Raw genomic sequence first — 72,089 nt, forward strand, 5'->3', positions numbered from 1 at the left:
TTTATTAGGAGGAAAGTATTAACCGGATAGCATAGAATATATTTTAAAATTAGACAGTTAGGCAATATACTAACCGAAAATAGAAGAAGAAATAGGACACTTGCCCCTCTGTTTCCATACCACAAGGGTAAAACTGGAAAAAATCATAAGACGAGGACGTTAACGATAGAACAACTCAGGTCAAAGCAATCAAAATATCAAAATTTTGAAATGATGGGGTTACTCGAGTTCAACTACATTGTCTCGGCGTAACACAACACACCACGACCGAAAAACGCTCGGAGAAACGGGTAGGGAGGAGGAAAGTCACCGAGGCCTCCCGTGCCTCAGGATTGAATTTGAAAAGCAGAGCGAATCGAAATCTCACCGAGCTAACATCGTAAGAGAGCATAGAAACGCGAAAATTTCAACCGCACTCGCGAGTTTTACTTTAATTTATTCTTACTCGAAATAATAAGTATGAGTATATATAAAAGTAAAAAGTGAGTGGAAAATTCAAAACCAAAAGGACTATAAAGCCAAAACGCGAATAAAGACGCGATTCACGCGGAGTTCGGGTTAAAAACCCCTCAGGGGCGGATAAACTCCTAAGAGGAAAATAACTTGAAAGAAAATAGCAGATCATCAACTATAGAATCTCGAAAAACCAAACGCGAACATCTGAAAAAGAAAAAGAAAAGATTAAACTCTTAAAATTAAATCGGGTACACTTACGTGAAAATAAGATACTTCCAGCAAAATCCGGGAAACGGGAGTGCCGAAAAACTGCATATACCTGAAAAGAAAGAAATAGAAAAAGACTAGAAGTTTTTAAAAATAGTAGAGATGTCAATTAAATTTTAAAAATAAATAAATAATTAAAACCGGTGAAATAACAGTGTTAGAAAACGAACAATTACACTCGATAGATTAATACCAAGTGGACTATAAAGCAGTTTAGAATTTCCAAGTGTCAAGTGACGAGAGAGATAGAGAGAAAATACATAGAACAAGAGAGGATAGAGAACACCCGAAAGGCCAAGCCGAGAAGTTCACACAACGTGAGGGCTCGGTCGGACGGTGTTACCTAAAGTAAGGTAGGAACTAGAAGAGTTAAAACCGCAGAGGGATAACCAGTAGTAATTATACACCGGATATAAAGTCTTAGGAGAAAGAGATAGAACTCGGGTAAAATACAAAAATAGGCCGATCTCAATAAAATTTTAGGGCCGCCCATTTCGAAGGGTGGCGAGTCGAAGGGGGTCGGAAAGGAGAAGTTATTCTCCCCCCCGAAAACTTTTTTGCTCTGCACCCACCCATTTCGGAGATATAGCGATTAGCAGGCTTATTTTACGGAAATTAGGGAAACGGACCAGACGAAAGTAAAGTGCTCGCCCGTACCGTTACAACGAGCCGCTGAACGCCGGAATCGGTGAAAGTTGAAAATTAGCGTGCATACCGGGTGACCAAATAATTTCGGATCCTAAAAAATCTGAGTACGTGGGTCGACTCGTTAGGGGAATCTAAGGGGTGTCTGTGATCTGGGGAACATTGTTCCCCAAGGCAAAAAATTTGTCGAAACCCCCCCCCCCCCCCCTTTTCGAGATAACAACACGGACAAGGGGAAGGAGCTGATTCTCGAAAAAACTTTCAACGAGGCAAGTTACGCATTCAACGAGGGCTTTACAAACATATAAGAATAAGTGGGGTCAACTATCCAAAAACCCCCACTTCCCTCTTGCGAAATCCAGAAATTAGCAGAATTTTAGCATTTCTTAGCGTTTTTTCGTCACTTTCAGACGATTTTAGATAATTCGAAGCGATTTTAGAATTTTTCCCGTCGATCGCACGAGATTTCTTAAAAAATTCTTACAATTTTGCGAATTTCGTCAAATTTTCGTAGCTAGTAGGTAGAGAGAATATCGTAGCCGCTAAGTAGATTTCTGCGGACCTCGGCGATTCTGTGCGAATTTTAGATAAGATAGGTTAGGTTAATAGAAAAAATTAGAATTACAACTGTTTGTGTTGGTTTTTTTTTGGTTTTTGGTTAATAAGGTTTAGCTAGTAAATTTTTAGAGTTTAGGTTTTAGATTTGTAATCTTAGGGTTAATCTCGAGTTTAGTTACTTTAAGTGTTAGTATATATAAAATAGATTAAGTTTAAGCGAATCGATTAGATTAAATTAAATTAAGTACATGCGCGACCAGCGATAATAGATTTTTAACGATTTTGTAGAAATTGAAAAGTTAAATAGAGGCAAATACCTTTAAAAAAAAAAAAAAAAAAGGATAGGATAGAGGATAGGATACGATAGAGGATATGAGAGGATAGAGGATAGGATAGGATAGAGGATAGGATAGGATAGAGGATAGGATAGGATAGAGGAGAGGATAGGATAAATGATAGGATAGGATAGAGGATAGGATATGATAGAGGATAGGATAGGATAGACGATAGGATAGGATAGAGGATAGGATAGGATAGAGGATAGGATAGGATAGAGGATCGGATAGGATAGAGGATAGGATAGGATAGTGGATAGTATAGGATAGAGGATAGTTTAGGATAGAGTATAGGATAGGATAGAGGATAGGATAGGGTAGAGGAGAGGATAGGGTAGAGGATAGGATAGGATAGAGGATAGGATAGGATAGAGGATAGGATAGGATAGAGGATAGGATAGGATAGAGGATAGGATATGATAGAGGATAGGATAGGATAGAAGATAGGATAGGATAGATGATAGGATAGGATAGAGGATCGGATAGGATAGAGGATAGGATAGGATAGTGGATAATATAGGATAGAGGATAGGATAGGATAGAGGATAGGATAGGATAGAGGATAGGATAGGAAAGAGGATAGGATAGGATAGAGGATAGGATAGGATAGAGGATAGGATAGGATAGAGGATAGAATAGGATAGAGTATAGGATAGGATAGAGGATAGGATAGGGTAGAGGATAGGATAGGATAGAGGATAGGATAGGATAGAGGATAGGATAGGATAGAGGATAGAATATGATAGAGGATAGGATAGCATAGAGGATAGGATAGTATAGAGGATAGTATAGGATAGAGGATAGGATAGGATAGAGGATAGGATAGGATAGAGGATAGGATAGGATAGCGGATAGGATAGGATAGAGGATAGGATAGGATAGAGGATAGGATTGGATAGAGGATATCATAGGGGATTGGATAGGATAGATGATAGGAGACGATAGATGATGGGAGAGGATAGAGGATAGGATAGGATAGATGATATTATAGGACAGAGGAAAGGATATGATAGAGGATACGATATTATAGAGGATAGGATAGGACAGAGGATTGGATAGGATAGAGGATAGGATAGAGAATATGATACGGTAGACGATAGGGGATTGGAACGGATACAGGATAGGAGGCGGTACAGGATAGGATATAATAGGATAGAGAATAGGATAGGATAGAGGATAGGATAGGATAGAGGATAGGATGGGATGGAGGATAGGATAGGATAGAGGATAGGATAGGATAGAGGATAGGATAGGATAGAGGATAGGATAGGGTAGAGGATAGGATAGGATAGAGGATAGGATAGGATAGATGATAGGATAGGATAGAGGATAGGATAGGATAGAGGATACGATAGGAATGAGGATAGGATAGAGAATAGGATAGGATAGAGGATAGGGGATTGGATCGGATACAGGATAGGAGACGATAGAGGATAGGATAGTATAGAGGATAGGATAGGATAGAGGATATGATAGGATAGAGGATAGGATACGATAGAGGATAGGATAGGATAGAGGATAGGATAGGATAGAAGATAGGATAGGATAGAGGATAGGATAGGATAGAGGATATAATAGGGGATTGGATAGGATAGAGGATAGGATAGGATAGAGGATAGGATAGGATAGAGGATAGGAAATGATAGAGGATAGGATAGGATAGACGATAGGATAGCATAGAGGATAGGATAGGATAGAGGATAGGATGGGATAGAGGATAAGATAGGATAGAGGATAGGATAGGATAGAGGATAGGATATGATAGAGGATAGGATAGGATAGAGGATAGGATAGGATAGAGGATAGGATAGGATAGAGGATAGGATAGGATAGAGGATAGGATAGGATAGAGGATAGGATAGGATAGAGGATAGGATAGGATAGAGGATAGGATAGGATACAGGAGAGGATAGGATAGAGGATAGGATAGGATAGAGGATAGGATAGGATAGAGGATAGGATAGGATAGAGGATAGGATAAGATTGAGGATAGGATAGAGGATAGGATAAGATTGAGGATAGGATAGAGGATAGGATAGTGGATAGGACAGAGGATAGGATAGGATAGAGGATAGGATAGTATAGAGGATAGTATAGGATAGAGGATAGGATAGGATAGAGGAGAGGATAGGGTAGAGGATAGGATAGGATAGAGGATAGGATAGAATAGAGGATAGGATAGGATAGAGGATAGGATAGTATAGAGGATAGTATAGGATAGAGGATTGGATAGGATAGAGGAGAGGATAGGGTAGAGGATAGGATAGGATAGAGGATACGGTATGTTAGAGGATAGGAAAGAGGATAGGATATAATACAGTATAGGATAGGATTGAGTATAGGATGGGATAGAGGATAGGATAGGGGATTGGATAGGATAGAGGATAGGATAGGATAGAGGATAGGATAGTATACAGAATAGGATAGGATAGAGGATAGGATAGGGTAAAGGATAGGATTGGTTAGAGGATAGGATAGGATAGTGGATAGGATAGGATGGATGATAGTATAGAAGATAGAATAAAGTAATGGATGGGATAGAGAATATTATAGCATAGAGGATAGGATAGGATAGAGGATAGGATAGGATAGAGGATAGGATAGGATAGAGGATATGATAGGATAGAGGATAGGATACGATAGAGGATAGGATATGATAGAAGATAGGATAGGATAGAAGATAGGATCGGATAGAGGATATGATAGAGGATTGGATAGGATAGAGGATAGGATAAGATAGAGGATAGGATAGGATAGAGGATAGGATATGATAGAGGATAGGATAGGATAGAGGATAGGATAGGATAGAGGATAGGATTGGATAGAGGATATCATAGGGGATTGGATAGGATAGATGATAGGAGACGATAGAGGACAGGATAGGATAGAGGATAGGATAGGACAGAGGATAGGATAGAGAATATGATACGGTAGACGATAGGGGATTGGATCAGATACAGGATAGGAGGCGGTACAGGATAGGTTATAATAGGATAGAGAATAGGATAGGATAGACGATAGGTTAGGATAGAGGATAGGATAGGATAGAGGATAGGATAGGATAGAGGATAGGATAGGATAGAGGATAGGATAGGATAGAGGATAGGATAGGATAGAGGATAGGATTGGATAGCGGATATCATAGGGGATTGGATAGGATAGATGATAGAAGACGATAGAGGAAAGGATATGATAGAGGATACGATATTATAGAGGATAGGATAGGACATAGGATTGGATAGTATAGAGGATAGGATAGAGAATATGATACGGTAGACGATAGGGGATTGGATCGGATACAGGATAGGAGGCGGTACAGGATAGGATATAATAGGATAGAGAATAGGATAGGATAGAGGATAGGTTAGGATAGAGGATAGGATAGGATAGAGGATAGAATAGGGTAGAGGATAGGATAGGATAGAGGATAGGATCGGATAGAGGATATGATAGGGGATTGGATAGGATAGAGGATAGGATAGGATAGAGGATAGGATAGGATAGAGTATAGGAAATGATAGAGGATAGGATAGGATAGACGATAGGATAGGATAGAGGATAGGATAGGATAGAGGATAGGATAGGGGATTGGATAGGATAGAGGATAGGATACGATAGAGGATAGGATAGGATAGAGGATACGATAGGATAGGATAGAGAATAGGATAGGATAGAGGATAGGACAGGACAGAGGATAGGATAGGATAGAGGTTAGGATAGGATAGAGGATATGATAGGATAGAGGATAGGATAGGGTAGAGGATAGGATAGGATAGAGGATAGGATAGGATAGAGGATAGGATAGGATAGATGATAGGATAGGATAGAGGGTAGGATTGGATAGAGGATATCATAGGGGATTGGATAGGATAGATGATAGGAGACGATAGAGGACAGGATAGGATAGAGGATAGGATATGATAGAGGATAGGATAGGGGATTGGATAGGATAGAGGATAGGATACGATAGAGGATAGGATAGGATAGAGGATACGATAGGATAGGATAGAGAATAGGATAGGATAGAGGATAGGACAGGACAGAGGATAGGATAGGATAGAGGTTAGGATAGGATAGAGGATATGATAGGATAGAGGATAGGATAGGGTAGAGGATAGGATAGGATAGAGGATAGGATAGGATAGAGGATAGGATAGGATAGATGATAGGATAGGATAGAGGGTAGGATTGGATAGAGGATATCATAGGGGATTGGATAGGATAGATGATAGGAGACGATAGAGGACAGGATAGGATAGAGGATAGGATATGATAGAGGATAGGATAGGATAGAAGATAGGATCGGATAGAGGATAGAGAATAGGATAGGATAGAGGATAGGTTAGGATAGAGGATAGGATAGGATAGAGGATAGAATAGGGTAGAGGATAGGATAGGATAGAGGATAGGATCGGATAGAGGATATGATAGGGGATTGGATAGGATAGAGGATAGGATAGGATAGAGGATAGGATAGGATAGAGTATAGGAAATGATAGAGGATAGGATAGGATAGACGATAGGATAGAGGATAGGATATGATAGAGGATAGGATAGGGGATTGGATAGGATAGAGGATAGGATACGATAGAGGATAGGATAGGATAGAGGATACGATAGGATAGGATAGAGAATAGGATAGGATAGAGGATAGGACAGGACAGAGGATAGGATAGGATAGAGGTTAGGATAGGATAGAGGATATGATAGGATAGAGGATAGGATAGGGTAGAGGATAGGATAGGATAGAGGATAGGATAGGATAGAGGATAGGATAGGATAGATGATAGGATAGGATAGAGGGTAGGATTGGATAGAGGATATCATAGGGGATTGGATAGGATAGATGATAGGAGACGATAGAGGACAGGATAGGATAGAGGATAGGATATGATAGAGGATAGGATAGGATAGAAGATAGGATCGGATAGAGGATAGAGAATAGGATAGGATAGAGGATAGGTTAGGATAGAGGATAGGATAGGATAGAGGATAGAATAGGGTAGAGGATAGGATAGGATAGAGGATAGGATCGGATAGAGGATATGATAGGGGATTGGATAGGATAGAGGATAGGATAGGATAGAGGATAGGATAGGATAGAGTATAGGAAATGATAGAGGATAGGATAGGATAGACGATAGGATAGAGGATAGGATATGATAGAGGATAGGATAGGGGATTGGATAGGATAGAGGATAGGATACGATAGAGGATAGGATAGGATAGAGGATACGATAGGATAGGATAGAGAATAGGATAGGATAGAGGATAGGACAGGACAGAGGATAGGATAGGATAGAGGTTAGGATAGGATAGAGGATAGGATAGGATAGAGGATAGGATAGGGTAGAGGATAGGATAGGATAGAGGATAGGATAGGATAGAGGATAGGATAGGATAGAGGATAGGATAGGATAGAGGATAGGATTGGATAGAGGATATCATAGGGGATTGGATAGGATAGATGATAGGAGACGATAGAGGACAGGATAGGATAGAGGATAGGATAGGATAGAAGATAGGATAGGATAGAGGATAGGATAGAGGATAGGATAGGATAGAGGATAGGATAGGATAGAGGATAGGATAGGATAGAGGATAGGATAGGATAGAGGATAGGATAGGATAGAGGATAGGATAGGATAGAGGATAGGATAGGATAGAGGATAGGATTGGATAGCGGATATCATAGGGGATTGGATAGGATAGATGATAGAAGACGATAGAGGAAAGGATATGATAGAGGATACGATATTATAGAGGATAGGATAGGACATAGGATTGGATAGTATAGAGGATAGGATAGAGAATATGATACGGTAGACGATAGGGGATTGGATCGGATACAGGATAGGAGGCGGTACAGGATAGGATATAATAGGATAGAGAATAGGATAGGATAGAGAAAAGGTTAGGATAGAGGATAGGATAGGATAGAGGATAGAATAGGGTAGAGGATAGGATAGGATAGAGGATAGGATCGGATAGAGGATATGATAGGGGATTGGATAGGATAGAGGATAGGATAGGATAGAGGATAGGATAGGATAGATGATATTATCGGAAAGAGGAATGGATATGATAGAGGATACGATATTATAGAGGATAGGATAGGACATAGGATTGGATAGGATAGAGGATAGGATAGAGAATATGATACGGTAGACGATAGGGGATTGGATCGGATACAGGATAGGAGGCGGTACAGGATAGGATATAATAGGATAGAGAATAGGATAGGATAGAGGATAGGTTAGGATAGAGGATAGGATAGGATAGAGGATAGAATAGGGTAGAGGATAGGATAGGATAGAGGATAGGATCGGATAGAGGATATGATAGGGGATTGGATAGGATAGAGGATAGGATAGGATAGAGGATAGGATAGGATAGAGTATAGGAAATGATAGAGGATAGGATAGGATAGACGATAGGATAGGATAGAGGATAGGATAGGATAGAGGATAGGATACGATAGAGGATAGGATAGGGTAGAGGATAGGATAGGATAGAGGATAGGATAGGATAGAGGATAGGATAGGATAGAGGCTAGGATAGGATAGAGGATAGGATATGATAGAGGATAGGATAGGATAGACGATAGGATAGGATAGAGGATAGGATAGGATAGAGGATAGGATAGGATGGAGGATCGGATAGGATAGAGGATAGGATAGGATAGAGGATAGGATAGGATAGAGGATAGGATAGGATAGAGGATAGGATTGGATAGAAGATAGGATAGGATAGAGGATAGGATAGGATAGAGGATAGGATAGGATAGAGGATAGGATCGGATAGAGGATATGATAGGGGATTGGATAGGATAGAGGATAGGATAGGATAGAGGATAGGATAGGATAGAGGATAGGATAGGATAGAAGATAGGATAGGATAGAGGATAGGATAGGATAGAGGATAGGATAGGATAGAGGATAGGATCGGATAGAGGATATGATAGGGGATTGGATAGGATAGAGGATAGGATAGGATAGAGGATAGGATAGGATAGAGGATAGGATAGGATAGGATAGAGGATAGGATAGGATAGGATAGAGGATAGGATTGGATAGAGGATATCATAGGGGATTGGATAGGATAGATGATAGGAGACGATAGAGGATAGGATAGGATAGATGATATTATACGAAAGAGGAAAGGATATGATAGAGGATAGGATAGGACAGAGGATTGGATAGGATAGAGGATAGGATAGAGAATATGATACGGTACACGATAGGGGATTGGAACGGATACAGGATAGGAGGCGGTACAGGATAGGATATAATAGGATAGAGAATAGGATAGGATAGAGGATAGGATAGGATAGAGGATAGGATGGGATGGAGGATAGGATAGGATAGAGGATAGGATAGGATAGAGGATAGGATAGGATAGAGGATAGGATAGGATAGAGGATAGGATAGGATACAGGAGAGGATAGGATAGAGGATAGGATAGGATAGAGGATAGGATAGGATAGAGGATAGGATAGGATAGACGATAGGATAGGATAGAGGATAGGATAGGATAGAGGATAGGATAGGATAGAGGATAGGATAGGATAGAGGATAGGATAGGATAGAGGATAGGATAAGATTGAGGATAGGATAGAGGATAGGATAAGATTGAGGATAGGATAGAGGATAGGATAGTGGATAGGACAGAGGATAGGATAGGATAGAGGATAGGATAGTATAGAGGATAGTATAGGATAGAGGATAGGATAGGATAGAGGAGAGGATAGGGTAGAGGATAGGATAGGATAGAGGATAGGATAGAATAGAGGATAGGATAGTATACAGAATAGGATAGGATAGAGGATAGGATAGTATAGAGGATAGTATAGGATAGAGGATAGGATAGGATAGAGGAGAGGATAGGGTAGAGGATAGGATAGGATAGAGGATACGGTATGTTAGAGGATAGGAAAGAGGATAGGATATAATACAGTATAGGATAGGATTGAGTATAGGATGGGATAGAGGATAGGATAGGGGATTGGATAGGATAGAGGATAGGATAGGATAGAGGATAGGATAGTATACAGAATAGGATAGGATAGAGGATAGGATAGGGTAAAGGATAGGATTGGTTAGAGGATAGGATAGGATAGTGGATAGGATAGGATGGATGATAGTATAGAAGATAGAATAAAGTAATGGATGGGATAGAGAATATTATAGCATAGAGGATAGGATAGGATAGAGGATAGGATAGGATAGAGGATAGGATAGGATAGAGGATATGATAGGATAGAGGATAGGATACGATAGAGGATAGGATATGATAGAAGATAGGATAGGATAGAAGATAGGATCGGATAGAGGATATGATAGAGGATTGGATAGGATAGAGGATAGGATAAGATAGAGGATAGGATAGGATAGAGGATAGGATATGATAGAGGATAGGATAGGATAGAGGATAGGATAGGATAGAGAATAGGATTGGATAGAGGATATCATAGGGGATTGGATAGGATAGATGATAGGAGACGATAGAGGACAGGATAGGATAGAGGATAGGATAGGACAGAGGATAGGATAGAGAATATGATACGGTAGACGATAGGGGATTGGATCAGATACAGGATAGGAGGCGGTACAGGATAGGATATAATAGGATAGAGAATAGGATAGGATAGACGATAGGTTAGGATAGAGGATAGGATAGGATAGAGGATAGGATAGGATAGAGGATAGGATAGGATAGAGGATAGGATAGGATAGAGGATAGGATAGGATAGAGGATAGGATTGGATAGCGGATATCATAGGGGATTGGATAGGATAGATGATAGAAGACGATAGAGGAAAGGATATGATAGAGGATACGATATTATAGAGGATAGGATAGGACATAGGATTGGATAGTATAGAGGATAGGATAGAGAATATGATACGGTAGACGATAGGGGATTGGATCGGATACAGGATAGGAGGCGGTACAGGATAGGATATAATAGGATAGAGAATAGGATAGGATAGAGGATAGGTTAGGATAGAGGATAGGATAGGATAGAGGATAGAATAGGGTAGAGGATAGGATAGGATAGAGGATAGGATCGGATAGAGGATATGATAGGGGATTGGATAGGATAGAGGATAGGATAGGATAGAGGATAGGATAGGATAGATGATATTATCGGAAAGAGGAATGGATATGATAGAGGATACGATATTATAGAGGATAGGATAGGACATAGGATTGGATAGGATAGAGGATAGGATAGAGAATATGATACGGTAGACGATAGGGGATTGGATCGGATACAGGATAGGAGGCGGTACAGGATAGGATATAATAGGATAGAGAATAGGATAGGATAGAGGATAGGTTAGGATAGAGGATAGGATAGGATAGAGGATAGAATAGGGTAGAGGATAGGATAGGATAGAGGATAGGATCGGATAGAGGATATGATAGGGGATTGGATAGGATAGAGGATAGGATAGGATAGAGGATAGGATAGGATAGAGTATAGGAAATGATAGAGGATAGGATAGGATAGACGATAGGATAGGATAGAGGATAGGATAGGATAGAGGATAGGATAGGGGATTGGATAGGATAGAGGATAGGATACGATAGAGGATAGGATAGGATAGAGGATACGATAGGATAGGATAGAGAATAGGATAGGATAGAGGATAGGACAGGACAGAGGATAGGATAGGATAGAGGTTAGGATAGGATAGAGGATATGATAGGATAGAGGATAGGATAGGGTAGAGGATAGGATAGGATAGAGGATAGGATAGGATAGAGGATAGGATAGGATAGATGATAGGATAGGATAGAGGGTAGGATTGGATAGAGGATATCATAGGGGATTGGATAGGATAGATGATAGGAGACGATAGAGGACAGGATAGGATAGAGGATAGGATATGATAGAGGATAGGATAGGGGATTGGATAGGATAGAGGATAGGATACGATAGAGGATAGGATAGGATAGAGGATACGATAGGATAGGATAGAGAATAGGATAGGATAGAGGATAGGACAGGACAGAGGATAGGATAGGATAGAGGTTAGGATAGGATAGAGGATATGATAGGATAGAGGATAGGATAGGGTAGAGGATAGGATAGGATAGAGGATAGGATAGGATAGAGGATAGGATAGGATAGATGATAGGATAGGATAGAGGGTAGGATTGGATAGAGGATATCATAGGGGATTGGATAGGATAGATGATAGGAGACGATAGAGGACAGGATAGGATAGAGGATAGTATATGATAGAGGATAGGATAGGATAGAAGATAGGATCGGATAGAGGATAGAGAATAGGATAGGATAGAGGATAGGTTAGGATAGAGGATAGGATAGGATAGAGGATAGAATAGGGTAGAGGATAGGATAGGATAGAGGATAGGATCGGATAGAGGATATGATAGGGGATTGGATAGGATAGAGGATAGGATAGGATAGAGGATAGGATAGGATAGAGTATAGGAAATGATAGAGGATAGGATAGGATAGACGATAGGATAGAGGATAGGATATGATAGAGGATAGGATAGGGGATTGGATAGGATAGAGGATAGGATACGATAGAGGATAGGATAGGATAGAGGATACGATAGGATAGGATAGAGAATAGGATAGGATAGAGGATAGGACAGGACAGAGGATAGGATAGGATAGAGGTTAGGATAGGATAGAGGATAGGATAGGATAGAGGATAGGATAGGGTAGAGGATAGGATAGGATAGAGGATAGGATAGGATAGAGGATAGGATAGGATAGAGGATAGGATAGGATAGAGGATAGGATTGGATAGAGGATATCATAGGGGATTGGATAGGATAGATGATAGGAGACGATAGAGGACAGGATAGGATAGAGGATAGGATAGGATAGAAGATAGGATAGGATAGAGGATAGGATAGAGGATAGGATAGGATAGAGGATAGGATAGGATAGAGGATAGGATAGGATAGAGGATAGGATAGGATAGAGGATAGGATAGGATAGAGGATAGGATAGGATAGAGGATAGGATAGGATAGAGGATAGGATAGGATAGAGGATAGGATTGGATAGCGGATATCATAGGGGATTGGATAGGATAGATGATAGAAGACGATAGAGGAAAGGATATGATAGAGGATACGATATTATAGAGGATAGGATAGGACATAGGATTGGATAGTATAGAGGATAGGATAGAGAATATGATACGGTAGACGATAGGGGATTGGATCGGATACAGGATAGGAGGCGGTACAGGATAGGATATAATAGGATAGAGAATAGGATAGGATAGAGGATAGGTTAGGATAGAGGATAGGATAGGATAGAGGATAGAATAGGGTAGAGGATAGGATAGGATAGAGGATAGGATCGGATAGAGGATATGATAGGGGATTGGATAGGATAGAGGATAGGATAGGATAGAGGATAGGATAGGATAGATGATATTATCGGAAAGAGGAATGGATATGATAGAGGATACGATATTATAGAGGATAGGATAGGACATAGGATTGGATAGGATAGAGGATAGGATAGAGAATATGATACGGTAGACGATAGGGGATTGTATCGGATACAGGATAGGAGGCGGTACAGGATAGGATATAATAGGATAGAGAATAGGATAGGATAGAGGATAGGTTAGGATAGAGGATAGGATAGGATAGAGGATAGAATAGGGTAGAGGATAGGATAGGATAGAGGATAGGATCGGATAGAGGATATGATAGGGGATTGGATAGGATAGAGGATAGGACAGGATAGAGGATAGGATAGGATAGAGTATAGGAAATGATAGAGGATAGGATAGGATAGACGATAGGATAGGATAGAGGATAGGATAGGATAGAGGATAGGATAGGGGATTGGATAGGATAGAGGATAGGATACGATAGAGGATAGGATAGGATAGAGGATACGATAGGATAGGATAGAGAATAGGATAGGATAGAGGATAGGACAGGACAGAGGATAGGATAGGATAGAGGTTAGGATAGGATAGAGGATATGATAGGATAGAGGATAGGATAGGGTAGAGGATAGGATAGGATAGAGGATAGGATAGGATAGAGGATAGGATAGGATAGATGATAGGATAGGATAGAGGGTAGGATTGGATAGAGGATATCATAGGGGATTGGATAGGATAGATGATAGGAGACGATAGAGGACAGGATAGGATAGAGGATAGGATATGATAGAGGATAGGATAGGGGATTGGATAGGATAGAGGATAGGATACGATAGAGGATAGGATAGGATAGAGGATACGATAGGATAGGATAGAGAATAGGATAGGATAGAGGATAGGACAGGACAGAGGATAGGATAGGATAGAGGTTAGGATAGGATAGAGGATAGGATAGGATAGAGGATAGGATAGGGTAGAGGATAGGATAGGATAGAGGATAGGATAGGATAGAGGATAGGATAGGATAGAGGATAGGATAGGATAGAGGATAGGATTGGATAGAGGATATCATAGGGGATTGGATAGGATAGATGATAGGAGACGATAGAGGACAGGATAGGATAGAGGATAGGATAGGATAGAAGATAGGATAGGATAGATGATAGGATAGGATAGAGGATAGGATAAGACAGAGGATAAGATAGGATAGGATAGATGATAGGATAGGATAGAGGATAGGATAAGACAGAGGATAAGATAGGATAGAGGATAGGATAGGATAGAGGATAGGATATGATAGAGGATAGGATAGGATAGAAGATAGGATCGGATAGAGGATAGGATAGGATAGAGGATAGGATAGGATAGAGGATAGGATAGGATAGAGGATAGGATAGGATAGAGGATAGGATTGGATAGCGGATATCATAGGGGATTGGATAGGATAGATGATAGAAGACGATAGAGGATAGGATAGGATAGAGGATAGGATAGGATAGATGATATTATCGGGAAGAGGAAAGGATATGATAGAGGATACGATATTATAGAGGATAGGATAGGACATAGGATTGGATAGGATAGAGGATAGGATAGAGAATATGATACGGTAGACGATAGGGGATTGGATCGGATACAGGATAGGAGGCGGTACAGGATAGGATATAATAGGATAGAGAATAGGATAGGATAGAGGATTGGTTAGGATGGAGGATAGGATAGGATAGAGGATAGAATAGGGTAGAGGATAGGATAGGATAGAGGATAGGATCGGATAGAGGATATGATAGGGGATTGGATAGGATAGAGGATAGGATAGGATAGAGGATAGGATAGGATAGATGATATTATCGGAAAGAGGAATGGATATGATAGAGGATACGATATTATAGAGGATAGGATAGGACATAGGATTGGATAGGATAGAGGATAGGATAGAGAATATGATACGGTAGACGATAGGGGATTGGATCGGATACAGGATAGGAGGCGGTACAGGATAGGATATAATAGGATAGAGAATAGGATAGGATAGAGGATAGGTTAGGATAGAGGATAGGATAGGATAGAGGATAGAATAGGGTAGAGGATAGGATAGGATTGAGGATAGGATCGGATAGAGGATATGATAGGGGATTGGATAGGATAGAGGATAGGATAGGATAGAGGATAGGATAGGATAGAGGATAGGATAGGATAGAGTATAGGAAATGATAGAGGATAGGATAGGATAGACGATAGGATAGGATAGAGGATAGGATAGGATAGAGGATAGGATAGGGGATTGGATAGGATAGAGGATAGGATACGATAGAGGATAGGATAGGATAGAGGATACGATAGGATAGGATAGAGAATAGGATAGGATAGAGGATAGGACAGGACAGAGGATAGGATAGGATAGAGGTTAGGATAGGATAGAGGATAGGATAGGGTAGAGGATAGGATAGGATAGAGGATAGGATAGGATAGAGGATAGGATAGGATAGAGGATAGGATAGGATAGATGATAGGATAGGATAGAGGATAGGATAAGATAGAGGATAGGATAGGATAGAGGATAGGATAGGGGATTGGATAGGATAGAGGATAGGATACAATAGAGGATAGGATAGGATAGAGGATAGGATAGGATAGAAGATAGGATAGGATAGATGATAGGATAGGATAGAGGATAGGATAAGACAGAGGATAAGATAGGATAGAGGATAGGATAGGATAGAGGATAGGATATGATAGAGGATAGGATAGGATAGAAGATAGGATCGGATAGAGGATAGGATAGAGGATTGGATAGGATAGAGGATAGGATAAGATAGAGGATAGGATAGGATAGAGGATAGGATAGAGGATAGGATACGATAGAGGATAGGATAGGATAGAGGATAGGATAGGATAGAGGATAGGATAGGATAGAGGATAGGATTGGATAGCGGATATCATAGGGGATTGGATAGGATAGATGATAGAAGACGATAAAGGATAGGATAGGATAGAGGATAGGATAGGATAGATGATATTATCGGAAAGAGGAAAGGATATGATAGAGGATACGATATTATAGAGGATAGGATAGGACATAGGATTGGATAGGATAGAGGATAGGATAGAGAATATGATACGGTAGACGATAGGGGATTGGATCGGATACAGGATAGGAGGCGGTACAGGATAGGATATAATAGGATAGAGAATAGGATAGGATAGAGGATAGGTTAGGATAGAGGATAGGATAGGATAGAGGATAGAATAGGGTAGAGGATAGGATAGGATAGAGGATAGGATCGGATAGAGGATATGATAGGGGATTGGATAGGATAGAGGATAGGATAGGATAGAGGATAGGATAGGATAGAGGATAGGAAATGATAGAGGATAGGATAGGATAGACGATAGGATAGGATAGAGGATAGGATAGGATAGAGGATAGGATAGGGGATTGGATAGGATAGAGGATAGGATACGATAGAGGATAGGATAGGATAGAGGATACGATAGGATAGGATAGAGAATAGGATAGAATAGAGGATAGGACAGGTCAGAGGATAGGATAGGATAGAGGTTAGGATAGGATAGAGGATAGGATGGGATAGAGGATAGGATAGGATAGAGGATAGGATAGGATAGAGGATAGGATAGGGTAGAGGATAGGATAGGATAGAGGATAGGATAGGATAGATGATAGGATAGGATAGAGGATAGGATAAGATAGAGGATAGGATAGGATAGAGGATAGGATAGGGGATTGGATAGGATAGAGGATAGGATAGGATAGAGGATAGGATAGGATAGAGGATACGATAGGATAGGATAGAGAATAGGATAGGATAGAGGATAGGACAGGACAGAGGATAGGACAGGACAGAGGATAGGATAGGATAGAGGATAGGATAGAGGATACGATAGGAATGAGGATAGGATAGAGAATAGGATAGGATAGAGGATAGGGGATTGGATCGGATACAGGATAGGAGACGATAGAGGATAGGATAGTATAGAGGATAGGATAGGATAGACGATATGATAGGATAGAGGATAGGATACGATAGAGGATAGGATATGGTAGAGGATAGGATAGGATATAAGATTGGATCGGATAGAGGATAGGATAGAGGATAGGATAGGATAGAGGATAGGATAGGATAGAGGATAGGATAGGATAGAGGATAGGATAGGATAGAGGATAGGATAGGATAGAGGATAGGATAGGATAGAGGATTGGATAGGATAAAGCATAGGATAGGATAGAGGATAGGATAGGATAGATTATAGGAAAGGATAGAGGATAGGATAGAGGATAGCATAGGATAGAGGATGGGATAGGATAGGATAGAGGATAGGATAGGATAGAGGATAGGATAGGATAGAGCATAGGATACGATAGAGGATAGGATATTATAGAGGATAGGATAGGACAGAGGATTGGATAGGATAGAGGATAGGATAGAGAATATGATACGGTACACGATAGGGGATTGGATCGGATACAGGATAGGAGGCGGTACAGGATAGGATATAATAGGATAGAGAATAGGATAGGATAGAGGATAGGATAGGATAGAGGATAGGATGGGATGAAGGATAGGATAGGATAGAGGATAGGATAGGATAGAGGATAGGATAGGATAGAGGATAGGATGGGATGAAGGATAGGATAGGATAGAGGATAGGATAGGATAGAGGATAGGATAGGATAGAGGATAGGATAGGGTAGAGGATAGGATAGGATAGAGGATAGGATAGGATAGATGATAGGATAGGATAGAGGATAGGATAAGATAGAGGATTGGATAGGATAGAGGATAGGATAGGGGATTGGATAGGGTAGAGGATAGGATACGATAGAGTATAGGATAGGATAGAGGATACGATAGGATATAATAGAGAATAGGATAGGATAGAGGATAGGACAGGACAGAGGATAGGGTAGGATAGAGGATAGGATAGGATAGAGGATACGATAGGAATGAGGATAGGATAGAGAATAGGATAGGATAGAGGATAGGGGATTGGATCGGATACAGGATAGGAGACGATAGAGGATAGGATAGTATATAGGATAGGATAGGATAGAGGATATGATAGGATACAGGATAGGATACGATAGAGGATAGGATATGATAGAGGATAGGATAGGATAGAAGATAGGATCGGATAGAGGATAGGATAGAGGATTGGATAGGATAGAGGATAGGATAAGATAGAGGATAGGATAGGATAGAGGATAGGATAGGATACAGGATAGGATAGGATAGAGGATAGGATAGGATAGAGGATAGGATTGGATAGAGGATTTCATAGGGGATTGGATAGGATAGATGATAGGAGACGATAGAGGATAGGATAGGGTAGAGGATAGGATAGGATAGAGGATAGGATAGGATAGAGGATAGGATAGGATAGAGGATAAGATAGGATAGAGGATAGGATAGGGTAAATGATAGGATTGGTTATAGGATAGGATAGGATAGTGGATAGGATAGGATGGATGATAGTATAGAGGATAGAATAAAGTAATGGATGGGATAGAGAATATTATAGCATAGAGGATAGGATAGGATAGAGGATAGGATAGGATAGGATAGAGGATAGGATAGGATAGAGGATAGGATAGGATAGAGGATAGGATAGGATAGAGGATAGGATAGGATAGAGGATAGGATAGGATAGAGGATAGGATAGGATAGAGGATAAGATAGGGTAGAGGATAGGATAGAGGATAGGATAGGATAGAGGATAGGATAGGATACAGGATAGGATACGATAGAGGATAAGATAGGATAGAGGATAGGATAGAGGATAGGATAGGATAGAGGATAGGATAGGATAGAGGATAGGATAGGATAGAGGATAGGATAGGATAGAGGATAGGATAGAGGATAGGATAGAGGATAGGATAGGATAGAGGATACGATAGAGGATAGGATAGAGGATAGGATAGAGGATAGGATAGGATAGAGGATAAGATAGGGTAGAGGATATGATAGAGGATAGGATAGGATAGAGGAGAGGATAGGATAGAGGATATGATAGGAAAGAGGATAGGATAGGATAGAGCATAGGATAGGATAGAGGATAGGATAGAGGATAGGATAGAGGATAGGATAAAGGATAGGATATAATAGAGGATAGGATAGGATAGAGGATAGGATAGGATAGAGGATAGGATAGGATAGAGGATAGGATAGAATAGATGATAGGATAGAGGATAGGATAGGATAGAGGATAGGATAGGATAGAGGATAGGCTAGGATAGAGGATAGGATAGGATAGAGGATAGGATAGGATAGAGGATAGGATAGGATAGAGGATAGGATAGGATAGAGGATAGGATAGGATAGAGGATAGGATAGGATAGAGGATAGGATAGGATAGAGGATAGGATAGGATAGAGGATAGGATAGGATAGAGGATAGGATAGGATAGAGGATAGGATAGGATAGAGGATAGGATAGGATAGAGGATAGGATAGGATAGAGGATAGGATAGGATAGAGGATAGGATAGGATGGAGGATAGGATAGGATAGAGGATAGGATAGGATAGAGGATAGGATAGGATGGAGGATAGGATATTATAGAGGATAGGATAGGATAGAGGATAGGATAGGATAGAGGATAGGATAGGATAGAGGATAGGATAGGATAGAGGATAGGATAGGATAGAGGATAGGATAGGATAGAGGATAGGATAGGATAGAGGATAGGATAGGATAGAGGATAGGATCGGATAGAGGATATTATAGGGTAGAGGATAGGATAGGATAGAGGATACGATATGATAGAGGATAGGAAAGAGGATAGGATATAATACAGTATAGGATAGGATTGAGTATAGGATGGGATAGAGGATAGGATAGGGTATTGGATAGGATAGAGGATAGGATAGGATACAGGATAGGATAGGATAGAGGATAGGATAGGATAGAGGATAGGATAGGATAGAGGATACGATATGATAGAGGATAGGAAAGAGGATAGGATATAATACATTATAGGATAGGATAGAGGATAGGATAGGATAGAGGATAGGATAGGGTAGAGGATAGGATAGGATAGAGAAGAGGATAGGATAGAGGATAGGATAGGATAGAGGATAGGATAGGATAGAGGATAGGATATTATAGAGGATAGGATAGGATAGAGGATAGGATAGGATAGAGGATAGGATAGGATAGAGGATAGGATAGGATAGAGGATAGGATATTATAGAGGATAGGATAGGATAGAGGATAGGATAGGATAGAGGATAGGATAGGATAGAGGATACTATAGGATAGAGGATAGGATAGGATAGAGGATAGGATATGATAGAGGATAGGATAGGATAGAGGATAGGATAGAGGAGAGGATAGGATAGAGGATAGGATAGGATAGAGGATAGGATAGGATAGAGGATAGGATAGGATAGAGGATAGGATAGGATAGAGGATAGGATAGGATAGACGATAGGATAGGATAGAGGATAGGATAGAATAGAGGATACGATAGAGGATAGGATATTATAGAGGATAGGATTGGATAGAGGATAGGATAGGATAGAGGCTAGGATAGGATATAGGATAGGATAGGATAGAGGATAGGATAGGATAGAGGATAGGATAGGATAGAGGATAGGATATAATAGAGGATAGGATAGGATACAGGATAGGATAGGATTGAGGATAGCATAGGATAAAGGATAGGATAGGATAGAGAATAGGATAGGATAGAGGATAGGATAGGATAGAGGATAGGATAGGATAGAAGATAGTATAGGATAGAGGATAGGATAGGATAGTGGAGAGGATAGGATAGAGGATAGTATAGGATAGAGGATAGGATAGGATAGTGGAGAGGATAGGATAGAGGATAGGATAGGATAGAGGATAGGATATGGTAGAGCATAGGATAGGATAGAGGATACGATATGTTAGAGGATAGGAAAGAGGATAGGATATAATACAGTATAGGATAGGATTGAGTATAGGATGGGATAGAGGATAGGATAGGGGATTGGATAGGATAGAGGATAGGATAGGAGAGAGGATAGGATAGGATAGAGGATAGGATAGGATACAGAATAGGATAGGATAGAGGATAGGATAGGATAGAGGATAGGATAGGATAGAGGATAGAGGATAGGATAGGATAGAGGATAGGATAGGATAGAGGATAGGATAGGATAGAGGATAGGATAGGATAGAGGATAGGATAGGATAGAGGATAGGATAGGATAGAGGATAGGATAGGATAGAGGATAGGATAGGATAGAGGATAGGATAGGATAGAGGATAGGATAGGATAGAGGATAGGATAGTATAGAGGATAGGATAGGATAGAGGATAGGATAGGATAGAGGATAGGATAGGATAGAGGATAGGATAGGATAGAGGATAGGATAGGATAGAGGATAGGATAGGATAGAGTATAGGATAGGATAGAGGATAAGATAGGGTAGAGGATAGGATAGAGGATAGGATAGAGGATAGGATAGGATAGAGGATATGATAGGATAGAGTATAGGATAGGATAGAGGATAGGATAGAGGATAGGATAGAGGATAGAATAGGATAGAGGATAGGATAGAGGATAGGATAGAGGATAGGATAGGATAGAGGATAGGATGGTACACACGATAGGATAGGATAGAGGATAGGATATGATAGAGGATAGGATAGGATAGAGGAGAGGATAGGATAGAGGATATGATAGGAAAGAGGATAGGATAGGGTAGAGGATAGGATAGGATAGAGGATAGGATAGGATAGAGGATAGGATAGGATAGAGGATAGGATAGGATAGAGGATAGGATAGGATAGAGGATAGGATAGGATAGAGGATAGGATAGGATAGAGGATAGGATAGGATAGAGGATAGGATAGGATAGAGGATAGGATAGGATAGAGGATAGGATAGGATAGAGGATAGGATAGGATAGAGGATAAGATAGGATAGAGGATAGGATAGGATAGAGGATAGGATAGGATAGAGGATAGGATAGGATAGAGGATAGGATAGGATAGAGGATAGGATAGGATAGAGGATAGGATAGGATAGAGGATAGGATAGGATAGAGGATAGGATAGGATAGAGGATAGGATAGGATAGAGGATAGGATAGGATAGAGGATAGGATAGGATAGAGGATACTATAGGATAGAGGATAGGATAGGATAGAGGATAGGATAGAGGATAGGATAGGATAGAGGATAGGATATGATAGAGGATAGGATAGGATAGAGGATAGGATAGAGGAGAGGATAGGATAGAGGATAGGATAGGATAGAGGATAGGATAGGATAGAGGATAGGATAGGATAGAGGATAGGATAGGATAGAGGATAGGATAGGATAGACGATAGGATAGGATAGAGGATAGGATAGAATAGAGGATACGATAGAGGATAGGATATTATAGAGGATAGGATTGGATAGAGGATAGGATAGGATAGAGGCTAGGATAGGATATAGGATAGGATAGGATAGAGGATAGGATAGGATAGAGGATAGGATAGGATAGAGGATAGGATATAATAGAGGATAGGATAGGATACAGGATAGGATAGGATTGAGGATAGCATAGGATAAAGGATAGGATAGGATAGAGAATAGGATAGGATAGAGGATAGGATAGGATAGAGGATAGGATAGGATAGAGGATAGTATAGGATAGAGGATAGGATAGGATAGTGGAGAGGATAGGATAGAGGATAGTATAGGATAGAGGATAGGATAGGATAGTGGAGAGGATAGGATAGAGGATAGGATAGGATAGAGGATAGGATAGGATAGAGGATAGGATAGGATAGAGGATAGGATAGGATAGAGGATAGGATAGGATAGAGGATAGGATAGGATAGAGGATAGGATAGGATAGAGGATAGGATAGGATAGAGGATAGGATAGGATAGAGGATAGGATAGGATACAGGATAGGATAGGATAAAGGATAGGATAGGATTGAGGATAGGATATGTTAGAGGATAGGAAAGAGGATAGGATATAATACAGTATAAGATAGGATTGAGTATAGGATAGGATAGAGGATAGGATAGGATAGAGGATAGGATAGGATACAGAATAGGATAGGATAGAGGATAGTATAGGATAGAGGATAGGATAGGATAGAGGATAGGATAGGATAGGATAGGATAGAGGATAGAGGATAGGATAGGATAGAGGATAGGATAGGATAGAGAATAGGATATGATAGAGGATAGGATAGGATAGAGGATAGGATAGGATAGAGGATAGGATAGAGGATAGGATAGGATAGAGGATAGGATAGGATAGAGGATAGGATAGGATAGAGGATAAGATAGGATAGAGGATAGGATAGGATAGAGGATAGGATAGGATAGAGGATAGGATAGGATAGAGGATAGGATAGGATAGAGGATAGGATAGGATAGAGGATAGGATAGGATAGAGGATAGGATAGGATAGAGGATAGGATAGGATAGAGGATAGGATAGGATAGAGGATAGGATAGGATAGAGGATAGGATAGGATAGAGGATACTATAGGATAGAGGATTGGATAGGATAGAGGATAGGATAGAGGATAGGATAGGATAGAGGATAGGATATGATAGAGGATAGGATAGGATAGAGGATAGGATAGAGGAGAGGATAGGATAGAGGATAGGATAGGATAGAGGATAGGATAGGATAGAGGATAGGATAGGATAGAGGATAGGATAGGATAGAGGATAGGATAGGATAGACGATAGGATAGGATAGAGGATAGGATAGAATAGAGGATAGGATAGGATACAGGATAGGATAGGATAGAGGATAGGATAGGATAGAGGATAGGATAGGATAGAGGATAGGATAGGATAGAGGATAAGATAGGATAGAGGATAGGATAGGATAGAGGATAGGATAGGATAGAGGATAGGATAGGATAGAGGATAGGATAGGATAGAGGATAGGATAGGATAGAGGATAGGATAGGATAGAGGATAGGATTGGATAGAGGATAGGATAGGATAGAGGAGATAGGATAGGTAGAGGATAGGATAGGATAGAGGATAGGATAGGATAGAGGATAGGATAGGATAGAGGATAGGATAGGATAGAGGATAGGATAGGATAGAGGATAGGATAGGATAGAGGATAGGATAGGATAGAGGATAGGATAGGATAGAGGATAGGATAGGATAGAGGATAGGATAGGATAGAGGATAGGATAGGATAGAGGATAGGATAGGATAGAGGATAGGATAGGATAGAGGATAGGATAGGATAGAGGATAGGATAGGATAGAGGATAGGATAGGATATAGGATAGGATAGGATACAGGATAGGATAGGATAAAGGATAGGATAGGATTGAGGATAGGATATGTTAGAGGATAGGAAAGAGGATAGGATATAATACAGTATAAGATAGGATTGAGTATAGGATAGGATAGAGGATAGGATAGGATAGAGGATAGGATAGGATACAGAATAGGATAGGATAGAGGATAGGATAGGATAGAGGATAGGATAGGATAGAGGATAGGATAGGATAGGATAGGATAGAGGATAGAGGATAGGATAGAGGATAGGATAGAGGATAGGATAGTATAGAGGATAGGATAGGATAGAGGATAGGATAGGATAGAGGATAGGATAGGATAGAGGATAGGATAAGATAGATGTAAGGATAGGGTAGAGGATAGGATAGGATAGAGGATAGGATAGGATAGAGGATAGGATATGATAGAGGATAGGATAGGATAGAGGATAGGATAGTATAGAGGATAGTATAGGATAGAGGATAGGATAGGATAGAGGAGAGGATAGGATAGAGGATAGGATAGGATAGAGGATAGGATAGGATAGAGGATAGGATAGGATAGAGGATATTATAGGGTAGAGGATAGGATAGGATAGAGGATACGATATGATAGAGGATAGGAAAGAGGATAGGATATAATACAGTATAGGGTAGGATTGAGTATAGGATGGGATAGAGGATAGGATAGGGTATTGGATAGGATAGAGGATAGGATAGGATACAGGATAGGATAGGATAGAGGATAGGATAGGATAGAGGATAGGATAGGATAGAGGATACGATATGATAGAGGATAGGATAGGATAGAGGATAGGATAGGATAGAGGATAGGATAGGATAGAGGATAGGATAGGATAGAGGATAAGATAGGGTAGAGGATAGGATAGAGGATAGGATAGGATAGAGGATAGGATAGGATAGAGGATAGGATAGGATAGAGGATAGGATAGGATACGATAGAGGATAGGATAGGAGAGAGGATAGGATAGGATAGAGGATAGGATAGGGGAGAGGATAGGATAGGATAGAGGATAGGATAGGATAGAGGATAGGATAGGATAGAGGATAGGATAGGATAGAGGATAGGATAGGATAGAGGATAGGATAGGATAGAGGATAGGATAGGATAGAGGATAGGATAGGATAGGATAGAGGATAGGATAGGATAGAGGATAGGATAGGATAGAGGATAGGATAGGATAGAGGATAGGATAGGATAGAGGATAGGATAGGATAGAGGATAGGATAGGATAGAGGATAGGATAGGATAGAGGATAGGATAGGATAGAGGATAGGATAGGATAGAGGATAGGATAGGATAGAGGATAGGATAGGATAGAGGATAGGATAGGATAGAGGATAGGATAGGATAGAGGATAGGATAGGATAGAGGATAGGATAGGATAGAGGATAGGATAGGATAGAGGATAGGATAGGATAGAGGATAGGATAGGATAGAGGATAGGATAGGATAGAGGATAGGATAGGATAGAGGATAGGATAGGATAGAGGATAGGATAGGATAGAGGATAGGATAGGATAGAGGATAGGATAGGATAGAGGATAGGATAGGATAGAGGATAGGATAGGATAGAGGATAGGATAGGATAGAGGATAGGATAGGATAGAGGATAGGATAGGATAGAGGATAGGATAGGATAGAGGATAGGATAGGATAGAGGATAGGATAGGATAGAGGATAGGATAGGATAGAGGATAGGATAGGATAGAGGATAGGATAGGATAGAGGATAGGATAGGATAGAGGATAGGATAGGATAGAGGATAGGATAGGATAGAGGATAGGATAGGATAGAGGATAGGATAGGATAGAGGATAGGATAGGATAGAGGATAGGATAGGATGGAGGATAGGATAGGATAGAGGATAGGATAGGATAGAGGATAGGATAGGATAGAGGATAGGATAGGATAGAGGATAGGATATTATAGAGGATAGGATAGGATAGAGGATAGGATAGGATAGGATAGAGGATAGGATAGGATAGAGGATAGGATAGGATAGAGGATAGGATAGGATAGAGGATAGGATAGGATAGAGGATAGGATAGGATAGAGGATAGGATGGATAGGATAGGATAGGATAGAGGATAGGATAGGATAGAGGATAGGATAGGATAGAGGATAAGATAGGGTAGAGGATAGGATAGAGGATAGGATAGGATAGAGGATAGGATAGGATAGAGGATAGGATAGGATAGAGGATAGGATAGGATACGATAGAGGATAGGATAGGAGAGAGGATAGGATAGGATAGAGGATAGGATAGGAGAGAGGATAGGATAGGATAGAGGATAGGATAGGATAGAGGATAGGATAGGATAGAGGATAGGATAGGATAGAGGATAGGATAGGATAGAGGATAGGATAGGATAGAGGATAGGATAGGATAGAGGATAGGATAGGATAGAGGATAGGATAGGATAGAGGATAGGATAGGATAGAGGGATAGGATAGGATAGAGGATAGGATAGTATAGAGGATAGGATAGGATAGAGGATAGGATAGGATAGAGGATAGGATAGGATAGAGGATAGGATAGGATAGAGGATAGGATAGGATAGAGGATAGGATAGGATAGAGGATAGGATAGGATAGAGGATAGGATAGGATAGAGGATAGGATAGGATAGAGGATAGGATAGGATAGAGGATAGGATAGGATAGAGGATAGGATAGGATAGAGGATAGGATAGGATAGAGGATAGGATAGGATAGAGGATAGGATAGGATAGAGGATAGGATAGGATAGAGGATAGGATAGGATAGAGGATAGGATAGGATAGAGGATAGGATAGGATAGAGGATAGGATAGGATAGAGGATAGGATAGGATAGAGGATAGGATAGGATAGAGGATAGGATAGGATAGAGGATAGGATAGGATAGAGGATAGGATAGGATAGAGGATAGGATAGGATAGAGGATAGGATAGGATAGAGGATAGGATAGGATAGAGGATAGGATAGGATAGAGGATAGGATAGGATAGAGGATAGGATAGGATAGAGGATAGGATAGGATAGAGGATAGGATAGGATAGAGGATAGGATAGGATAGAGGATAGGATAGGATAGAGGATAGGATAGGATAGAGGATAGGATAGGATAGAGGATAGGATAGGATAGAGGATAGGATAGGATAGAGGATAGGATAGGATAGAGGATAGGATAGGATAGAGGATAGGATAGGATAGAGGATAGGATAGGATAGAGGATAGGATAGGATAGAGGATAGGATAGGATAGAGGATAGGATAGGATAGAGGATAGGATAGGATAGAGGATAGGATAGGATGGAGGATAGGATAGGATAGAGGATAGGATAGGATAGAGGATAGGATAGGATAGAGGATAGGATAGGATAGAGGATAGGATATTATAGAGGATAGGATAGGATAGAGGATAGGATAGGATAGAGGATAGGATAGGATAGAGGATAGGATAGGATAGAGGATAGGATAGGATAGAGGATAGGATAGGATAGAGGATAGGATCGGATAGAGGATATTATAGGGTAGAGGATAGGATAGGATAGAGGATACGATATGATAGAGGATAGGAAAGAGGATAGGATATAATACAGTATAGGATAGGATTGAGTATAGGATGGGATAGAGGATAGGATAGGGTATTGGATAGGATAGAGGATAGGATAGGATACAGGATAGGATAGGATAGAGGATAGGATAGGATAGAGGATAGGATAGGATAGAGGATACGATATGATAGAGGATAGGAAAGAGGATAGGATATAATACATTATAGGATAGGATAGAGGATAGGATAGGATAGAGGATAGGATAGGGTAGAGGATAGGATAGGATAGAGGAGAGGATAGGATAGAGGATAGGATAGGATAGAGGATAGGATAGGATAGAGGATAGGATAGGATAGAGGATAGGATATTATAGAGGATAGGATAGGATAGAGGATAGGATAGGATAGAGGATAGGATAGGATAGAGGATACTATAGGATAGAGGATAGGATAGGATAGAGGATAGGGTAGAGGATAGGATAGGATAGAGGATAGGATATGATAGGGGATAGGATAGGATAGAGGATAGGATAGAGGAGAGGATAGGATAGAGGATAGGATAGGATAGAGGATAGGATAGGATAGAGGATAGTATAGGATAGAGGATAGGATAGGATAGAGGATAGGATAGGATAGACGATAGGATAGGATAGAGGATAGGATAGAATAGAGGATACGATAGAGGATAGGATATTATAGAGGATAGGATTGGATAGAGGATAGGATAGGATAGAGGCTAGGATAGGATATAGGATAGGATAGGATAGAGGATAGGATAGGATAGAGGATAGGATAGGATAGAGGATAGGATATAATAGAGGATAGGATAGGATACAGGATAGGATAGGATTGAGGATAGCATAGGATAAAGGATAGGATAGGATAGAGAATAGGATAGGATAGAGGATAGGATAGGATAGAGGATAGGATAGGATAGAGGATAGTATAGGATAGAGGATAGGATAGGATAGTGGAGAGGATAGGATAGAGGATAGTATAGGATAGAGGATAGGATAGGATAGTGGAGAGGATAGGATAGAGGATACGATAGGATAGAGGATAGGATATGGTAGAGCATAGGATAGGATAGAGGATACGATATGTTAGAGGATAGGAAAGAGGATAGGATATAATACAGTATAGGATAGGATTGAGTATAGGATGGGATAGAGGATAGGATAGGGGATTGGATAGGATAGAGGATAGGATAGGATAGAGGATAGGATAGTATACAGAATAGGATAGGATAGAGGATAGGATAGGGTAAAGGATAGGATTGGTGATAGGATAGGATAGGATAGTGGATAGGATAGGATGGATGATAGTATAGAGGATAGAATAAAGTAATGGATGGGATAGAGAATATTATAGCATAGAGGATAGGATATAATAGAGGATAGGATAGGATACAGGATAGGATAGGATTGAGGATAGCATAGGATAAAGGAAAGGATAGGATAGAGGATAGGATAGGATAGAGGATAGGATAGGATAGAGGATAGGATAGGAAAGAGGATAGGATAGGATAGAGGATAGGATAGGATAGAGGATAGGATAGGATAGAGGATAGGATAGGATAGAGGATAGGATAGGATAGAGAATAGGATAGGATAGAGAATAGGATATGATAGAGGATAGGATAGGATAGAGGATAGGATAGGATAGAGGAGAGGATAGGATAGAAGATAGGATAGGATAGAGGATAGGATAGGATAGAGGATAGGATAGGATAGAGGATAGGATAGAGGATAGGATAGGATAGAGGATAGGATAGGATAGAGGATAGGATAGGATAGAGGATAGGATAGGATAGAGGATAGGATAGGATAGAGGATAGGATAGGATAGAGGATAGGATAGGATAGAGGATAGGATAGGATAGAGGATAGGATAGGATAGAGGATAGGATAGGATAGAGGATAGGATAGGATAGAGGATAGGATAGGATAGAGGATAGGATAGGATAGAGGATAGGATAGGATACAGGATAGGATAGGATAAAGGATAGGATAGGATTGAGGATAGGATATGTTAGAGGATAGGAAAGAGGATAGGATATAATACAGTATAGGATAGTATAGAGGATACGATATGTTAGAGGATAGGAAAGAGGATAGGATATAATACAGTATAAGATAGGATTGAGTATAGGATAGGATAGAGGATAGGATAGGATAGAGGATAGGATATTATAGAGGATAGGATAGGATAGAGGATAGGATAGGATAGAGGATAGGATAGGATAGAGGATAGGATAGGATAGAGGATAGGATAGGATAGAGGATAGGATAGGATAGAAGATAGGATCGGATAGAGGATATTATAGGGTAGAGGATAGGATAGGATAGAGGATACGATATGATAGAGGATAGGAAAGAGGATAGGATATAATACAGTATAGGATAGGATTGAGTATAGGATGGGATAGAGGATAGGATAGGGTATTGGATAGGATAGAGGATAGGATAGGATACAGGATAGGATAGGATAGAGGATAGGATAGGATAGAGGATACGATATGATAGAGGATAGGAAAGAGGATAGGATATAATACATTATAGGATAGGATAGAGGATAGGATAGGGTAGAGGATAGGATAGGGTAGAGGATAGGATAGGATAGAGGAGAGGATAGGATAGAGGATAGGATAGGATAGAGGATAGGATAGGATAGAGGATAGGATAGGATAGAGGATAGGATATTATAGAGGATAGGATAGGATAGAGGATAGGATAGGATAGAGGATAGGATAGGATAGAGGATACTATAGGATAGAGGATAGGATAGGATAGAGGATAGGGTAGAGGATAGGATAGGATAGAGGATAGGATATGATAGAGGATAGGATAGGATAGAGGATAGGATAGAGGAGAGGATAGGATAGAGGATAGGATAGGATAGAGGATAGGATAGGATAGAGGATAGTATAGGATAGAGGATAGGATAGGATAGAGGATAGGATAGGATAGACGATAGGATAGGATAGAGGATAGGATAGAATAGAGGATACGATAGAGGATAGGATATTATAGAGGATAGGATTGGATAGAGGATAGGATAGGATAGAGGCTAGGATAGGATATAGGATAGGATAGGATAGAGGATAGGATAGGATAGAGGATAGGATAGGATAGAGGATAGGATATAATAGAGGATAGGATAGGATACAGGATAGGATAGGATTGAGGATAGCATAGGATAAAGGATAGGATAGGATAGAGAATAGGATAGGATAGAGGATAGGATAGGATAGAGGATAGGATAGGATAGAGGATAGTATAGGATAGAGGATAGGATAGGATAGTGGAGAGGATAGGATAGAGGATAGTATAGGATAGAGGATAGGATAGGATAGTGGAGAGGATAGGATAGAGGATACGATAGGATAGAGGATAGGATATGGTAGAGCATAGGATAGGATAGAGGATACGATATGTTAGAGGATAGGAAAGAGGATAGGATATAATACAGTATAGGATAGGATTGAGTATAGGATGGGATAGAGGATAGGATAGGGGATTGGATAGGATAGAGGATAGGATAGGATAGAGGATAGGATAGTATACAGAATAGGATAGGATAGAGGATAGGATAGGGTAAAGGATAGGATTGGTGATAGGATAGGATAGGATAGTGGATAGGATAGGATGGATGATAGTATAGAGGATAGAATAAAGTAATGGATGGGATAGAGAATATTATAGCATAGAGGATAGGATAGGATAGAGGATAGGATAGGATAGAGGATAGGATAGGATAGGATAGAGGATAGGATAGGATAGGATAGAGGATAGGATAGAATAGAGGATACGATAAAGGATAGGATATTATGGAGCATAGGATAGGATAGAGGATAGGATATAATAGAGGATAGGATAGGATACAGGATAGGATAGGATTGAGGATAGCATAGGATAAAGGAAAGGATAGGATAGAGGATAGGATAGGATAGAGGATAGGATAGGATAGAGGATAGGATAGGAAAGAGGATAGGATAGGATAGAGGATAGGATAGGATAGAGGATAGGATAGGATAGAGGATAGGATAGGATAGAGGATAGGATAGGATAGAGAATAGGATAGGATAGAGAATAGGATATGATAGAGGATAGGATAGGATAGAGGATAGGATAGGATAGAGGAGAGGATAGGATAGAAGATAGGATAGGATAGAGGATAGGATAGGATAGAGGATAGGATAGGATAGAGGATAGGATAGAGGATAGGATAGGATAGAGGATAGGATAGGATAGAGGATAGGATAGGATAGAGGATAGGATAGGATAGAGGATAGGATAGGATAGAGGATAGGATAGGATAGAGGATAGGATAGGATAGAGGATAGGATAGGATAGAGGATAGGATAGGATAGAGGATAGGATAGGATAGAGGATAGGATAGGATAGAGGATAGGATAGGATAGAGGATAGGATAGGATAGAGGATAGGATAGGATAGAGGATAGGATAGGATAGAGGATAGGATAGGATAGAGGATAGGATAGGATAGAGGATAGGATAGGATAGAGGATAGGATAGGATAGAGGATAGGATAGGATAGAGGATAGGATAGTATAGAGGATAGGATAGGATAGAGGATAGGATAGGATAGAGGATAGGATAGGATAGAGGATAGGATAGGATAGAGGATAGGATAGGATAGAGGATAGGATAGGATAGAGGATAGGATAGGATAGAGGATAGGATAGGATAGAGGATAGGATAGGATAGAGGATAGGATAGGATAGAGGATAGGATAGGATAGAGGATAGGATAGGATACGATAGAGGATAGGATAGGAGAGAGGATAGGATAGGATAGAGGATAGGATAGGAGAGAGGATAGGATAGGATAGAGGATAGGATAGGATAGAGGATAGGATAGGATAGAGGATAGGATAGGATAGAGGATAGGATAGGATAGAGGATAGGATAGGATAGAGGATAGGATAGGATAGAGGATAGGATAGGATAGAGGATAGGATAGGATAGAGGATAGGATAGGATAGAGGATAGGATAGGATAGAGGATAGGATAGTATAGAGGATAGGATAGGATAGAGGATAGGATAGGATAGAGGATAGGATAGGATAGAGGATAGGATAGGATAGAGGATAGGATAGGATAGAGGATAGGATAGGATAGAGGATAGGATAGGATAGAGGATAGGATAGGATAGAGGATAGGATAGGATAGAGGATAGGATAGGATAGAGGATAGGATAGGATAGAGGATAGGATAGGATAGAGGATAGGATAGGATAGAGGATAGGATAGGATAGAGGATAGGATAGGATAGAGGATAGGATAGGATAGAGGATAGGATAGGATAGAGGATAGGATAGGATAGAGGATAGGATAGGATAGAGGATAGGATAGGATAGAGGATAGGATAGGATAGAGGATAGGATAGGATAGAGGATAGGATAGGATAGAGGATAGGATAGGATAGAGGATAGGATAGGATAGAGGATAGGATAGGATAGAGGATAGGATAGGATAGAGGATAGGATAGGATAGAGGATAGGATAGGATAGAGGATAGGATAGGATAGAGGATAGGATAGGATAGAGGATAGGATAGGATAGAGGATAGGATAGGATAGAGGATAGGATAGGATAGAGGATAGGATAGGATAGAGGATAGGATAGGATAGAGGATAGGATAGGATAGAGGATAGGATAGGATAGAGGATAGGATAGGATAGAGGATAGGATAGGATAGAGGATAGGATAGGATAGAGGATAGGATAGGATAGAGGATAGGATAGGATAGAGGATAGGATAGGATGGAGGATAGGATAGGATAGAGGATAGGATAGGATAGAGGATAGGATAGGATAGAGGATAGGATAGGATAGAGGATAGGATATTATAGAGGATAGGATAGGATAGAGGATAGGATAGGATAGAGGATAGGATAGGATAGAGGATAGGATAGGATAGAGGATAGGATAGGATAGAGGATAGGATAGGATAGAGGATAGGATCGGATAGAGGATATTATAGGGTAGAGGATAGGATAGGATAGAGGATACGATATGATAGAGGATAGGAAAGAGGATAGGATATAATACAGTATAGGATAGGATTGAGTATAGGATGGGATAGAGGATAGGATAGGGTATTGGATAGGATAGAGGATAGGATAGGATACAGGATAGGATAGGATAGAGGATAGGATAGGATAGAGGATAGGATAGGATAGAGGATACGATATGATAGAGGATAGGAAAGAGGATAGGATATAATACATTATAGGATAGGATAGAGGATAGGATAGGATAGAGGATAGGATAGGGTAGAGGATAGGATAGGATAGAGGAGAGGATAGGATAGAGGATAGGATAGGATAGAGGATAGGATAGGATAGAGGATAGGATAGGATAGAGGATACTATAGGATAGAGGATAGGATAGGATAGAGGATAGGATAGGATAGAGGATAGGATAGAATAGAGGATACGATAGAGGATAGGATATTATAGAGGATAGGATTGGATAGAGGATAGGATAGGATAGAGGCTAGGATAGGATATAGGATAGGATAGGATAGAGGATAGGATAGGATAGAGGATAGGATAGGATAGAGGATAGGATATAATAGAGGATAGGATAGGATACAGGATAGGATAGGATTGAGGATAGCATAGGATAAAGGATAGGATAGGATAGAGAATAGGATAGGATAGAGGATAGGATAGGATAGAGGATAGGATAGGATAGAGGATAGTATAGGATAGAGGATAGGATAGGATAGTGGAGAGGATAGGATAGAGGATAGTATAGGATAGAGGATAGGATAGGATAGTGGAGAGGATAGGATAGAGGATACGATAGGATAGAGGATAGGATATGGTAGAGCATAGGATAGGATAGAGGATACGATATGTTAGAGGATAGGAAAGAGGATAGGATATAATACAGTATAGGATAGGATTGAGTATAGGATGGGATAGAGGATAGGATAGGGGATTGGATAGGATAGAGGATAGGATAGGATAGAGGATAGGATAGTATACAGAATAGGATAGGATAGAGGATAGGATAGGGTAAAGGATAGGATTGGTGATAGGATAGGATAGGATAGTGGATAGGATAGGATGGATGATAGTATAGAGGATAGAATAAAGTAATGGATGGGATAGAGAATATTATAGCATAGAGGATAGGATAGGATAGAGGATAGGATAGGATAGAGGATAGGATAGGATAGGATAGAGGATAGGATAGGATAGGATAGAGGATAGGATAGAATAGAGGATACGATAAAGGATAGGATATTATAGAGCATAGGATAGGATAGAGGATAGGATATAATAGAGGATAGGATAGGATACAGGATAGGATAGGATTGAGGATAGCATAGGATAAAGGAAAGGATAGGATAGAGGATAGGATAGGATAGAGGATAGGATAGGATAGAGGATAGGATAGGAAAGAGGATAGGATAGGATAGAGGATAGGATAGGATAGAGGATAGGATAGGATAGAGGATAGGATAGGATAGAGGATAGGATAGGATAGAGAATAGGATAGGATAGAGAATAGAATATGATAGAGGATAGGATAGGATAGAGGATAGGATAGGATAGAGGAGAGGATAGGATAGAAGATAGGATAGGATAGAGGATAGGATAGGATAGAGGATAGGATAGGATAGAGGATAGGATAGAGGATAGGATAGGATAGAGGATAGGATAGGATAGAGGATAGGATAGGATAGAGGATAGGATAGGATAGAGGATAGGATAGGATAGAGGATAGGATAGGATAGAGGATAGGATAGGATAGAGGATAGGATAGGATAGAGGATAGGATAGGATAGAGGATAGGATAGGATAGAGGATAGGATATGATAGAGGATAGGATAGGATAGAGGATAGGATAGGATAGAGGATAGGATAGGATACAGGATAGGATAGGATAAAGGATAGGATAGGATTGAGGATAGGATATGTTAGAGGATAGGAAAGAGGATAGGATATAATACAGTATAGGATAGGATAGAGGATACGATATGTTAGAGGATAGGAAAGAGGATAGGATATAATACAGTATAAGATAGGATTGAGTATAGGATAGGATAGAGGATAGGATAGGATAGAGGATAGGATATTATAGAGGATAGGATAGGATAGAGGATAGGATAGGATAGAGGATAGGATAGGATAGAGGATAGGATAGGATAGAGGATAGGATAGGATAGAAGATAGGATCGGATAGAGGATATTATAGGGTAGAGGATAGGATAGGATAGAGGATACGATATGATAGAGGATAGGAAAGAGGATAGGATATAATACAGTATAGGATAGGATTGAGTATAGGATGGGATAGAGGATAGGATAGGGTATTGGATAGGATAGAGGGTAGGATAGGATACAGGATAGGATAGGATAGAGGATAGGATAGGATAGAGGATAGGATAGGATAGAGGACACGATATGATAGAGGATAGGAAAGAGGATAGGATATAATACATTATAGGATAGGATAGAGGATAGGATAGGGTAGAGGATAGGATAGGGTAGAGGATAGGATAGGATAGAGGAGAGGATAGGATAGAGGATAGGATAGGATAGAGGATAGGATAGGATAGAGGATAGGATAGGATAGAGGATAGGATATTATAGAGGATAGGATAGGATAGAGGATAGGATAGGATAGAGGATAGGATAGGATAGAGGATACTATAGGATAGAGGATAGGATAGGATAGAGGATAGGGTAGAGGATAGGATAGGATAGAGGATAGGATATGATAGAGGATAGGATAGGATAGAGGATAGGATAGAGGAGAGGATAGGATAGAGGATAGGATAGGATAGAGGATAGGATAGGATAGAGGATAGTATAGGATAGAGGATAGGATAGGATAGAGGATAGGATAGGATAGACGATAGGATAGGATAGAGGATAGGATAGAATAGAGGATACGATAGAGGATAGGATATTATAGAGGATAGGATTGGATAGAGGATAGGATAGGATAGAGGATAGGATAGGATAGAGGATAGGATATAATAGAGGATAGGATAGGATACAGGATAGGATAGGATTGAGGATAGCATAGGATAAAGGATAGGATAGGATAGAGAATAGGATAGGATAGAGGATAGGATAGGATAGAGGATAGGATAGGATAGAGGATAGTATAGGATAGAGGATAGGATAGGATAGTGGAGAGGATAGGATAGAGGATAGTATAGGATAGAGGATAGGATAGGATAGTGGAGAGGATAGGATAGAGGATACGATAGGATAGAGGATAGGATATGGTAGAGCATAGGATAGGATAGAGGATACGATATGTTAGAGGATAGGAAAGAGGATAGGATATAATACAGTATAGGATAGGATTGAGTATAGGATGGGATAGAGGATAGGATAGGGGATTGGATAGGATAGAGGATAGGATAGGATAGAGGATAGGATAGTATACAGAATAGGATAGGATAGAGGATAGGATAGGGTAAAGGATAGGATTGGTGATAGGATAGGATAGGATAGTGGATAGGATAGGATGGATGATAGTATAGAGGATAGAATAAAGTAATGGATGGGATAGAGAATATTATAGCATAGAGGATAGGATAGGATAGAGGATAGGATAGGATAGAGGATAGGATAGGATAGGATAGAGGATAGGATAGGATAGGATAGAGGATAGGATAGAATAGAGGATACGATAAAGGATAGGATATTATGGAGCATAGGATAGGATAGAGGATAGGATATAATAGAGGATAGGATAGGATACAGGATAGGATAGGATTGAGGATAGCATAGGATAAAGGAAAGGATAGGATAGAGGATAGGATAGGATAGAGGATAGGATAGGATAGAGGATAGGATAGGAAAGAGGATAGGATAGGATAGAGGATAGGATAGGATAGAGGATAGGATAGGATAGAGGATAGGATAGGATAGAGGATAGGATAGGATAGAGAATAGGATAGGATAGAGAATAGGATATGATAGAGGATAGGATAGGATAGAGGATAGGATAGGATAGAGGAGAGGATAGGATAGAAGATAGGATAGGATAGAGGATAGGATAGGATAGAGGATAGGATAGGATAGAGGATAGGATAGAGGATAGGATAGGATAGAGGATAGGATAGGATAGAGGATAGGATAGGATAGAGGATAGGATAGGATAGAGGATAGGATAGGATAGAGGATAGGATAGGATAGAGGATAGGATAGGATAGAGGATAGGATAGGATAGAGGATAGGATAGGATAGAGGATAGGATAGGATAGAGGATAGGATAGGATAGAGGATAGGATAGGATAGAGGATAGGATAGGATAGAGGATAGGATAGGATACAGGATAGGATAGGATAAAGGATAGGATAGGATTGAGGATAGGATATGTTAGAGGATAGGAAAGAGGATAGGATATAATACAGTATAGGATAGGATAGAGGATACGATATGTTAGAGGATAGGAAAGAGGATAGGATATAATACAGTATAAGATAGGATTGAGTATAGGATAGGATAGAGGATAGGATAGGATAGAGGATAGGATAGGATACAGAATAGGATAGGATAGAGGATAGGATAGGATAGAGGATAGGATAGGATAGAGGATAGGATAGGATAGGATAGGATAGAGGATAGAGGATAGGATAGAGGATAGGATAGAGGATAGGATAGTATAGAGGATAGGATAGGATAGAGGATAGGATAGGATAGAGGATAGGATAGGATAGAGGATAGGATAAGATAGATGTAAGGATAGGGTAGAGGATAGGATAGGATAGAGGATAGGATAGGATAGAGGATAGGATATGATAGAGGATAGGATAGGATAGAGGATAGGATAGTATAGAGGATAGTATAGGATAGAGGATAGGATAGGATAGAGGAGAGGATAGGATAGAGGATAGGATAGGATAGAGGATAGGATAGGATAGAGGATAGGATAGGATAGAGGATATTATAGGGTAGAGGATAGGATAGGATAGAGGATACGATATGATAGAGGATAGGAAAGAGGATAGGATATAATACAGTATAGGATAGGATTGAGTATAGGATGGGATAGAGGATAGGATAGGGTATTGGATAGGATAGAGGATAGGATAGGATACAGGATAGGATAGGATAGAGGATAGGATAGGATAGAGGATAGGATAGGATAGAGGATACGATATGATAGAGGATAGGAAAGAGGATAGGATATAATACATTATAGGATAGGATAGAGGATAGGATAGGATAGAGGATAGGATAGGATAGGATAGAGGATAGGATAGGATAGAGGATAGGATAGGATAGAGGATAGGATAGGATAGAGGATAGGATAGGATAGAGGATAGGATAGGATAGAGGATTGGATAGGATAGAGGATAGGATAGGATAGAGTATAGGATAGGGTAGAGGATAGGATAGGATAGAGGATAGGATAGGATAGAGGATAGGATAGGATAGAGGATAGGATAGGATAGAGGATAGGATAGGATAGAGGATAGGATAGGATAGAGGATAGGATAGGATAGAGGATAGGATAGGATAGAGGATACGATAGGATAGAGGATAGGATAGGATAGAGGATAGGATAGGATAGGATAGAGGATAGGATAGGATAGAGGATAGGATAGGATAGAGGATAGGATAGGATAGAGGATAGGATAGGATAGAGGATAGGATAGGATAGAGGATAGGATAGGATAGAGGATAGGATAGGATAGAGGATAGGATAGGATACAGGATAGGATAGGATAGAGGATAGGATAGGATAGAGGATAGGATAGGATAGAGGATACGATATGATAGAGGATAGGAAAGAGGATAGGATATAATACATTATAGGATAGGATAGAGGATAGGATAGGATAGAGGATAGGATAGGATAGGATAGAGGATAGGATAGGATAGAGGATAGGATAGGATAGAGGATAGGATAGGATAGAGGATAGGATAGGATAGAGGATAGGATAGAGGATAGGATAGGATAGAGGATAGGATAGAGGATAGGATAGGATAGAGGATAGGATAGGATAGAGGATTGGATAGGATAGAGGATAGGATAGGATAGAGTATAGGATAGGGTAGAGGATAGGATAGGATAGAGGATAGGATAGGATAGAGGATAGGATAGGATAGAGGATAGGATAGGATAGAGGATAGGATAGGATAGAGGATAGGATAGGATAGAGGATAGGATAGGATAGAGGATAGGATAGGATAGAGGATAGGATAGGATAGGATAGAGGATAGGATAGGATAGAGGATAGGATAGGATAGAGGATAGGATAGGATAGAGGATAGGATAGGATAGAGGATAGGATAGGATAGAGGATAGGATAGGATAGAGGATAGGATAGGATAGAGGATAGGATAGGATAGAGGATAGGATATGATAGAGGATAGGATAGGATAGAGGATAGGATAGGATAGATGATATTATAGGAAAGAGGATAGGATATGATAGAGGATACGATATTGTAGAGGATAGGATAGTATAGAGGATAGGATAGGATAGAGGATAGGATAGGATAGAGGATAGGATAGGATAGAGGATAGGATAGGATAGAGGATAGGATATGATAGAGGATAGGATAGGATAGAAGATAGGATCGGATAGAGGATAGGATAGAGGATTGGATAGGATAGAGGATAGGATAAGATAGAGGATAGGATAGGATAGAGGATAGGATAGGATAGAGGATAGGATAGGATAGAGGATAGGATAGGATAGAGGATAGGATTGGATAGAGGATATCATAGGGGATTGGATAGGATAGATGATAGGAGACGATAGAGGATAGGATAGGATAGAGGATAGGATAGGATAGATGATATTATAGGAAAGAGGAAAGGATATGATAGAGGATACGATATTATAGAGGATAGGATAGGACAGAGGATTGGATAGGATAGAGGATAGGATAGAGAATATGATACGGTAGACGATAGGGGATTGGATCGGATACAGGATAGGAGGCGGTACAGGATAGGATATAATAGGATAGAGAGTAGGATAGGATAGGGGATAGGTTAGGATAGAGGATAGGATAGGATAGAGGATAGAATAGGGTAGAGGATAGGATAGGATAGAGGATAGGATAGGATAGATGATATTATAGGAAAGAGGAAAGGATATGATGGAGGATACGATATTATAGAGGATAGGATAAGATAGAGGATAGGATATTATAAAGGATAGGATAGGATAGAGGATACGATAGAGAATAGGATAGGATAGAGGATAGGACAGGACAGAGGATAGGATAGGACAGAGGATTGGATAGGATAGAGGATAGGATATGATAGAGGATAGGATAGGATAGAAGATAGGATCGGATAGAGGATAGGATAGAGGATTGGATAGGATAGAGGATAGGATAAGATAGAGGATAGGATAGGATAGAGGATAGGATAGGATAGAGGATAGGATAGGATAGAGGATAGGATAGGATAGAGGATAGGATTGGATAGAGGATATCGTAGGGGATTGGATAGGATAGATGATAGGAGACGATAGAGGATAGGATAGGATAGAGGATAGGATAGGATAGATGATATTATAGGAAAGAGGAAAGGATATGATAGAGGATACGATATTATAGAGGATAGGATAGGATAGAGGATACGATAGGGTAGATGATAGGATAGGATAGAGGATAGGATAAGACAGAGGATAGGATAGGATAGATGATATTATAGGAAAGAGGAAAGGATATGATGGAGGATACGATATTATAGAGGATAGGATAAGATAGAGGATAGGATATTATAAAGGATAGGATAGGATAGAGGATACGATAGAGAATAGGATAGGATAGAGGATAGGACAGGACAGAGGATAGGATAGGATAGAGGATAGGATATGATAGAGGATAGGATAGGATAGAGGATAGGATAGGATAGATGATATTATAGGAAAGAGGATAGGATATGATAGAGGATACGATATTGTAGAGGATAGGATAGTATAGAGGATAGGATAGGATAGAGGATAGGATAGGATAGAGGATAGGATATGATAGGATAGAGGATAGGATAGAGGATAGGATAGGATAGAGGATACGTTAGGATAGGATAGAGGATACGATAGGATAGGATAGAGGATAGGATAGGATAGAGGATTGGAGAGGATAGAGGATAGGATATGATAGAGGATAGGATAGGATAGAGGATAGGGTAGGATAGAGGATAGGATAGTATAGAGGATAGGATATGATAGAGGATAGGATAGGATAGAGGATAGGATAGGATAGAGGATAGGGTAGGATAGAGGATAGGATAGTATAGAGGATAGGGTATGATAAAGGATAGGATAGGATAGAGGATAGGATAGGATAGAGGATAGGATATAATAGAGGATAGGATAGTATAGAGGATAGGATAGGATAGAGGATAGGATAGGATAGAGCATAGGATACGATAGAGGATACGAAAGGATAGGATAGAGGGTAGGATAGGATAGAGGATAGGATAGGATAGAGGAAAGGATAGGATAGAGGATAGGATATGATAGAGAATATGATAGGATAGAGGATAGGATATGATAGAGAATATGATAGGATAGAGGATAGGATAGGATAGAGGATAGGATAGAGGATAGGATAGGATAGAGGATACGTTAGGATAGGATAGAGGATACGATAGGATAGGATCGAGGATAGGAAAGGATAGAGGATAGGATAGGAAAGAGGATAGGATAGGATAGAGGATAGGATAGGATAGAGGATAGGATAGGATAGATGATAGGAAAGGATAGAGGATAGGATAGAGGATAGCATAGGATAGATGATAGGATAGGATAGGATAGAGGATAGGATAGGATAGGATAGAGGATAGGATAGGATAGAGGATAGGATAGGATACAGCATAGGATACGATAGAGGATAGGATAGGGGATTGAATAAGATAGAGGATCGGATACGACAGATGATATTATAGGAATGAGGATAGGATATGATAGAGGATACGATATTATAGAGGATAGGATAGGATAGAGGATAGGATAGGATAGAGGATAGGATAGGATAGAGGATAGGATAGTATAGAGGATAGGATAGGATAGAGGATAGGATAGGATAGAGGATAGGATACGATAGAGGATACGAAAGGATAGGATAGAGGGTAGGATAGGATAGAGGATAGGATATGATAGAGGAAAGGATAGGATAGAGGATAGGATATGATAGAGAATAGGATAGGATAGAGGATAGGATAGGATAGAGGATACGTTAGGATAGGATAGAGGATACGATAGGATAGGATAGAGGATAGGATAGGATAGAGGATAGGATAGGGTAGAGGATAGGATAGGATAGAGGATAGGATAGGATAGATGATAGGATAGGATAGAGGATAGGATAAGATAGAGGATAGGATAGGATAGAGGATAGGATAGGGGATTGGATAGGATAGAGGATAGGATAGGATAGAGGATAGGATACGATAGAGGATACGATAGGATAAGATAGAGGATAGGATACGATAGAGGATACGATAGGATAGGATAGAGGATAGGATAGGATAGAGGATAGGATAGGATAGAGGATAGGATATGATAGAGAATAGGATAGGATAGAGGATAGCATAGGATAGAGGATAGGATAGAGGATAGGATAGGGTAGAGGACACGTTAGGATAGGATAGAGGATACGATAGGATAGGATAGAGGATAGGATAGATGATAGGATAGGATAGAGGATAGGATAAGATAGAGGATAGGATAGGATAGAGGATAGGATAGGGGATTGGATAGGATAGAGGATAGGATAGGATAGAGGATAGGATACGATAGAGGATACGATAGGATAAGATAGAGGATAGGATACGATAGAGGATACGATAGGATAGGATAGAGGATAGGATAGGATAGAGGATAGGATAGGATAGAGGATAGGATAGGATAGAGGATATTATAGGGTAGAGGATAGGATAGGATAGAGGATACGATATGATAGAGGATAGGAAAGAGGATAGGATATAATACAGTATAGGATAGGATTGAGTATAGGATGGGATAGAGGATAGGATAGGGTATTGGATAGGATAGAGGATAGGATAGGATACAGGATAGGATAGGATAGAGGATAGGATAGGATAGAGGATAGGATAGGATAGAGGATACGATATGATAGAGGATAGGAAAGAGGATAGGATATAATACATTATAGGATAGGATAGAGGATAGGATAGGATAGAGGATAGGGTAGGATAGGATAGAGGATAGGATAGGATAGAGGATAGGATAGGATAGAGGATAGGATAGGATAGAGGATAGGATAGGATAGAGGATAGGATAGGATAGAGGATTGGATAGGATAGAGGATAGGATAGGATAGAGTATAGGATAGGGTAGAGGATAGGATAGGATAGAGGATAGGATAGGATAGAGGATAGGATAGGATAGAGGATAGGATAGGATAGAGGATAGGATAGGATAGAGGATAGGATAGGATAGAGGATAGGATAGGATAGAGGATAGGATAGGATAGAGGATAGGATAGGATAGGATAGAGGATAGGATAGGATAGAGGATAGGATAGGATAGAGGATAGGATAGGATAGAGGATAGGATAGGATAGAGGATAGGATAGGATAGAGGATAGGATAGGATAGAGGATAGGATAGGATACAGGATAGGATAGGATAGAGGATAGGATAGGATAGAGGATAGGATAGGATAGAGGATACGATATGATAGAGGATAGGAAAGAGGATAGGATATAATACATTATAGGATAGGATAGAGGATAGGATAGGATAGAGGATAGGATAGGATAGGATAGAGGATAGGATAGGATAGAGGATAGGATAGGATAGAGGATAGGATAGGATAGAGGATAGGATAGGATAGAGGATAGGATAGAGGATATGATAGGATAGAGGATAGGATAGGATAGAGGATTGGATAGGATAGAGGATAGGATAGGATAGAGTATAGGATAGGGTAGAGGATAGGATAGGATAGAGGATAGGATAGGATAGAGGATAGGATAGGATAGAGGATAGGATAGGATAGAGGATAGGATAGGATAGAGGATAGGATAGGATAGAGGATAGGATAGGATAGAGGATAGGATAGGATAGAGGATAGGATAGGATAGAGGATAGGATAGGATAGGATAGAGGATAGGATAGGATAGAGGATAGGATAGGATAGAGGATAGGATAGGATAGAGGATAGGATAGGATAGAGGATAGGATAGGATAGAGGATAGGATAGGATAGAGGATAGGATAGGATAGAGGATAGGATAGGATAGAGGATAGGATATGATAGAGGATAGGATAGGATAGAGGATAGGATAGGATAGATGATATTATAGGAAAGAGGATAGGATATGATAGAGGATACGATATTGTAGAGGATAGGATAGTATAGAGGATAGGATAGGATAGAGGATAGGATAGGATAGAGGATAGGATAGGATAGAGGATAGGATAGGATAGAGGATAGGATATGATAGAGGATAGGATAGGATAGAAGATAGGATCGGATAGAGGATAGGATAGAGGATTGGATAGGATAGAGGATAGGATAAGATAGAGGATAGGATAGGATAGAGGATAGGATAGGATAGAGGATAGGATAGGATAGAGGATAGGATAGGATAGAGGATAGGATTGGATAGAGGATATCATAGGGGATTGGATAGGATAGATGATAGGAGACGATAGAGGATAGGATAGGATAGAGGATAGGATAGGATAGATGATATTATAGGAAAGAGGAAAGGATATGATGGAGGATACGATATTATAGAGGATAGGATAAGATAGAGGATAGGATATTATAAAGGATAGGATAGGATAGAGGATACGATAGAGAATAGGATAGGATAGAGGATAGGACAGGACAGAGGATAGGATAGGATAGAGGATAGGATATGATAGAGGATAGGATAGGATAGAGGATAGGATAGGATAGATGATATTATAGGAAAGAGGATAGGATATGATAGAGGATACGATATTGTAGAGGATAGGATAGTATAGAGGATAGGATAGGATAGAGGATAGGATAGGATAGAGGATAGGATATGATAGGATAGAGGATAGGATAGAGGATAGGATAGGATAGAGGATACGTTAGGATAGGATAGAGGATACGATAGGATAGGATAGAGGATAGGATAGGATAGAGGATTGGAGAGGATAGAGGATAGGATATGATAGAGGATAGGATAGGATAGAGGATAGGGTAGGATAGAGGATAGGATAGTATAGAGGATAGGATATGATAGAGGATAGGATAGGATAGAGGATAGGATAGGATAGAGGATAGGGTAGGATAGAGGATAGGATAGTATAGAGGATAGGGTATGATAAAGGATAGGATAGGATAGAGGATAGGATAGGATAGAGGATAGGATATAATAGAGGATAGGATAGTATAGAGGATAGGATAGGATAGAGGATAGGATAGGATAGAGCATAGGATACGATAGAGGATACGAAAGGATAGGATAGAGGGTAGGATAGGATAGAGGATAGGATAGGATAGAGGAAAGGATAGGATAGAGGATAGGATATGATAGAGAATATGATAGGATAGAGGATAGGATATGATAGAGAATATGATAGGATAGAGGATAGGATAGGATAGAGGATAGGATAGAGGATAGGATAGGATAGAGGATACGTTAGGATAGGATAGGGGATACGATAGGATAGGATCGAGGATAGGATAGGATAGAGGATAGGATAGGAAAGAGGATAGGATAGGATAGAGGATAGGATAGGATAGAGGATAGGATAGGATAGATGATAGGAAAGGATAGAGGATAGGATAGAGGATAGCATAGGATAGATGATAGGATAGGATAGGATAGAGGATAGGATAGGATAGGATAGAGGATAGGATAGGATAGAGGATAGGATAGGATAGAGGATAGGATAGGATACAGCATAGGATACGATAGAGGATAGGATAGGGGATTGAATAAGATAGAGGATCGGATACGACAGATGATATTATAGGAATGAGGATAGGATATGATAGAGGATACGATATTATAGAGGATAGGATAGGATAGAGGATAGGATAGGATAGAGGATAGGATAGGATAGAGGATAGGATAGTATAGAGGATAGGATAGGATAGAGGATAGGATAGGATAGAGGATAGGATACGATAGAGGATACGAAAGGATAGGATAGAGGGTAGGATAGGATAGAGGATAGGATATGATAGAGGATAGGATAGGATAGAGGATAGGATATGATAGAGAATAGGATAGGATAGAGGATAGGATAGGATAGAGGATACGTTAGGATAGGATAGAGGATACGATAGGATAGGATAGAGGATAGGATAGGATAGTGGATAGGATAGGGTAGAGGATAGGATAGGATAGAGGATAGGATAGGATAGATGGTAGGATAGGATAGAGGATAGGATAAGATAGAGGATAGGATAGGATAGAGGATAGGATAGGGGATTGGATAGGATAGAGGATAGGATAGGATAGAGGATAGGATACGATAGAGGATACGATAGGATAAGATAGAGGATAGGATACGATAGAGGATACGATAGGATAGGATAGAGGATAGGATAGGATAGAGGATAGGATAGGATAGAGGATACTATATGATAGAGAATAGGATAGGATAGAGGATAGCATAGGATAGAGGATAGGATAGAGGATAGGATAGGGTAGAGGACACGTTAGGATAGGATAGAGGATACGATAGGATAGGATAGAGGATAGGATAGATGATAGGATAGGATAGAGGATAGGATAAGATAGAGGATAGGATAGGATAGAGGATAGGATAGGGGATTGGATAGGATAGAGGATAGGATAGGATAGAGGATAGGATACGATAGAGGATACGATAGGATAAGATAGAGGATAGGATACGATAGAGGATACGATAGGATAGGATAGAGGATAGGATAGGATAGAGGATAGGATAGGATAGAGGATAGGATATGATAGTGGATCGGATAGGATAGAGGATTGGATAGGATAGAGAATATGATAGGGTAGACGATAGGGGATTGGATCGGATACTGGATAGGAGGCGGTAGAGGATAGGATAGGATAGGATGGAGAATAGGATAGGATAGAGGATAGGTCAGGATAGAGGATAGGATAGGATAGGATAGAGGATAGGATAGGATAGAGGATAGGATACGATAGAGGATACGAAAGGATAGGATAGAGGGTAGGATAGGATAGAGGATAGGATATGATAGAGGATAGGATAGGATAGAGGATAGGATATGATAGAGAATAGGATAGGATAGAGGCTAGGATAGGATAGAGGATACGTTAGGATAGGATAGAGGATACGATAGGATAGGATAGAGGATAGGATAGGATAGAGGATAGGATAGGGTAGAGGATAGGATAGGATAGAGGATAGGATAGGATAGATGATAGGATAGGATAGAGGATAGGATAAGATAGAGGATAGGATAGGATAGAGGATAGGATAGGGGATTGGATAGGATAGAGGATAGGATAGGATAGAGGATAGGATACGATAGAGGATACGATAGGATAAGATAGAGGATAGGATACGATAGAGGATACGATAGGATAGGATAGAGGATAGGATAGGATAGAGGATAGGATAGGATAGAGGATAGGATATGATAGAGAATAGGATAGGATAGAGGATAGCATAGGATAGAGGATAGGATAGAGGATAGGATAGGGTAGAGGACACGTTAGGATAGGATAGAGGATACGATAGGATAGGATAGAGGATAGGATAGATGATAGGATAGGATAGAGGATAGGATAAGATAGAGGATAGGATAGGATAGAGGATAGGATAGGGGATTGGATAGGATAGAGGATAGGATAGGATAGAGGATAGGATACGATAGAGGATACGATAGGATAAGATAGAGGATAGGATACGATAGAGGATACGATAGGATAGGATAGAGGATAGGATAGGATAGAGGATAGGATAGGATAGAGGATAGGATATGATAGTGGATCGGATAGGATAGAGGATTGGATAGGATAGAGAATATGATAGGGTAGACGATAGGGGATTGGATCGGATACTGGATAGGAGGCGGTAGAGGATAGGATAGGATAGGATGGAGAATAGGATAGGATAGAGGATAGGTCAGGATAGAGGAGAGGATAGGATAGGATAGAGGATAGGATAGGATAGAGCATAGGATACGATAGAGGATAGGATAGGGGATTGGATAGGATAGAGGATAGGATAGGACAGATGATATTATAGGAATGAGGATAGGATATGATAGAGGATACGATATTATAGAGGATAGGATAGGATAGAGGATAGGATAGGATAGAGGATAGGATGCGATAGAGGATACGAAAGGATAGGAAAGAGGGTAGGATAGGATAGAGGATAGGATAGGATAGAGGATAGGATAGGATAGAGGATAGGATAGGATAGAGGATAGGATAGGATAGAGGATAGGATAGGATAGAGGATAGGATAGGATAGAGGATAGGATAGGATAGAGGATAGGATAGGGTAGAGGATAGGATAGGATAGAGGATAGGATAGGATAGATGGTAGGATAGGATAGAGGATAGGATAAGATAGAGGATAGGATAGGATAGAGGATAGGATAGGGGATTGGATAGGATAGAGGATAGGATAGGATAGAGGATAGGATACGATAGAGGATACGATAGGATAAGATAGAGGATAGGATACGATAGAGGATACGATAGGATAGGATAGAGGATAGGATAGGATAGAGGATAGGATAGGATAGAGGATAGGATATGATAGAGAATAGGATAGGATAGAGGATAGCATAGGATAGAGGATAGGATAGAGGATAGGATAGGGTAGAGGACACGTTAGGATAGGATAGAGGATACGATAGGATAGGATAGAGGATAGGATAGATGATAGGATAGGATAGAGGATAGGATAAGATAGAGGATAGGATAGGATAGAGGATAGGATAGGGGATTGGATAGGATAGAGGATAGGATAGGATAGAGGATAGGATACGATAGAGGATACGATAGGATAAGATAGAGGATAGGATACGATAGAGGATACGATAGGATAGGATAGAGGATAGGATAGGATAGAGGATAGGATAGGATAGAGGATAGGATATGATAGTGGATCGGATAGGATAGAGGATTGGATAGGATAGAGAATATGATAGGGTAGACGATAGGGGATTGGATCGGATACTGGATAGGAGGCGGTAGAGGATAGGATAGGATAGGATGGAGAATAGGATAGGATAGAGGATAGGTCAGGATAGAGGATAGGATAGGATAGGATAGAGGATAGGATAGGATAGAGGATAGGATACGATAGAGGATACGAAAGGATAGGATAGAGGGTAGGATAGGATAGAGGATAGGATATGATAGAGGATAGGATAGGATAGAGGATAGGATATGATAGAGAATAGGATAGTATAGAGGCTAGGATAGGATAGAGGATACGTTAGGATAGGATAGAGGATACGATAGGATAGGATAGAGGATAGGATAGGATAGAGGATAGGATAGGGTAGAGGATAGGATAGGATAGAGGATAGGATAGGATAGATGATAGGATAGGATAGAGGATAGGATAAGATAGAGGATAGGATAGGATAGAGGATAGGATAGGGGATTGGATAGGATAGAGGATAGGATAGGATAGAGGATAGGATACGATAGAGGATACGATAGGATAAGATAGAGGATAGGATACGATAGAGGATACGATAGGATAGGATAGAGGATAGGATAGGATAGAGGATAGGATAGGATAGAGGATAGGATATGATAGAGAATAGGATAGGATAGAGGATAGCATAGGATAGAGGATAGGATAGAGGATAGGATAGGGTAGAGGACACGTTAGGATAGGATAGAGGATACGATAGGATAGGATAGAGGATAGGATAGATGATAGGATAGGATAGAGGATAGGATAAGATAGAGGATAGGATAGGATAGAGGATAGGATAGGGGATTGGATAGGATAGAGGATAGGATAGGATAGAGGATAGGATACGATAGAGGATACGATAGGATAAGATAGAGGATAGGATACGATAGAGGATACGATAGGATAGGATAGAGGATAGGATAGGATAGAGGATAGGATAGGATAGAGGATAGGATATGATAGTGGATCGGATAGGATAGAGGATTGGATAGGATAGAGAATATGATAGGGTAGACGATAGGGGATTGGATCGGATACTGGATAGGAGGCGGTAGAGGATAGGATAGGATAGGATGGAGAATAGGATAGGATAGAGGATAGGTCAGGATAGAGGAGAGGATAGGATAGGATAGAGGATAGGATAGGATAGAGCATAGGATACGATAGAGGATAGGATAGGGGATTGGATAGGATAGAGGATAGGATAGGACAGATGATATTATAGGAATGAGGATAGGATATGATAGAGGATACGATATTATAGAGGATAGGATAGGATAGAGGATAGGATAGGATAGAGGATAGGATGCGATAGAGGATACGAAAGGATAGGAAAGAGGGTAGGATAGGATAGAGGATAGGATAGGATAGAGGATAGGATAGGATAGAGGATAGGATATGATAGAGGATAGGATAGGATAGAGGATAGGATAGGATAGAGGATAGGATATTATAGAGGATAGGTTAGTATAGAGGATAGGATAGGATAGAGGATAGGATAGGATAGAGGATAGGATCGGATAGAAGATAGGATAGGATAGAGTATAGGATAGGATAGAGGATAGGATACGATAGAGGATACGATAGGATAGGATAGAGGATATGATAGGATAGAGGATAGGATAGGATAGAGGATAGGATAGGATAGAGGATAGGATAGGATAGAGGATAGGATAGGATACAGGATAGTATAGGATAGAGGGTAGGATAGGATAGAGGATAGGATAGGATAGAGCATAGGATACGATAGAGGATAGGATAGGGGATTGGATAGGATAGAGGATAGGATAGGATAGAGGATAGGATAGAATAGAGCATAGGATACGATAGAGGATAGGATAGGGGATTGGATAGGATAGAGGATAGGATAGGACAGATGATATTATAGGAATGAGGATAGGATATGATAGAGGATAGGATATTATAGAGGATAGGATAGGATAGAGGATAGGATAGGATAGAGGATAGGATGCGATAGAGGATACGAAAGGATAGGATAGAGGGTAGGATAGGATAGAGGATAGGATAGGATAGAGGATAGGATAGGATAGAGGATAGGATATGATAGAGGATAGGATAGCATAGAGGATAGGATAGGATAGAGGATAGGGTAGGATAGAGGATAGGATAAGATAGAGGATATGATAGGATAGAGCATAGGATAGGATAGAGGATAGGATAGGATAGAGGATAGGATACTATAGAGGATATAATAGGATAGAGGATAGGAAAGGATAGAGGATAGGATAGGATAGAGGATAGCATAGGATAGAGGATAGGATAGGACAGGATAGAGGATACAATAGGATAGAGGATAGGATAGGATAGAGCATAGGATACGAAAGAGGATAGGATAGTGGATTGGATAGGATAGAGGATAGGATAGTATAGAGGATAGGATAAGATAGAGGATATGATAGGATAGACGATAGGATACGATAGAGGATAGGATAGGATCGAGGATAGGATAGGACAGAGGATACGATAGGATAGGATAGAGAAGAGGATAGGATAGAGGATAGAATAGGATAGACTATAGGATATGATAGAGGATAGGATAGGATAGAGGATAGGATAGGATAGAGGATAGGGTATGATGGAGGATAGGATAGTATAGAGGATAGGATATAATAGAGGATAGGATAGGATAGAGGATAGGATACGATAGAGGATACGATAGGATAGGATAGAGGGTAGGATAGGATAGAGGATAGGATAGGATAGAGGATAGGATAGGATAGAGGATAGCATAGGATTGAGGATAGGATAGGATAGGATAGAGGATAGGATAGGATAGAGGATAGGAGACGATAGAGGATAGGATAGTAGAGAGGATAGGATAGGATAGAGGATAGGATAGGATAGAGGCTAGGATAGGGTAGAGGATAGGATAGGATAGAGGATAGGATAGGATAGAAGATAGGATCGGATAGAGGATAGGATAGAGGATTGGATAGGATAGAGGATAGGATAAGATAGTGGATAGGATAGGATAGAGGATAGGATAGGATAGAGGATAGAATAGGATAGAGGATAGGATACGATAGAGGATACGATAGGATAGAGCATAGGATAGGATAGAGGACACGATAGGAATGAGGATAGGATAGAGAATAGGATAGGATAGAGGATAGGGGATTGGATCGGATACAGGATAGGAGACGATAGAGGATAGGATAGTATAGAGGATAGGATAGGATAGAGGATAGGATAGGATAGAGGCTAGGATAGGGTAGAGGATAGGATAGGATAGAGGATAGGATAGGATAGAAGATAGGATCGGATAGAGGATAGGATAGAGGATTGGATAGGATAGAGGATAGAATAAGATAGAGGATAGGATAGGATAGAGGATAGGATAGGATAGAGGACAGGATAGGATAGAGGATAGGATAGGATAGATGATATCATAGGGGATTGGATAGGATAGATGATAGGAGACGATAGAGGATAGGATAGGATAGAGGATAGGATAGGATAGATGATATTATAGGAAAGAGGAAAGGATATGATAGAGGATACGATATTATAGAGGATAGGATAGGACAGAGGATTGGATAGGATAGGATAGGATAGAGGATAGGATAGGATAGAGCATAGGATACGATAGAGGATAGGATAGGGGATTGGATAGGATAGAGGATAGGATAGGACAGATGATATTATAGGAATGAGGATAGGATATCATAGAGGATACGATATTATAGAGGATAGGATAGGATAGAGGATAGGATAGGATAGAGGATAGGATAGGATAGAGCATAGGATACGATAGAGGATAGGATAGGCGATTGGATAGGATAGAGGATAGGATAGGACAGATGATATTATAGGATACAGGATAGGATAGGATAGAGGATAGGATAGGATAGAGGATAGGATAAGATAGAGGATATGATAGGATAGACGATAGGATAGGATAGAGGATAGGATAGGATCGAGGATAGGATAGGACAGAGGATACGATAGGATAGGATAGAGAATAGGATAGGATAGATGATATTATAGGAAAGAGAATAGGATAGGATAGATGATATTATAGGATAGAGGATAGGATAGGGTAGAGGATAGGATAGGATAGAGGATAGGATAGGATAGATGATAGGATAGGATAGAGGATAGGATAAGATAGAGGATAAGATAGGATAGAGGATAGGATAGGATAGAGGATAGGATATGATAGAGGATAAGATGGGATAGAGGATAGGATAGGATAGAGGATAGGATAGGATAGATGATATTATAGGAAAGAGGAAAGGATATGATAGAGGATACGATATTGTAGAGGATAGGATAGTATAGAGGATAGGACAGGATAGAGGATAGGATAGGATAGAGGATAGGATAGGATAGAGGATAGGATAGGATAGAGGATAGGATATGATAGAGGATAGGATAGGATAGAAGATAGGATCGGATAGAGGATAGGATAGAGGATTGGATAGGATAGAGGATAGGATAAGATAGAGGGTAGGATAGGATAGAGGATAGGATAGGATAGAGGATAGGATAGGATAGAGGATAGGATAGGATAGAGGATAGGATAGGATAGAGGATAGGATAGGGGATTGGATAGGATAGAGGATAGGATAGGATAGAGGATAGGATAGGATAGAGGATAGGATAGGGTAGAGGATAGGATAGGATAGAGGATAGGATAGGATAGATGATAGGATAGGATAGAGGATAGGATAAGATAGAGGATAGGATAGGATAGAGGATAGGATAGGGGATTGAATAGGATAGAGGATAGGATAGGATAGAGGATAGGATAGGATAGAGGATAGGATTGGATAGAGGATATCATAGGGGATTGGATAGGATAGATGATAGGAGACGATAGAGGATAGGATAGGATAGAGGATAGGATAGGATAGATAATATTATAGGAAAGAGGAAAGGATATGATAGAGGATACGATATTATAGAGGATAGGATAGGACAGAGGATTGGATAGGATAGAGGATAGGATAGAGAATATGATACGGTAGACGATAGGGGATTGGATCGGATACAGGGTAGGAGGCGGTACAGGATAGGATATAATAGGATAGAGAGTAGGATAGGATAGAGGATAGGTTAGGATAGAGGATAGGATAGGATAGAGGATAGAATAGGGTAGAGGATAGGATAGGATGGAGGATAGGATAGGCTAGAGGATACGATAGGAATGAGGATAGGATAGAGAATAGGATAGGGTAGATGATAGGATAGGATAGAGGATAGGATAAGATAGAGGATAGGATAGGATAGATGATATTATAGGAAAGAGGAAAGGATATGATGGAGGATACGATATTATAGAGGATAGGATAGGATAGAGGATAGGATATTATAAAGGATAGGATAGGATAGAGGATAGGATAGGATAGAGGATGCGATAGGGTAGAGGATAGGATAGGATAGAGGATAGGATAGGATAGATGATAGGATAGGATAGAGGATAGGATAAGATAGAGGATAGGATAGGATAGATGATATTATAGGAAAGAGGAAAGGATATGATGGAGGATACGATATTATAGAGGATAGGATAGGATAGAGGATAGGATATTATAAAGGATAGGATAGGATAGAGGATAGGATAGGATAGAGGATACGATAGAGAATAGGATAGGATAGAGGATAGGATAGGATAGAGGATAGGATAGGATAGAGGATAGGATAGGGTAGAGGATAGGATAGGATAGAGGATAGGATAGGATAGATGATAGGATAGGATAGAGGATAGGATAAGATAGAGGATAAGATAGGATAGAGGATAGGATAGGATAGAGGATAGGATATGATAGAGGATAAGATAGGATAGAGGATAGGATAGGATAGAGGATAGGATAGGATAGATGATATTATAGGAAAGAGGAAAGGATATGATAGAGGATACGATATTGTAGAGGATAGGATAGTATAGAGGATAGGATAGGATAGAGGATAGGATAGGATAGAGGATAGGATAGGATAGAGGATAGGATATGATAGAGGATAGGATAGGATAGAAGATAGGATCGGATAGAGGATAGGATAGAGGATGGGATAGGATAGAGGATAGGATAAGATAGAGGATAGGATAGGATAGAGGATAGGATAGGATAGAGGATAGGATAGGATAGAGGATAGGATTGGATAGAGGATATCATAGGGGATTGGATAGGATAGATGATAGGAGACGATAGAGGATAGGATAGGATAGAGGATAGGATAGGATAGATGATATTATAGGAAAGAGGAAAGGATATGATAGAGGATACGATATTATAGAGGATAGGATAGGACAGAGGATTGGATAGGATAGAGGATAGGATAGAGAATATGATACGGTAGACGATAGGGGATTGGATCGGATACAGGATAGGAGGCGGTACAGGATAGGATATAATAGGATAGAGAGTAGGATAGGATAGAGGATAGGTTAGGATAGAGGATAGGATAGGATAGAGGATAGAATAGGGTAGAGGATAGGATAGGATAGAGGATAGGATCGGATAGAGGATGTGATAGGGGATTGGATAGGATAGAGGATAGGATAGGATACAGGATAGGATAGGATATAGGATAGGAAATGATAGAGGATAGGATAGGATAGAGGATAGGACAGGATAGAGGATAGGATAAGATAGAGGATAGGATAGGATAGAGGATAGGATAGGATAGAGGATAGGATAGGGTAGAGGATAGGATAGGATAGAGGATAGGATAGGATAGATGATAGGATAGGATGGAGGATAGGATAAGATAGAGGATAGGGTAGGATAGAGGATAGGATAGGGGATTGGATAGGATAGAGGATAGGATAGGATAGAGGATAGGATAGGATAGAGGATAGGATAGGGTAGAGGATAGGATAGGATAGAGGATAGGATAGGATAGATGATAGGATAGGATAGAGGATAGGATAAGATAGAGGATAGGATAGGATAGAGGATAGGATAGGGGATTGAATAGGATAGAGGATAGGATAGGATAGAGGATAGGATACGATAGAGGATACGATAGGATAGGATAGAGGATAAGATAGGATAGAGGATAGAGGATAGGATAGGATAGAGGATAGGATAGGATTGAGGATAGGATAGGATAGAGGATAGGATAGGATAGAGGTTAGGATAGGATAGAGGATAGGATATGATAGTGGATCGGATAGGATAGAGGATTGGATAGGATAGAGGATAGGATAGGATAGAGGATAGGATAGGATAGGATAGAGGATAGGATAGGATAGAGGATAGGATAGGATAGAGGATACGATAGGAATGGGGATAGGATAGAGAATAGGATAGGATAGAGGATTGGGGATTGTATCGGATACAGGATAGGAGACGATAGAGGATAGGATAGTATAGAGGATAGGATAGGATAGAGGATACGATAGGGTAGATGATAGGATAGGATAGAGGATAGGATAAGACAGAGGATAGGATAGGATAGATGATATTATAGGAAAGAGGAAAGGATATGATGGAGGATACGATATTATAGAGGATAGGATAAGATAGAGGATAGGATATTATAAAGGATAGGATAGGATAGAGGATACGATAGAGAATAGGATAGGATAGAGGATAGGACAGGACAGAGGATAGGATAGGATAGAGGATAGGATATGATAGAGGATAGGATAGGATAGAGGATAGGATAGGATAGATGATATTATAGGAAAGAGGATAGGATATGATAGAGGATACGATATTGTAGAGGATAGGATAGTATAGAGGATAGGATAGGATAGAGGATAGGATAGGATAGAGGATAGGATAGGATAGAGGATAGGATAGGATAGAGGATAGGATATGATAGAGGATAGGATAGGATAGAAGATAGGATCGGATAGAGGATAGGATAGAGGATTGGATAGGATAGAGGATAGGATAAGATAGAGGATAGGATAGGATAGAGGATAGGATAGGATAGAGGATAGGATAGGATAGAGGATAGGATAGGATAGAGGATAGGATTGGATAGAGGATATCATAGGGGATTGGATAGGATAGATGATAGGAGACGATAGAGGATAGGATAGGATAGAGGATAGGATAGGATAGATGATATTATAGGAAAGAGGAAAGGATATGATAGAGGATACGATATTATAGAGGATAGGATAGGACAGAGGATTGGATAGGATAGAGGATAGGATAGAGAATATGATACGGTAGACGATAGGGGATTGGATCGGATACAGGATAGGAGGCGGTACAGGATAGGATATAATAGGATAGAGAGTAGGATAGGATAGAGGATAGGTTAGGATAGAGGATAGGATAGGATAGAGGATAGAATAGGGTAGAGGATAGGATAGGATAGAGGATAGGATAGGATAGATGATATTATAGGAAAGAGGAAAGGATATGATGGAGGATACGATATTATAGAGGATAGGATAAGATTGACGATAGGATATTATAAAGGATAGGATAGGATAGAGGATACGATAGAGAATAGGATAGGATAGAGGATAGGACAGGACAGAGGATAGGATAGGACAGAGGATTGGATAGGATAGAGGATAGGATAGAGAATATGATACGGTAGACGATAGGGGATTGGATCGGATACAGGATAGGAGGCGGTACAGGATAGGATATAATAGGATAGAGAGTAGGATAGGATAGAGGATAGGTTAGGATAGAGGATAGAATAGGATAGAGGATAGAATAGGGTAGAGGATAGGATAGGATGGAGGATAGGATAGGCTAGAGGATACGATAGGAATGAGGATAGGATAGAGAATAGGATAGGATAGATGATAGGATAGGATAGAGGATAGGATAAGATAGAGGATAGGATAGGATAGATGATATTATAGGAAAGAGGAAAGGATATGATGGAGGATACGATATTATAGAGGAGAGGATAGGATAGAGGATAGGATATTATAAAGGATAGGATAGGATAGAGGATAGGATAGGATAGTTGATACGATAGGGTAGAGGGTAGGATAGGATAGAGGATAGGATAGGATAGATGATAGGATAGGATAGAGGATAGGATAAGATAGAGGATAGGATAGGATAGATGATATTATAGAAAAGAGGAAAGGATATGATGGAGGATACGATATTATAGAGGATAGGATAGGATAGAGGATAGGATATTATAAAGGATAGGATAGGATAGAGGATAGGATAGGATAGAGGATACGATAGAGAATAGGATAGGATAGAGGATAGGACAGGACAGAGGATAGGATAGGATAGAGGATAGGATATGATAGAGGATAGGATAGGATAGAAAATAGGATAGGATAGATGATAGGATAGGATAGAGGATAGGATAAGATAGAGGAAAAGATAGGATAGAGGATAGGATAGAGGATAGGATATGATAGAGGATAAGATAGGATAGAGGATAGGATATAATAGAGGATAGGATAGGATAGATGATATTATAGGAAAGAGGAAAGGATATGATCGAGGATGCGATATTGTAGAGGATAGGATAGTATAGAGGATAGGATAGGATAGAGGATAGGATAGGATAGAGGATAGGATAGGATAGAGGATAGGATAGGATAGAGGATAGGATAGGATAGAGGATAGGATATGATAGAGGATAGGATAGGATAGAAGATAGGATCGGATAGAGGATAGGATAGAGGATTGGATAGGATAGAGGATAGGATAAGATAGAGGATAGGATAGGATAGAGGATAGGATAGGATAGAGGATAGGATAGGATAGAGGATAGGATAGGATAGAGAATAGGATTGGATAGAGGATATCGTAGGGGATTGGATAGGATAGATGATAGGAGACGATAGAGGATAGGATAGGATAGAGGATAGGATAGGATAGATGATATTATAGGAAAGAGGAAAGGATATGATAGAGGATACGATATTATAGAGGATAGGATAGGACAGAGGATTGGATAGGATAGAGGATAGGATAGAGAATATGATACGGTAGACGATAGGGGATTGGATCGGATACAGGATAGGAGGCGGTACAGGATAGGATATAATAGGATAGAGAGTAGGATAGGATACAGGATATGTTAGGATAGAGGATAGGATAGGATAGAGGATAGAATAGGGTAGAGGATAGGATAGGATAGAGGATAGGATCGGATAGAGGATATGATAGGGGATTGGATAGGATAGAGGATAGGATAGGATACAGGATAGGATAGGATATAGGATAGGAAAGGATAGAGGATAGGATAGGATAGAGGATAGGATAGGATAGAGGATAGGATAAGATAGAGGATAGGATAGGATAGAGGATAGGATAGGATAGAGGATAGGATAGGGTAGAGGATAGGATAGGATAGAGGATAGGATAGGATAGATGATAGGATAGGATGGAGGATAGGATAAGATATAGGATAGGATAGGATAGAGGATAGGATAGGGGATTGGATAGGATAGAGGATAGGATCGGATAGAGGATAGGATAGGATAGAGGATAGGGTAGGGTAGAGGATAGGATAGGATAGAGGATAGGATAGGATAGATGATAGGATAGGATAGAGGATAGAGGATAGGATAGGATAGAGGATAGGATAGGATTGAGGATAGGATAGGATAGAGGATAGGATAGGATAGAGGTTAGGATAGGATAGAGGATAGGATATGATAGTGGATCGGATATTATAGAGGATTGGATAGGATAGAGGATAGGATAGGATAGAGGATAGGATAGGATAGGATAGAGGATAGGATAGGATAGAGGATAGGATAGGATAGAGGATACGATAGGAATGAGGATAGGATAGAGAATAGGATAGGATAGAGGATAGGGGATTGGATCGGATACAGGATAGGAGACGATAGAGGATAGGATAGGATAGAGGATAGGATAGTATAGAGGATAGGATAGGATAGAGGATAGGATAGGATAGAGGATAGGATACGATAGAGGATACGATAGGATAGGATAGAGGGTAGGATAGGATAGAGGATAGGATAGGATAGAGGATACGATAGGATAGGATAGAGAATAGGATAGGATAGAGGATAGGACAGGACAGAGGATAGGATAGGATAGAGGATAGGATAGGATAGAGGATACGATAGGAATGAGGATAGGATAGAGAATAGGATAGGATAGAGGATAGGGGATTGGATCGGATACAGGATAGGAGAGGATAGAGGATAGGATAGTATAGAGGATAGGATAGGATAGAGGATAGGACAGGATAGAGGATAGGATACGATAGAGGATACGATACGATAGGATAGAGGATAGGATAGGATAGAGGATAGGATACGATAGAGGATACGATAGGATAGGATAGAGGATAGGATAGGATAGAGGATAGGATAGGATAGAGCATAGGATAGGATAGAGGATAGGATAGGATAGAGGATAGGATAGGATAGAGGATAGGATAGGATAGAGGATAGTATAGGACAGGATAGGGGATAGGATAGGATAGAGGATAGGATAGGATAGAGCATAGGATACGATAGAGGATAGGATAGTGGATTGGATAGGATAGAGGATAGGATAGGACAGATGATATTATAGGAATGAGGATAGGATATGATAGAGGATACGATATTATAGAGGATAGGATAGGATAGAGGATAGGATAGGATAGAGGATAGGATGCGATAGAGGATACGAAAGGATAGGATAGAGGATTGGATATGATAGAGGATAGGATAGGATAGAGGATAGGATAGGATAGAGGATAGGATAGGATAGAGGATAGGATATGATAGAGGATAGGATAGGATAGAGGATAGGATAGGATAGAGGATAGGATAGTATAGAGGATAGGATAGGATAGAGGATAGGATAGGATAGAGGATAGGATAGGATAGAGAATAGGATAGGATAAAGCATAGGATAGGATGGAGGATAGTATAGGATAGATTATAGGAAAGGATAGAGGATAGGATAGAGGATAGCATAGGATAGAGGATAGGATAGGATAGGATAGAGGATAGGTTAGGATAGGATAGAGGATAGGATAGGATAGAGGATAGGATAGGATAGAGCATAGGATACGATAGAGGATAGGATAGGGGATTGGATAGGATAGAGGATCGGATAGGACAGATGATATTATAGGAATGAGGATAGGATATGATAGAGGATACGTTATTATAGAGGATAGGATAGGATAGAGGATAGGATAGGATAGAGGATAGGATAGTATAGAGGATAGGATAGGATAGAGGATAGGATAGGATAGAGGATAGGATACGATAGAGGATACGAAAGGATAGGATAGAGGGTAGGATAGGATAGAGGATAGGATAGGATAGAGGATATTATAGGATAGAGCATAGGATACGATAGAGGATAGGATAGGCGATTGGATACGATAGAGGATAGGATAGGACAGATGATATTATAGGATAGAGGATAGGATAGGATAGAGGATAGGATAGGATAGAGGATAGGATAGGATAGAGGATAGGATAGGATAGTATAGAGGATAGGATAGGATAGAGGATAGGATAGGATCGAGGATAGGATAGGACAGAGGATACGATAGGATAGGATAGAGAATATGATAGGATAGATGATATTATAGGAAAGAGGATAGGATATGATAGAGGATCGGATAGGATAGAGGATTGGATAGGATAGAGAATATGATACTGTAGACGATAGGGGATTGGATCGGATACAGGATAGGAGACGGTAGAGGATAGGATAGGATAGGATAGAGAATAGGATAGGATAGAGGATAGGTTAGGATAGAGGATAGGATAGGATAGAGGATAGGATAGGGTAGAGGATAGGATAGGATAGAGGATAGGATAGGATAGAGGATAGGATAGGATAGAAGATAGGATAGGATAGATGATAGGATAGGATAGAGGATAGGATAAGATAGAGGATAGGATAGGATAGAGGATACGATAGGATAGGATAGAGAATAGGATAGGATAGAGGATAGGACAGGACAGAGGATAGGATAGGATAGAGGATAGGATAGGATAGAGGATACGATAGGAATGAGGATAGGATAGAGAATAGGATAGGATAGAGGATAGGGGATTGGATCGGATACAGGATAGGAGAGGATAGAGGATAGGATAGTATAGAGGATAGGATAGGATAGAGGATAGGATAGGATAGAGGATAGGATACGATAGAGGATACGATAGGATAGGATAGAGGATAGGATAGGATAGAGGATAGGATAGGATAGAGGATAGGATAGGATAGAGGATAGGATAGGATAGAGGATAGGATAGGATAGAGGATACGATAGGATAGAGGATAGGATAGGATAGAGGATAGGATAGGATAGATAATAGGATAGGATAGAGGATAGGATAGGATAGAGGATAGGATATGATAGAGGATAGGATAGGATAGAAGATAGGATAGGATAGATGATAGGATAGGATAGAGGATAGGATAAGATAGAGGATAAGATAGGATAGAGGATAGGATAGGATAGAGGATAGGATATGATAGAGGATAGGATAGGATAGAAGATAGGATCGGATAGAGGATAGGATAGAGGATAGGATAGGATAGAGGATAGGATAGGATAGAGGATAGGATAGGATAGAGGATAGCATAGGATAAAGCATAGGATATGATAGAGTATAGGATAGGATAGATGATAGGAAAGGATAGAGGATAGGATAGAGGATAGCATAGGATAGAGGATAGGGTAGGATAGGATAGAGGATAGGATAGGATAGGATAGAGGATAGGATAGGATAGAGGATAGGATAGGATAGGATAGAGGATAGGATAGGATAGGATAGAGGATAGGATAGGATTGAGGATAGGATAAGATAGAGGATAGGATAGGATAGAGGATAGGATAGGATAGAGGATAGGATAGGGTAGAGGATAGGATAGGATAGAGGATAGGATAGGATAGATGATAGGATAGGATGGAGGATAGGATAAGATAGAGGATAGGATAGGATAGAGGATAGGATAGGGGATTGGATAGGATAGAGGATAGGATAGGATAGAGGATAGGATAGGATAGAGGATAGGATAGGGTAGAGGATAGGATAGGATAGAGGATAGGATAGGATAGATGATAGGATAGGATAGAGGATAGGATAAGATAGAGGATAGGATAGGATAGAGGATAGGATAGGGGATTGAATAGGATAGAGGATAGGATAGGATAGAGGATAGGATACGATAGAGGATACGATAGGATAGGATAGAGGATAGGATAGGATAGAGGATAGGATAGGATAGAGGATAGGATAGGATAGAGGATAGAGGATAGAGGATAGGATAGAGGATAGGATAGGATAGAGGATAGAGGATAGGATAGGATAGAGGATAGGATAGGATTGAGGATAGGATAGGATAGAGGATAGGATAGGATAGAGGTTAGGATAGGATAGAGGATAGGATATGATAGTGGATCGGATAGGATAGAGGATTGGATAGGATAGAGGATAGGATAGGATAGAGGATAGGATAGGATAGGATAGAGGATAGGATAGGATAGAGGATAGGATAGGATAGAGGATACGATAGGAATGAGGATAGGATAGAGAATAGGATAGGATAGAGGATAGGGGATTGGATCGGATACAGGATAGGAGACGATAGAGGATAGGATAGTATAGAGGATAGGATAGGATAGAGGATAGGATAGGATAGAGGATAGGATAGTATAGAGGATAGGATAGGATAGAGGATAGGATAGGATAGAGGATAGGATACGATAGAGGATACGATAGGATAGGATAGAGGGTAGGATAGGATAGAGGATAGGATAGGATAGAGGATAGGATAGGATAGAGGATAGGATAGGATAGAGGATACGATAGGATAGGATAGAGAATAGGATAGGATAGAGGATAGGACAGGACAGAGGATAGGATAGGATAGAGGATAGGATAGGATAGAGGATACGATAGGAATGAGGATAGGATAGAGAATAGGATAGGATAGAGGATAGGGGATTGGATCGGATACAGGATAGGAGAGGATAGAGGATAGGATAGTATAGAGGATAGGATAGGATAGAGGATAGGATAGGATAGAGGATAGGATACGATAGAGGATACGATAGGATAGGATAGAGGATAGGATAGGATAGAGGATAGGATAGGATAGAGGATAGGATAGGATAGAGGATAGGATAGGATAGAGGATAGGATAGGATAGAGGATACGATAGGATAGAGGATAGGATAGGATAGAGGATAGGATAGGATAGATAATAGGATAGGATAGAGGATAGGATAGGATAGAGGATAGGATATGATAGAGGATAGGATAGGATAGAAGATAGGATAGGATAGATGATAGGATAGGATAGAGGATAGGATAAGATAGAGGATAAGATAGGATAGAGGATAGGATAGGATAGAGGATAGGATATGATAGAGGATAGGATAGGATAGAAGATAGGATCGGATAGAGGATAGGATAGAGGATTGGATAGGATAGAGGATAGGATAAGATAGAGGATAGGATATGATAGAGGATAGGATAGCATAGAGGATAGGATAGGATATAGGATAGGATAGGATAGAGGATAGGATAAGATAGAGGATATGATAGGATAGAGCATAGGATAGGATAGAGGATAGGATAGGATAGAGGATAGGATGGGATAGAGGATAGGATAGGATAGAGGATAGGATAGGATAGATGATAGGATAAGATAGAGGATAGGATAGGATAGAGGATAGGATAGGGGATTGGATAGGATAGAGGATAGGATGGGATAGAGGATAGTATACGATAGAGGATACGATAGGATAGGATAGAGGATAGGATAGGATAGAGGATAGAGGATAGGATAGGATAGAGGATAGGATAGGATAGAGGATAGGATAGGATAGAGGATAGGATAGGATAGAGGATAGGATGGGATAGAGGATAGGATAGGATAGAGGATAGGATAGGGTAGATGATAGGATAGGATGGAGGATAGGATAAGATAGAGGATAGGATAGGATAGAGGATAGGATAGGGGATTGGATAGGATAGAGGATAGGATTGGATAGAGGACAGGATACGATAGAGGATACGATAGGATAGGATATAGGATAGGATACGATAGAGGATACGATAGGATAGAATAGAGGATAGGATAGGATAGAGGATAGGAGAGGATAGAGGATAGGATAGGATAGAGGATAGGATAGGATAGAGGATAGGATAGGATAGAGGATTGGATAGGGTAGAGGATAGGATAGAATAGAGGATAGGATAGGATAGATGATAGGATAGGATAGAGGATAGGATAAGATAGAGGATAGGATAGGATAGAGGATAGGATAGGGGATTGAATAGGATAGAGGATAGGATAGGATAGAGGATAGGATAGGATAGAGGATAGAGGATAGGATAGGATAGAGGATAGGATAGGATTGAGGATAGGATAGGATAGAGGATAGGATAGGATAGAGGTTAGGATAGGATAGAGGATAGGATATGATAGTGGATCGGATATTATAGAGGATTGGATAGGATAGAGGATAGGATAGGATAGAGGATAGGATAGGATAGGATAGAGGATAGGATAGGATAGAGGATACGATAGGAATGAGGATAGGATAGAGAATAGGATAGGATAGAGGATAGGGGATTGGATCGGATACAGGATAGGAGACGATAGAGGATAGGATAGTATAGAGGATAGGATAGGATAGAGGATAGGATAGGATAGAGGATAGGGTACGATAGAGGATACGATAGGATAGGATAGAGGATAGGATAGGATAGAGGATAGGATACGATAGAGGATACGATAGGATAGGATAGAGAATAGGATAGGATAGAGGATAGGATAGGATAGAGGATACGATAGGATAGGATAGAGAATAGGATAGGATAGAGGATAGAACAGGACAGAGGATAGGATAGGATAGAGGATAGGATAGGATAGAGGATACGATAGGAATGAGGATAGGATAGAGAATAGGATAGGATAGAGGATAGGGGATTGGATCGGATACAGGATAGGAGAGGATAGAGGATAGGATAGTATAGAGGATAGGATAGGATAGAGGATAGGATAGGATAGAGGATAGGATACGATAGAGGATACGATAGGATAGGATAGAGGATAGGATAGGATAGAGGATAGGATAGGATAGAGGATAGGATAAGATAGAGGATAAGATAGGATAGAGGATAGGATAGGATAGAGGATAGGATAGGATCGAGGATAGGATAGGATAGAGGATAGGATAGGATAGAGGATAGGATAGGATAGAGGATATGATAGGATAGAGCATAGGATAGGATAGAGGATAGGATAGGATTGAAGATAGGATAGGATAGAGGATAGGATAGGATAGAGGATAGGATAGGATAGAGGATAGGATAGGATAGAGGATAGGATAGGATAGAGGATAGGATAGGATTGAGGATAGGATAGGGGATAGGATGGGATAGAGGATAGGATACGATAGAGGATACGATAGGATAGGATAGAGGATAGGATAGGATAGAGGATAGAGGATAGGATAGGATAGAGGATAGGATAGGATAGAGGATAGGATGGGATAGAGGATAGGATAGGATAGAGGATAGGATAGGATAGATGATAGGATAGGATAGAGGATAGGATATGATAGTGGATCGGATACGATAGAGGATTGGATAGGATAGAGAATATCATACGGTAGACGATAGGGGATTGGATCGGATACAGGATAGGAGGCGGTAGAGGATAGGATATGGTAGGATGGAGAATAGGATAGGATAGAGGATAGGTTAGGATAGAGGATAGGATAGGATAGAGGATAGGATAGGATACAGGATACGATAGGAATGAGGATAGGATACGATAGAGGATACGATAGGATAGGATAGAGGGTAGGATAGGATAGAGGATACGATAGGATAGGATAGAGGGTAGGATAGGATAGAGGATAGAATAGGATAGAGGATAGGATAGGAAAGTGGATATAATAGGATAGAGGATAGGATAGGATAGAGGATAGGATAGGATAGGATAGAGGATGGGACAGGATAGAGGATACGATAGGATAGAAGATAGGATAGGATAGAGGATTGGATAGGATAGAGGATAGGATAGGATAGTGGATAGGATAGGATAGAGGATAGGATAGGATAGAGGATAGGATAGGATAGAGGATAGGATAGGATAGAGGATAGGATAGGGGATGGGATAGGATAGGATTGAGGATAGGATAGGATAGAGGATGTGATAGGATAGAGGATAGGATAGGATTGAAGATAGGATAGGATAGAGGATAGGATAGGATAGAGGATAGGATAGGATAGAGGATAGGATAGGATAGAGGATAGGATAGGATAGAGGATAGGATAGGATTGAGGATAGGATAGGGGATTGGATAGGATACAGCATATGATAGGATAGAGGATATAATAGGATAGAGGATAGGATAGGATAGAGGATAGGATAGGATAGAGGATAGGATAGGGGATGGGATAGGATAGAGGATAGGATAGGATAGAGGATAGGATAGGATAGAGGATAGAATAGAATAGAGGATAGGATAGGATTGAGGATAGGATAGGGGATTGGATAGGATAGAGCATAGGATAGGATAGAGGAAAGGATAGGATAGAGGATAGGATAGGTAAATGGAGAGGATAGAGGAAAGGATAGGATCGAGGATAGGATAGGATAGAGGATAGGATACGATGGAGGATAGGAAAGCATATAGGATAGGATAGAGAATAGGATAGGATAGAGGATAGGATAGGATAGAAGATAGGATAGGGGATTGGATAGGATAGAGGATGCGATATTATAGAGGATAGGATAGAGGATATTATAGGATAGACGATAGGATAGGATAGAGCATGGGATAAGATAGAGGATACGATAGGATAGAGGATAGGATAGGATAGATGATAGGATAGGATAGAGGATTGGATAGGATAGAGGATATTATAGGAGAGAGGATAGGATAAGATTGAGGATAGGGTAGGGGATTGGATAGGATAGAGGATAGGATAGGATAGAGGATATTATAGGATTAGCGATAGGATAGGATAGAGGATAGGATAGGTGATGGGATAGGATAGAGGATAGGATAGGATAGGATAGAGGATAGGATAGGATAGAGGATAGGATAGGATAGAGGATAGAATAGGATAGAGGATAGGATAGGAAAGTGGATAGGATATGATAGAGGATGGGATAGGATAGAGGATAGGATTGAGGATAGGATAGGGGATTGGATAGGATAGAGCATAGGATAGGATAGAGGATAGGATAGGATAGAGGATAGGATAGGGGATTGGATAGGATAGAGCATAGGATAGGATAGAGGATAGGATAGGATAGAGGATAGAATAGGATAGAGGATAGGATAGGAAAGTGGATATAATAGGATAGAGGATAGGATAGGATAGAGGATAGGATAGGATAGGATAGAGGATGGGACAGGATAGAGGATACGATAGGATAGAGGATAGGATAGGATTGAGGATATTATAGGATAGAGGATACGATAGGATAGAGGAAAGGACAGGATAGAGGATAGGATAGGGGATGGGATAGGAAAGAGGATGGGATAGGATTGAGGATAGGATAGGATAGAGGATGTGATAGGATAGAGGATAGGATAGGATTGAAGATAGGATAGGATAGAGGATAGGATAGGATAGAGGATAGGATAGGATAGAGGATAGGATAGGATAGAGGATAGGATAGGATTGAGGATAGGATAGGGGATTGGATAGGATACAGCATAGGATAGGATAGAGGATATAATAGGATAGAGGATAGGATAGGATAGAGGATAGGATAGGATAGAGGATAGGATAGGATAGAGGATAGTATAGGATAGAGGTTAGGATAGGATAGAGGATAGGATAGGATAGAGGATAGGATAGGATAGAGGATAGGATAGGATAGAGGATAGTATAGGATAGAGGATAGGATAGGATAGGGGATAGGATAGGATTCAGGATAGGATAGGATTCAGGATAGGATAGGGGATTGGATAGGATAGAGCATAGGATAGGATAGAGCATAGGATAGGATACAGGATAGGATAGGATAGAGGATAGAATAGGATAGAGGATAGGATAGGAAAGTGGATAGGATAGGATAGAGGATAGGATAGAATAGAGGAAAGGATAGGATAGAGGATAGGATAGGTAAATGGAGAGGATAGAGGAAAGGATAGGATAGAGGATAGGATAGGATAGAGGATAGGATAGGGGATGGGATAGGATAGGATTGAGGATAGGATAGGATAGAGGATGTGATAGGATAGAGGATAGGATAGGATTGAAGATAGGATAGGATAGAGGATAGGATAGGATAGAGGATAGGATAGGATAGAGGATAGGATAGGATAGAGGATAGGATAGGATAGAGGATAGGATAGGATTGAGGATAGGATAGGGGATTGGATAGGATACAGCATATGATAGGATAGAGGATATAATAGGATAGAGGATAGGATAGGATAGAGGATAGGATAGGATAGAGGATAGGATAGGGGATGGGATAGGATAGAGGATAGGATAGGATAGAGGATAGGATAGGATAGAGGATAGAATAGAATAGAGGATAGGATAGGATTGAGGATAGGATAGGGGATTGGATAGGATAGAGCATAGGATAGGATAGAGGAAAGGATAGGATAGAGGATAGGATAGGTAAATGGATAGGATAGATTAAAGGATAGGATAGAGGATAGGATAGGATAGAGGATAGGATACGATGGAGGATAGGAAAGCATATAGGATAGGATAGAGAATAGGATAGGATAGAGGATAGGATAGGATAGAAGATAGGATAGGGGATTGGATAGGATAGAGGATGCGATATTATAGAGGATAGGATAGAGGATATTATAGGATAGACGATAGGATAGGATAGAGCATGGGATAAGATAGAGGATACGATAGGATAGAGGATAGGATAGGATAGATGATAGGATAGGATAGAGGATTGGATAGGATAGAGGATATTATAGGAGAGAGGATAGGATAAGATTGAGGATAGGGTAGGGGATTGGATAGGATAGAGGATAGGATAGGATAGAGGATATTATAGGATTAGCGATAGGATAGGATAGAGGATAGGATAGGTGATGGGATAGGATAGAGGATAGGATAGGATAGGATAGAGGATAGGATAGGATAGAGGATAGGATAGGATAGAGGATAGAATAGGATAGAGGATAGGATAGGAAAGTGGATAGGATATGATAGAGGATGGGATAGGATAGAGGATAGGATTGAGGATAGGATAGGGGATTGGATAGGATAGAGCATAGGATAGGATAGAGGATAGGATAGGATAGAGGATAGGATAGGGGATTGGATAGGATAGAGCATAGGATAGGATAGAGGATAGGATAGGATAGAGGATAGAATAGGATAGAGGATAGGATAGGAAAGTGGATATAATAGGATAGAGGATAGGATAGGATAGAGGATAGGATAGGATAGGATAGAGGATGGGACAGGATAGAGGATACGATAGGATAGAGGATAGGATAGGATTGAGGATATTATAGGATAGAGGATACGATAGGATAGAGGAAAGGACAGGATAGAGGATAGGATAGGGGATGGGATAGGAAAGAGGATGGGATAGGATTGAGGATAGGATAGGATAGAGGATGTGATAGGATAGAG

This window comes from Halictus rubicundus, unplaced genomic scaffold (assembly GCF_050948215.1).
Source record: "Halictus rubicundus isolate RS-2024b unplaced genomic scaffold, iyHalRubi1_principal scaffold0132, whole genome shotgun sequence".
Lineage (NCBI taxonomy): Eukaryota > Metazoa > Arthropoda > Insecta > Hymenoptera > Halictidae > Halictus > Halictus rubicundus.